Here is a 72,089-nt window from a genome sequence, read left to right as displayed (position 1 = left end):
CGAGACCGGCTAGAGCTGCCTCTCACCCTGGCCGAATTCTCGGAAGCCCTCCGCCGCATGCCCACCAATAAATCTCCGGGCATGGACGGGCTGACCGTGGAGTTTTACCGCGCGTTCTGGGACATCCTCGGCCCAGACCTAGTCACTGTCTGGGCTGAGTCTTTGCAGGGCGGGGTCCTCCCTCTGTCGTGCAGGCGAGCGGTGCTCACCTTGTTGCCGAAGAAGGGGGACCTCCGCGATTTACGAAACTGGCGTCCCGTCTCACTCCTTAGCACGGATTACAAAATCGTAGCAAAAGCAATCTCGCTGTGGCTAGGATCCGTGATGGCGGACGTGATCCACCCAGACCAGACCTATACTGTCCCGGGTCGCGGAATTTTTGACAATTTATTTCTAGTCCGAGACCTTTTGGAACTCGGGCGGAGAGATGGTCTGTCGTTCGCCCTCCTGTCTCTTGATCAGGAGAAGGCGTTCGATAGAGTAGACCATGGGTACCTCCTGAGCACTCTGCAGGCGTTTGGATTCGGACCTCAGTTTGTGAGTTTTCTCCGGGTGCTGTATGCCTCTGCGGAGTGTTTGGTTAGGCTCAACTGGACCCTGACCGAACCAGTCAGCTTCGGGCGAGGAGTGCGGCAGGGGTGCCCCCTCTCGGGCCAGCTGTACGCTCTGGTGATAGAGCCTTTCCTCTGTCTCCTCCGCAGGAGGTTGACAGGGTTGGTGCTGCGGGAGCCGGAGCTGCGGCTGGTCCTGTCGGCGTACGCCGATGACGTACTCCTCGTGGTCCAGGACCCGGGCGACTTGGCGCGAGTGGAGGCATGCCAGGCCATCTATTCGGCAGCCTCCTCCGCCCGAGTCAACTGGGTCAAGAGCTCTGGCTTGGCGGTGGGGGACTCGCGGCAGGTAAGCTCCCTCCCACCCGCGCTTCAGACCATCCGGTGGAGCGCGGGTCCACTGCTCTATCTCGGCGTTTACCTTTCCGCCATGCACCCTTCCCCGCCGGAGAACTGGGAAAATTTAGAGGGCGGGGTGATAGAGCGGATCCGGAAATGGACGAGGCTACTCCGATGTCTCTCCCTCCGAGGGAGAGCACTGGTGCTTAACCAACTAGTCCTGTCCACGCTCTGGTACCGGCTCAACACCCTGGCCCCGGCCCCGGGTTTCCTGACCCACCTCCGGAGATTGATTCTAGAGTTCTTTTGGTCAGGAACGCACTGGGCCCCTGTTGGAGTTCTTCATTTACCCGTGAAGGAAGGAGGGCAGGGCCTGAAGTGTCTGTACACTCAGGTCCTCGTTTTCTGCCTCCAGGCCCTGCAGAGGCTCCTTTACAGTGCAGGTAGTTCGACGTGGAGCATATTGGTGCACGCCTTCCTGCACCGCTTCCAAGGGCTCCGATACGACCGGCAGCTCTTTTATCTTTGTCTGAGAGGTTTTCCGCGAGACCTCTCCGAGCTGCCGGTCTTTTACCAGGACCTCCTCCGGACCTGGAAACTGTTTCTAACGACCAGGTCCGTGGCGGCCACCGTGGGAGCAGATCTCCTCACGGAGCCCCTGCTACACAACCCCCAACTCCGTGTGCAGGTGGCGGAGTCCCGCTCGGTGCGCCAGAGGATGGTCCTGGCAGAAGTTACGAGGGTCGGAGACCTCCTGGACTACGACCGGAGAGACTGGCTGGATCCCCTGACGCTCGCTCGGCGCATGGGGCTCTCCAGCCCTCGTACCCCCCAGCGCGTACTTCAGGAGGTGAAGGCCGCCTTTACTCCCGCTGCTCGGGCTTATGTCAACCGAGCCTTGCGCGAGGGCGCACCCCGCCCATCCTCTACCCCAGGCCTGCCGGACCTTTCCATTGGGCCCCTACCCTGCTGATCCCAACAAACCCCTCATCCTTTCACTGCGAGCCGGGTGCATGAACTGCAGCCGGTCAGTTTTCAACTTGAACCACAGAAATACTTATATACACTCATGCTTCACACCCTTCACGCCCACACCCTGGTGTCCCGCCCCGATACAAAGTGGCGGGACCTCCTGCCACCTTTGGAGGGTGAGCAACCTCGGTGGGCCAGCCTGTACTCCACCTTGGTCCCGAGGCCCGTCGGGGACATCAGTTGGCGGCTCCTTCACGGAGCTGTGAGCATGGGCGTGTTTTTGACACGGTTTACCCCCATCCCGGATACTTGCCCTTTTTGTAATGTGAGGGAAACCCTGGCGCATGTATATTTAGAGTGTGCCAGATTGCAGCCCCTTTTCCGGCTCCTCACAAATATTTTATTGCGCTTTCTCCCCTCACCTTTTTATCTATACACTCCCCATCCATGGCCCCACAAAATCGCGAGATCTCCTGGTTAACCTCCTCCTAGCCTTGGCTAAAACAGCCATTTATAAAACCAGAGAGGGGAGGTTGGCCCATGAAGTGTCCTGCGATTGTAGGGCCTTTTTCTGATCCTCAGTACATTCACGTATCCGGGCGGAGTTCCTCTAGGCGGCGTCCACTGACTCCCTTGACGCCTTCGAGGAGCGGTGGGCGCTGTCCGGGGTTCTCTGCTCGGTGACCCCGTCCAGTTCTCTCCGTCTGACCCTTTGATTGAGGGGAAGAGCGAGAGACGCCAGCCCCAGCCGCTGCCACTGTGGATACCATCATTACTGTCATCTAGGAGGGGTCCTATAATACATGGGTGTCTACCCCCCCCCACCCCCAAACCGCCCACCCCGCAGCCCTGCCCATCTTGCTGGGCACTCTCAGGAGAGGGATAATCGGTGACAGTGGGCGCGGCACTAGGTAACTCGAGGGGGTGGAAGACCACGATTGTCGAGGAAGCCCCCCCGCTCTAGGCCACCAGATAACTCAGGAGGGTGGAAGACCACGAGTGTCGAGGAAGCCCCCCCGCTCTGGGCCCAGGCTAGCCTGAACACTTCTCCCTCCTGAAAGCTGCTGTGTTATACCTTCTGTTTGTGTTGTTTTGTTGCATAGTTTGTTTTGTTTTCTTTGGTAACTCTTTGCAAGTGTTACACAATAAAATTCTTTTCTGTTTCAAAAAAAAACAACCTTCCCTGTTACCTTACCCAGGGAAAAGGGACCTACTTAGCCTGCTCTCCTGCTGCTGCCCTCTGGCCTGGGCTTTCCTTGCTTTTGCCCCTGCTTTCGGCTCCCCCCCTCCCCCGACCGGGCCAGATGCTCTCCCCACTTTCTTTTCTTTTCTTTTTGTTGTTTTTTTTTTCTTTCTCCGCTGTTGCTAGTGTGCTGGCCGGCTGCCGGCTGGCTGTTAACCCCGCCTCCCCACCCGCCCTCGGACGCTGCTGCTGCTCCAGCTGAAACCCCCCTCCATGAGAGAGGGGGGACCAGCCGGCCCGCTTCCCCAGAGAGGGGGAGTGGAAGGACCCAGCCCCCAGACCCAGCTGCTTGCTGTTTGTCTGCGGACCCGTCTCCAGCTGAGAGAATTTCTTATCATCCACTCTGGCATCCCTGGAATGCGAAAAAGAAAGCCCGGAACAGACAGAGAAACTGCCATCTACTGGAGGAACACCGCCCGGGGAATCTACAAATCGCCATGGAGGGGGCCCAAGATTGAGTAACTTTCGAACTGTGCTCTCGTGTTGGGGGAGGCCTTGACTGTGTCGTGACTGTGTTTGTAGGGACACAGGGTGTGGCACGGAGCTGCCCCCCAATCCATCTGTGTCCTCCCAACCCCCACACTACTATCCTCATCACTGCCCCCTCCATCGTCATTGCTGGCTGTTTAACATCTGCCTCTGGACTTAGCTGCTCGCCCTGATTCCACCGTATGGGCCAGAAGCACCAGCCAACCAAACAGGACTCTCTGGACAAGCGTACGGTGGTTCATGTGCCCCCCGCGCTGAACTGCCCATCCCACAGCCTGTCTCTTTTTACCTGACCCCAACTCCTGTCAACCACCTGCCACCGCCCCAACTGGGGCATCGACAATGGAGGGCACCGGGGTGACCTCCGCTGCTGCCATGCCCACCGCCTCCCCAGACTCTAGGGGAGCCCCCCCAGTCAGCAGGAAAGGACAGGGCAAGAAGAAGGGGAAGGACCCCGCTAAAACCACCAGGCCCTCCGTGGCAGGGGCCACCCCCACTGCTGCGGCCCCGCCACCGACCATGGCATCCCTCCTCGCTGCCCTCTCCACCGGCTTTGCGGGTGTCCCTCCCTCACCCCCCAGGATGTATGCCTGGGCAGCGGCACCCCCCCCCACCTCCTGCCGCCTCGTCATCTCTCTCGCCCACCGCCTCCACCACTATCAACAGCGGCCACGGCCCCTTCGCGGAGACCCTTCCAGCACCCGGAGACCTACGTGCGGGCGTTGGCGAGGGTGGTGGGGCCCTCGGCCATTGTGGCAGCCTCCAAAATGTATGGGAAGGTCGTCTTCTTCTTAGCATCGGAGGCTGCCGTGCAGGAGGCAGTGGAGAGGGGCCTTGGGGGGGGGGTTGTCCCCCTAGAGCCACTGGAGGACCTGGGTGTCCGCCTGGTCCTCACCTCTGTCTCTCCTTTTCTTCCCAATGCTGCCCTGTTACCCGCGCTTTCCACCCTGGGGAAAGCTGTTTCTGTCATCAGCCCTCTCCCGTTGGGCTGCAAGGACCCCACCCTCCATCACATCTTTTCCTTCTGCTGGCAAGTGCAGCTTCTACTGCTGTCGGTGGCGCACGACAGAGAGGCGCTTGAGGGGTCCTTCCTAGTCCCTCACCAGGGGGCCCGTTACCAGGTGTATTTCTCCATGGGGGAAGCCCAGTGCTACCTCTGCTGGGCGTCAGGGCATGTCCGGAGGGACTACCCCTTAGCCCGGCAAGGAGGGGCACCTGGGATCCCCGAGACCCGGCAGGACATCGGCCCCATCATTGCAGATGCCCCTGGCCACCCAATACCCGAACCCGAACCCCCTCCTCTTCGGACCACCACTTCTTCTGCTCAGGCCCAAGGGGCACCTCCTCTACAATGCCCAGATGAGCGGGAGAGCCCCGCCCTCACTGCTGACAATCTGGCGGGGCTCATGGAGGAGGGTGTGGCAGAGATACCACCAAGCATGGGAGAGAGCCTGCCCCAGGGAGAATCCTCCCTCCCTTATGCCGCCCTACCGTTCCCCCTCCCCGCAAGTCCCTGAGCCATCGCCTTTTCTCCCTGATACGACCCCTGCTAACCAGTCCCCAGATGATGCCATGGAGGGCTGGGCCCTAGTCCAGGGGAAGCGAGGCAAGCGGAAGGCTCAAGCTTTGCATCATCTACCTGAGGTGGAGGCCCCCCAGAAGACCAGGAAGGGGGGCACCGATGCCGAACCTTCCGCTTTGCCCACGAGTGCATCCCATCAACCGATGTCAGCCGGGAAAGAAGTGGTAGCACCGGAAGGTTGTGTCTCCCCTCCACGGGAGACCCTCCCCTCCGAGACCCTCGAGGAAGCCCCTTCTGTCCTGACACTACCCGAAGCCCCCATGAACCCCGAGGCAACCGTTGTGGAGGGTGCCAGTGGGGAGAACCCCGGGGCGACGGAAAGTGTCCTCTCCTCCATGTTCGAGGAGATCGAGGCCCTAGATCAGACCCCGGTCGCCCAGGGGGAGGACGACCTTTTGCCAGCAAACCTCGATTTGGGTGACCTCACTCCACCCCTCTTTTCCCCATGCTCCCTCCCCCTAACTGCTGCTTCTGCTCCCACCTCCGAGGAGCCCCTGGACTCCTCCATCGACCCGGCCGCTGATGGCGCCCTGCTGACGACCAACGAGCCTGCTCAGGTGACAGCCGGCGCCATGCGGCCAGGACATGAGCAGCCAGGGGCCTTTGCGTTCTCCTGCCCCGACCCATTAGGGGCTGTTATTTTCCCTCCACCCCGCCCCCCCATCACCCCAGGGCTTGAAGCGGGCCTAGAAGCTCCAGCCCATCAGGCACCCCATCGGGGGTCCGCAACCTGCTTGCCCATTTTAGTGGGCCATGGGGCTGCACCAAGGGCCCCGCCGGTGAACAACCAGGAAACCGTAACCCCACCCTCCCATGAGCTGCGAGGAGAGTTGCGGAAGTTTTTAGAGGATGTCCATGGCTCCCGCAACAAGGTACAGCTTGCTCTCCAGCGATGGGGGGATTTTTTTCAAATCTTCCGGGCCACAAGGGCCCTCATGGGGGAAGGTAAAGGGACGGGGAAGCAGGATGCCACGGCCTACTGGCGGGTCCGCGTCTTCCGTGACCAATTACTCACCTACAGGATGGGTCAAGGACTGTTGCATGGCCCGCTGGGGGATCGAGCGTCCTTGCCAGTGAGGATCCCCCCTGGCCCTCCCCATGACACCTCTCACCATCGCAACATTGAACACACCGGGCTGTAGGATGGCTCGCAGCAGGTCCCAGGTGCTCTCCTTCCTTCGGGAGGGAGGGTACTCTGTGATTTTCCTGCAGGAGACCCATACGGATCTGACTGCCGAAGACAGTTGGCGGCTGGAGTGGGGGGACAGGGTTTACTTTAGCCATTCCACGATTCGGCAGGCTGGAGTGGCGACCCTGTTCTCCCCCGACCTACGGCCCGAGGTGCTAGGGGTCGCCGAGGCCATGCAGGGTCGCCTGCTGCATCTCCAGGTCCGTGTAGAGAAGCTTGTGGTTAACCTCATTAATGTCTATGCCCCGACATCAGGTCCGGAGAGGCTGCAATTCTATCAGCAGGCGTCCGCCTTCCTCTGCACCTTAGATTCTCATGAGTGCCTGGTCCTGGGAGGGGATTTTAATACCACCCTCGAGGAGCGAGACGGCTCGGGTACCGAGCAGTGCCCAGCCGCCGTGGACACCCTCCGGGAGATAGTTGAACATCACTCCCTAGTGGACATCTGGCGTGACCACCACCCAGATGACACTTCCACGTTCACCTTTGTCCGGGTGGAAGCCCATCGGTCGAGCCACTCCCGGTTGGACTGCATTTACTTATCATGCTTCCATCTCTCACAAGCCCACTCCTCCAGCATTCGACTGGCCCCATTTTCTGACCATCACCTAGCCACTGTGACAACCTCCCTCTGTGCGGAGAGGCCGGGGCAGGCCTATTGGCATTTTAACAACAGCCTGTTGGAGGATGAGGGCTTTGTGACGTCCTTCCAGGAATTCTGGCTGGCCTGGCGAGGGCAGCGGCATGCCTTTCCCTTGGAGCGGCGATGGTTGGACCTGGGGAAGGTGCGCGCCCAGCTTTTGTGCCGCGACTACACCTGGGGCACCAGCCGACGGAGAAATGCGGCGATAGAGCAGTTGGAATGGGAGGTCTTAGAGCTGGCGAGGCTTCTGGCCACCAGCCCCAAAGACCCGCTCCTCTGCGGAGCGTGCCGGGAGAAGCAGGAGGAGCTCCGGGCCCTCAAGGACCATCGGGCCCGGGTCACCTTTGTTCGATCCCGCATCCACCTCCTTCAGGAGATGGATCGCGGCTCCCGCTTCTTCTATGCCCTGGAGAAAATGAGGAGGGCCAAGAAACACATCACCTGCCTCCTGGCAGAAGACGGCACCCCCTTCATGGAACTGGCAGAGACGTGCGGGAGGGCCCGAGCCTTCTACGCAAGTCTTTTCTCCCCGGATCTGACCGACCCTAGCGCTTGCAGACTGCTTTAGGAGGAGCTCCCTACAGTCAGCGTGAGCGACCGAGGCCGGCTAGAGTTGCCTCTCACTCTGGCCGAGTTCTCGGAAGCCCTCCGTCGTATGCCCACTAATAAGTCTCCAGGCATGGACGGGCTGACCGTGGAGTTCTACCGCGTGTTTTGGGATGTCCTTGGCCCAGACCTAGTCACCGTCTGGGCCAAGTCTCTGCAGAGTAGGGTCCTCCCTCTTTCGTGCAGGCGAGCTGTGCTCGCCTTATTGCCGAAGAAGGGGGACCTCCGCGATTTACGAAATTGGCGTCCCATCTCATTCCTCAGCACGGACTAAAAAATCATAGCGAAAGCAATCTCGCTGCGGCTGGGGTCTGTGCTGGCGGACGTGATCCACCCAGACCAGACCTACACTGTCCCGGACCGCAGTATCTTTGATAACCTATTTATGGTTCGGGACCTTTTGGAACTCGGGCGTAGAGACGGTCTGTCGTTCACCCTCCTGTCCCTAGATCAGGAGAAGGCGTTCGATAGGGTGGACCACGGGTATCTCCTGAGCACTCTGCAGGCGTTTGGCTTTGGACCCCAGTTTGTGGGTTTTCTCCAGGTGCTGTACACTTCCGCAGAGTGTCTGGTAAAGCTCAACTGGATCCTGACCGAACCAGTCAGCTTCGGACGAGGAGTACGGCAGGGGTGCCCCCTCTTGGGCCAGCTGTACGCTCTGGTGATCGAGCCCTTCCTCTGTCTCCTCCGCAGGAGGTTGACAGGGTTGGTGCTGCAGGAGCCAGAGCTGCAGCTGGACCTGTTGGCGTACACTGATGACGTGCTCCTCGTGATCCAGGACCCCGGTGACTTGGCGCGGGTGGAGGCTTGCCAGGCCATCTATTCAGCAACCTTCTCCGCCTGGGTCAGCTGGGTCAAGAGCTCTGGCTTGGCGGTAGGAGAGTGGCGGCAGGTAAGCTCCCTCCCACCTGCGCTTCAGACCATAAGGTGGAGCGCGGGTCTGCTGCTCTACCTCGGCGTTTACCTTTCTGCCATGCATCCCTCTCTGCCGGAAAACTGGGAAAATTTAGAGGGCAGGGTGAGAGAGCGGCTCCGGAAATGGACGGGACTGCTCTGATGTCTCTCCCTCCGAGGGAGAGCGCTGGTGCTTGATCAGCTAGTCCTGTCCATGCTCTGGTACTGGCTCAACACCCTGGGCCCAGCCCCAGGTTTCCTGAAGAATCTCCGGACATCGATTCTGGGGTTCTTTTGGTCAGGAACGCACTGGGCCCCTGTAGGGGTTCTTCATCTATCCCTGAAGGAAGGAGGACAGGGCCTGAAGTGTCTACACACTCAGGTCCGTGTCTTCCGCCTCCAGGCCCTACAGAGGCTCCTCTATGGTGCAGGCAGTTCTGCATGGAGCACACTGGCGCACGCCATCCTGCGCCGCATCCGAGGGCTCCGATATGACCGGCAGCTCTTTTATCTCCGTCCGGAAGGTCTTCCGCGAGACCTCTCCAGGCTGCCGGTCTTCTACCAGGACCTCCTCCGGACTTGGAAACTGTTTTTAATGACCAGGTCCGTGGCAGCCACCGAGGGGCTAGATCTCCTCGCGGAGCCCCTGCTACACAACCTCCAGCTCCGTGTGCAGGTGGCGGAGTCCCGCTCGGTGCGCCAGAGCTTGATCCTGGCAGAAGTCACGAGAGTCAGAGACCTCCTGGACTATGACCGGGGAGACTGGCTGGATCCCCTGACACTTGCCAGGCGCATGAGACTCTCCAGACCTCACACCCCCCCAGCGCATACTTCAGGAGGCGAAGGCCGCTTTGCCGCCCGCTGCTCGAGCTTACCTCGACCGGGTCCTGCTCGAGGGCATGCCCCGCCCACCCTCTACCCCAGGCCCGCCAGACCTTTCAATTGGACCCCTGCCTCGCAGACCCAATTGATCCCCTCACCCCTTCACTGCGAGTCGGCTGCATGAACTGCAGCCGGTACACTTCGAAACCGTGCCAAGGAAACATCTATACACGCTCGTGCTCCACACCCTTCACGCCCTCACCCTAGTGTCCTGCCCTGACACAAAGTGGCGAGGCCTTCTGCCCCCTTTGGAGGGTGAGGAGCCCCGGTGTGCCAGCCTATATTCCACCTTGGTTCCGAGGCCCACTGGGGACATCAGTTGGCTGCTCCTTCATGGAGCTGTGAGCATGGGCACATACTTGGCGCGGTTCACCCCCGTCCCAGATACTTGTCCCTTTTGTGGTGTGAGGGAAACCCTGGCGCACGTATATTTGGAGTGTGTAAGGCTGCAGCCCCTGTTCCAGCTCCTCACAAATCTCCTATTACGTTTTTGGTTGCATTTTTCCCCTCACCTTTTTATTTATGCACTCCCCATCCGTGGCCTCACAAAGTCGCGGGATCTCCTCGTTAACCTCCTCCTGGCCCTGGCTAAAATGGCCATCTATAAAACCGGAGAGAGGAGGTTGGCCGATGGAGTTTCCTGTGACTGTGGGGCCGTTTTCCGATCCTCGGTCCATTCACGTATCCGGGCGGAGTTCCTCTGGGCGGCGTCCACCAACTCCCTTGATGCTTTTGAGGAGCGGTGGGCGCTGTCCAAGGTTCTCTGCTCGGTGTCCCCATCCGGGTCCCTTTGTCTGACCCTTTGATTGGGGGAGAGAGTAAGGGACCCCAGGCCCAGCCATTGCTGCTGCGGACACCAACACCTTAGAGGGGTCCTTTCACATGTGGGAGCACATGCCCCCCCCCCCCCCCCCCGGATTGTCCACCCCACAGCCTGCCTCTCTTGTTGGGTGCTTTCAGAGGAAGGAATTGTTGGTGACACTCGGGTGTGGCGCCAGGTAACTCGAGGGGGTGGAAGACCACGAGAGTCAATGAAGCCCCCTCACTCTGGGCCACCAGGTAACGCGGAAGGGTGGAAGACCACGAGAGTCGAGGAAGCCCCCCGCTCTGGGCCCAGGCAAGCTTGAACACTTCCCTCCCCTGAAGCTAATGAGAAAACAATTGTGATTGGTTGCTGTGTTACACATTGCATATGCTGCTGTTTTTACTTTGTAAGTGTGTTATGCAAATAAAAACATCTTTTGCTTCAAAAAAAAAATTACTCTCCTATAGCCATCTAGCCCGACCCTGTCACAGTAAGTAGATCAGAAAATGTCTAGGAAGATGTGGTTAGTTTTATCCGTTTTATTTCTTTATGGCTTGTGGATTCCTCTTTGCTAACCCCAGATGCTTTTATTTTGCTTGTAAACTTTGAGCTGGACCTCAAGGAAGCTATTCTTGATGCTTAATCCTTGTAATGTTGTTTTTTTTTAATCTAGAAAAAGCCTAAATTCCCAGATGTATTTTCTTTCTTTTTTATTAATGAAATTTACCTTTTGTAAGAAAAGATTTGGATTTTTCTGTCATAGGAGGTTTGTGCACATGTTGTTTAATTAGCTGGTGGCAACAGCTGATTTCCTTTTTTTTTCCTTTCTCAGCTCTTCCCCGGAGCGGGGATGAAAGGGCTTGAGGGTACGCCACAGGAAGGAATTCCCAAGTGTGCCTTCCTGGGTTCTCAAAAGGATTTTGCACTTGGGTGGTGGCAGCAACTACCAATCCAAGGTCAGAGAAAAGCTGTAACCTTGGGAGTTTAATACAAGCCTAGAGTGGCAAGTATTAATTTTTAGTTCTTGTGGGCCCCCACCTTCTGCACTCGAAGTGCCAGAGTGGGGATTCAGCCTTGACAAGCTCCAAGGATTCAACTTCTTAGCTACACTGGTCTGATCAATAGGAGTTGCACCTATATTAATCGAGAGAAAGCAATGAATTCCTTTGTCTTAAACTGTGCACCCAGATCTGCTGTCAATGTCATGGGCACAACTCCTCCTCATTCTGTGCTATTCACAGCACATCCTCTTACACATGCTGCTGATTACACTTACTCATGCAGAATCCTCGATGGATTTGCACCCCGAATGTGTAATTTTTAATTATCCATGGCAGATTAACATCTGTTTTACATTTATAGCTGCAGATTGAAAGCTGTTAAGATCAATAACATAGCAGGTATAAAGAAAAGGAGGACTTGTGGCACCTTAGAGACTAACAAATTTATTTGAGCATAAGCTTTCGTGAGCTACAGCTCACTTCATCGGATGCATTCAGTGGAAAATACAGTGGGGAGATTTATATACACAGAGAACATGAAACAATGGGTGTTACCATACACACTGTAATGAGAATGATCAGGTAAGATGATTACCTATTACCAGCAGGAGAGTGGAGGAGGGGGGTCCTTTTGTGGTGATAATCAAGCTGTTTTCAGTTTTAATCAGCCCTATAATGTATTTTTATGTACCCTTTTGTATTTGCTGTATCAAGACAGGACAAAAGATTAACGCACACAAAGTGAATGGTTTCTAAATGTTTCCATACTTCACAACTTCCAGCTGTCAAAACTGAACCTAAATATCATGGCTGTTTGTGAAGTTTTTTTTTTTCCTCCAAAAGGTTTTAAATGAAAACACTGCATGATTTTGTGACATTTTTTTCAGCAGTACTGGGAAAACATTGCTTTATAACAAACTTGCTCTTTTCTTGCTCATCACAAAGTCTTCTTGTGTCTGGATTAGAACGTGTAATTGCAAAAATACACATTTTTAAATAACTCTGTTAAGGTAGGAAGGTAGTTAAAAGAGAACAAAACTTTTTAAATGTGTTATTTCAGTTTAATAGTTCCCAAAGGAAGTATTTTGTGAAACCTGTAAAGAATTTAAGATGCCATAAGAATAAGACAACACATGACAGACATCAACAGTCTCAGCCTTTCCTAACTAGAACACTCACAGAATACGGCAACAGCAACAGAAACAATAATAAAAAAGAAAAATCCATTTCAAGCAAGAGATAAAAGCCTTTCCATGTACACAGCAAAAAATGTATCAAACAAAGTGCATTAAATGCCATCAGCACAACGCATTCAAATATTTCATATAGCAGCAGCCTAAAATCTCACCTAGAACAGCATGGTCACTGTATGCCAAAGCAAAGCAAAAAAACATACTTCCATGAAAAAGATTGTCTTTCAATCTACTTCAAAATACCCCAGACCTCAAACAAATAGAAAAAGCAGCCCAGGAAGCCCTGAGGTAAAAGGGACCACCAACAACAAAAACCATGCCTGGGTTTAAGGAAAGGATTACAACCAAAAATTCTGTTTTATCACCTTTACTTGCTTTAAGCACTGGCACCACTATGTGGCTGTCTCCTTGGCTACCCTTTGTTTTTCTCCTAGCTCCTTCCTGCTTTTTACTGAGCTGAAAAGTCATTAGGAGAATAGTGAGAGGGAATAAGGAGAGACAGAGGTGGGCTCTTCCTTAGCAGTCACAGGCATAGGCCTTACCGGTTGCAGAAAAAAATGCAGGGGGGAAATATTTTCCCCTCCCCCATCGTCTCATTTCCTGAGGGAGACTTTTCTACTTTATTTTTCATGAGCAAGTTTGGGAACTGCAGCTGGTAGGCAGATTCAGGGAACTGAGAGGCAGAGAAAAAAAAACAGCCGCACATAAGGGCTCTACCGCCTGTAATAGTGCACTTATTTTAAAATTATCACGTCAGCTCCCACATTCATAGTCACCACTGCATCCAATAAAAATGGATAAACACATTATAAAATAAGCAGCTGCTCTATCATGGGAGATGTTGACATAATTCACTATCAATATATTTCAGAGTTAACTCCACATTCAGATGCACTGGGAGCAGGTCATGCATTTCTCTTTGTGCAATTCTAAATGTAACTTGTTTTAGTAACCCATATACCCCAGTCCTGAGATGAGATGATCAGAGAGCAGGCAAGCAAACCCTTCCTTCAGGAATATCAGCCCAGCACTAATACCCATTTCCCAGAGAACAACTCTGCCTCAAGAGTTTACTTTAATCAGAGAGGAAAAACTCTTTCTGCTCATACAGCTGCATCTCCAAAGAACACTACCTTTACAAAAGACTTTTCAATAAACCAAACTACCAACACAGCATGTCTTTCCAAGACTAAACATTTGTTTGCACGTTAAAAAAAAGAATTTAAGGGCATGTTACATCATCCCCTGGTGAAACCTCCTATAACATATTGTAAATTAATTTTAAATTCTGATACTTTTCACATTGTGGAAGAACTCAGGCAACAGCTGAGAACATGTATTCCTGAGGATAGAAAACAGAGCTAGTCTAGAGAAGGACAGTTTTTAATTAACAAGAGTTAATTAAAATAGGAATTAGCCATAGGAATAAGCTTGAAATAGTTACATTATGGAAAGAACAAAATAACTTTAGGCAATTTGTGGTAAACATAAACTCACACTAAATGTTATAGATGGATTGTTTGTTCAATGTAAGGAAGAGGGTCCCAAGTACCTTGAAACCAGACAACATGTGGGCACTTTGGAACCAGATAATATATAACTAGCCACCTCCCTTTTGCTCTAGGGCAGAGAACAATAAGGGGGTTGCAGCAGGCCTGGGCCAGCCCCCAAAGGGGTCAGGGAGAGATTGCCACCCAGCTCCACCCCGCCCCAGCAGTGGCCCAGGCTCCCAGCCCCATGTCTGGCTCCACTCCCAGCCTCAGCACAGCTCCACACCTGGCCAGGGGACCAGCTACCAGACCCCACCATGGCCTGGCTGCGGCTTGGCTCCCAGCCCCACCTCTGCCCCCAGACCCACCCCCAGCTGTGGCCCCAGCCTTGGCCCACTTACCCCTGTCCAGAACCACCCACCACCCCAAGCCATGGCCCTGTTCCTGGCTCCAGCTCCAGGGGTGCAGGAGGGCATGGCTAGATGTAAGGGGGGGCATGGCCCTCAAAAGTTTGGGGACCACTGCTCTAGGGAGTTACTTCAGAGCTCCTCCTTGCAGCCTCCTCTTTTGTCTTTGTTTTTTGGGGGTTTTCTGGCACAGCAACCTCATAATACGAGGCTATAGCCACCACTTTCTTCATTCCATTTTAACCTTTTTATAAATACATACCCTTTCATTCAGTTTCGTATCCTTAAGGATACACAGGAAGGCTTCTTTTGCACTATTCTGTTTTCCTGACATTTTCACTAGTCCCTTTACAGAGAAATCTTTGATTCTAAGCCCATTCAATTTTTCATAATGAAACTTTCTTGCCCTTCAATATTGCCCACAATGCCATAGAACATGATCAACAGAGTTTTTGGTTTTGTGCTCATTATACCACCCATCTTTATGTCTTAACAGTTTTTACTTATAATTTAAGGCACATTCTCCTTCTAACACCCCCCAAAAATGACTACTTCGCTTTTTCTACCATGACTGCGGAGTATAGTATTATCTTTGATTTTTGAGCATACATCACACAACCATCATCCTTTTGTTTCATTCACCCATAGGTCTTGCCATTCCTTTGCAAGCTCCTTTGTGACCACACTTTTAAATTCTTATTTACTTAAGGATATCTTAATATCCACCTCCTCATTTTTGGAGCCTGTTTTGCTGCTTTGTCAGCAATCTCATTTCCAGTTATTCTGATATGTACAGGAATACATGCTATTGTTACACAGATACCTGCTTGCAGTATTTTCATGGCTAGGAACATTATTTCACTTATTATTTCACTTATTTCTGATTTTGAAAGTCCATGTTCTGATTGTCATAATGCCTGAGAAGGAATCAGATAAAATTACAGTTGCAGCCAGTCACACATCCCATACCCAGGTTAGTGCCCACATTATCCCCATTAGTTCGATTGTCAGAATGGTCACATAATTCAGTAGCCTTTTAAATTTTTGGACTCCAAGACTAGGAAAGAGAGAATGCTCTTCTCACTCTAGCTGTGCTGTCGTCTTTTGATCTATCTATAAAGACTTGGCAAAGCTGCCCCATTTTTCAGAATACATTTAGAAATTTCATTGGTCATAATGAGTGGGGTTTTTCCATCCTTCATTTTTTCCCCATACCATTCCAAATGCACAAATGGGGAGTAACTGTTCAGTTATAATTTGATTTTCTATGACTAAAGCCTCCTCCTGCTCACAACTTCCTTATACAAGCCCAACCTGCTCCTGCCCAGATGGGCTTCATCTGCAGTTAGACTTTACCAGGCCCTGTTTGTTTTATTTTAAATTATGAGAAAGTTGAAATAGGGATGTGGAAGAAAAGAGTAATCTCAGCCTTAATTATACCATTGCTGCACATTACACTGAAGTTTGTCCCTTAATCCCCACATTCCAGGTAAGAGGCTTCATGGGGCAACAAGTGCAAAGATGGTAATAAACAAACCTTTTTCATTGTTTTGGTTTTTCTCCTAAGTAGTTTCTTCACCCCCACCCCCCCTTTACTTATTGTCATTTTAGAGTAGAAGTCAACCTTAAATAGCTTTTCCATTTGTTTGCCTCCATTCTGCATGTGTGGCAATGCAGTGGTTGTCATGGGGGCTGGGGAAACCCCGGTTCTAGTGTTTTAGCTGTCCACAGACATGAGCCTTCTGTATATTGTTCCTAGTCCAACAAAATATCAAATGCTTCAGTTTGTGCAGCAGCATTGTCTCCTGCAATCCTTCGTCTAGAATTCTTAAAACTCAAAGAAGCCTGCCTGTTGAATATGCCGAGTAAAAGCACTAGCGTTAGATTTAATCTCTAATGTTGCAGTGCTAGAGCAAAGTACAGTCCTCAATGAGAAAATGATGGCAATGTCAGCTCTGTGGACAATATACAATTATGTGCACATTTCCTAAAACGGTCTGTGGAGCCTGCAATACACCCCTCACCCTCTGCTGTGCCTTACACTCATGAGTCATAGTGGATAAAGGACACGGAGTATTTTTGCTTGCCATCCTGGAGCTGGATATTGATAAAGGAAATATTTCCATTCCCGGCACAGTTCACTCCTTTAAAAATGCATTATGGCACAGAAACAAATGACCATTAACTTGTGACTGCAGCAGTCAACAATTACAAGGAAATATTTTTATACTTTTATGAAATATTAAATATGAACTGATGATGGGGGATAATAATACAGAGGAGAGTGAATTATCTTCTTTAGTTATTTAATCAAAGCTTAGGCTAAGCAATAGCAGAGCAAGGCTTGAGTCTGGGTTTCTCATGGGAATCAGATTTCCACAGAAAGAGGGCAGCTGTCCCAGACACTAAATGAATGGTGTACTTAGCAGCAAGTCGATGCACTATAAAACTCCAGAACATTTTTTTTAAGATTCCCTGGGTGAGGTTCTTTGAAACAATGTATTAATATTTATTTCTTTTCTTCAGTATTTCTGGACTTCTTTAGCCTCTTTTGTCTCTGCTCCCACATTCACATTTTCACCTATTCCTATCTGCCTTTTTCCAGCTGTTTTCCCCTGCCTGCTCTTAGCCTATAGTCAGAACATTATGGGCCAAATTGTTTCCTCATTGGAGTGAATTGGAAGCATCAGTCTGGGTCTATGGCCACCATTTTTCAAGAAGTGTTACTTCCAAAAGCCACAAATGAAAAATATGATAACATAAGAGATGCATATAGTCTTTCATATTGCACCATTGATATTAATGGCATATTTGACTTTGGTTTTCACAGGATCAGGGTCCTCACCTTGTAGTGTAATCTGTATGTATTTTTTGGAATTGTTTCTCAGTGCTCAACATTAGAGATGGGCCCTCTCACTGAGTTTGTACTAAATCCAAGTCTGTAAGAAACTGGAAATGTCAGCTTGCTATTGCTAGGAGAGGGGAAGAGACTGTTTTCCTCCTAAAAATCTCATCTACCACTAAAGGAGACATTTGCTTTAGTAGGGTCTTCTGAGCTCCTTGTAGACGGCAGTTGTAGATAGTGGAGAATCTCTCTTGTGGTGAAAGATATGCACTGAGTTTTGTATCATTTAACAGGGCTCCTTTCTTATAGGATTTTGCTTTATTTGTTGGGGCAGACTGCAGTGGGTCCTGCTTTGAATATTTCTTACTGCAGAAGAAAAGGACAATTTTCAGATTCACTTGGAATAAAGCAATGACCTTTTCACCATTGGGCTCACTGTGTTCAAAACATTTTTCTGTACTTTCCTTTGCGCTGGGTACATAGCAAAAGAAATAAATTGTTGTGGTTTTCCAGATTTGCTAGCATGCCTTCTTGTGGTAAATGAGATCATTTTCCAGTGGTATTTCCACTTCAACAAACCACAGAAATGTTGTTGTATTATTATTATTTTTTTTTTTGGTAGGGATGGTAATAAAAAACAGAGTTTGAAAAGACACAGAAATCCTACATAGTAAAATGGGTTTGGATTCCTACCATCCAGACCTTTGGCTTTATGTCTTGGATTTGTGACCATCACTTTCTCCAAATTCACTGTATTGAAAACATCATTATTTCCTCACTGTTTTTAATAATTTCCATTTTGTAAGAGGGGAGGCATTCTTTTATTCCCCATGAGGTTTCCTTGAAACCCAACTACTGCTGATTCTCACTTATTCAACCACAATTGGAGCTGAGAGCCAGGTTCCAGGGCTTATGTATTGGAAGGAAAGAGAGCAGTAGTCTGGATTCTGGGATGTGTGGAATCTGGCCAAGACCCTGGAATTAATAACCACATTCTTGCAATGTCATGGGATCATTACTCATGAACACCATCAACTGAATTCTTTCCTTCCACCCCCACTCCTCCCCACCACCAAAGCCTCTGCCATTCAGTTGGAAATTAATTGTTGCAGTACAAAGGGAAATTCTTTTAATTTTCCAAACACTCAACTTGAATTCTTGATGGAAGCCGATTTTCATCTTTGTTCCTACCTCCCTTTCCTCCTGGTACAAGAGACTTTTAGCATGCAGATCACACTGAACTCAGCACAGCTTTTGAGTATTTCTGTTTTCTTTTAATTATAGTCACAAATTGCAAGAGTAAAAAGTTACTAAGGATGAGAAGCCTCTGAATATTACATTGTTATATATTTCCAAAGAAATGTTAGATCAATGCTGACACAGAGATTTTCCATTATACTAATCTATTATAACTTTCTAAAATATGTTTAACACTTCATGAATCTTAGCCAATTATTCTTTTTTACTTCATCTGGATTTCATTTTCACTTTCTACTGGTAAGGGAGATCTTTCCAGCAGACAAAAATGACTGAATAAACTTTAATTAGACCTCTCCAAGCAAGAATGGTTCTATAACCATAGCTCAAGAGGAATATCTACTTTCATCCTACAGACGTTTGGTAAGGGTCTAATTAAGCTTTTGTGAGTTGGGGAGTGGGAGGAGGAAGAGAGAGTGATTTTAAAATATACAAATATTCAAAGAATTATCTTGAAACTGATCAGCTATCTTGCTCATTTCTGAGTACTGTAGCATGATTCACACTTACCTTTTCAGAAAGTTTGTTTAGAGTCTACAGATCAATTTAAGACATTCAGGGAATAGATGTGTTACTCCTATGACCTATGCACCCAGCCAAAGAGTTTATTTTCAGACTTGGTTCAGGAATTGCTTGTTGCTCTGAGGAAAATCGGAGAAGGGAAAAGTGGCAAGGATTTCTACTTTTACATACTGAACTCCCTAGAGAATCTCCATCTCATAATTTAAACGTAATTGGTAGGACCCATCTGGCAAACTTGGAGGATCAGCTGGTTCCTTTGAACTGTGTTCTATATGCTAGAAGGCGTATTGTTTTTCAAGACTGCATTTTTTTTATTTCCTTGTGTATGTGCTTTCATATTAGTCTTTGACTAGGAAGGATCAAAAGGCAAAGCGGTGACAAAAAAAGGTTCCTTTTGATGTATGATTTATGTTTCAAGAAAGAATGTGAAGTGGAATAGATTACTTACTGAACAGTGCTAATCTCTGACAGACTGTCCTGTTCAATAATGCTCAGGCACCCAGTTTAACACACAAGATTGTTCACAAAGAGTTTTGCTGTTGTAATCTCCCATCCAAATGCCAATATACATCATTAACATGCTCTGAACAAATGCCAGTTGGCAGTATTTTGCAAACTGTTTTTTAAATATTGAAAGTAGATAGCCTAAGGCACCTGAAACTCTTGTTGTTGTTTTTTAAAAATCACAAAATAGATGAATATTTTGTTTAAAATAGACCAGAAGTCGACGGCTCTGTGGAGCATTCTAACAGTAGCGACAGGTACTCCATGAAATGATTTTTTTAACCCCTCCCCCACTGTCCCCATTCATTCTGCTGGTTTTCTGCCTTTTCTTTCACCCTTTCCTTTAAATAAATAGGCCTGGAACAAATTTCCAAAACTGCATATCATGGAAGCCCCTCAAGATGGAGAGAAATAAAGATGTACACACACCTTATTTAATGCATTTTTAGAACAGGCACTCAAATACCACACTTGTGATAGATGTGAGGTGAGAAACACAGTAGAAGAGACTAGAAAAGCCTCTACCTACCCTCTTTTGAGTCGTATACAGCATGAGCATTAGCTGTTGAAGGACAATGAGAACAAATTAATGTTTACATATGCATTTGGCATGTCCACTTTCACCTGTCACAGCATGTGCTGGTTGAAGGATCCTTGGAACCATTCCTCCTACCTTTCATTTGAAACCAAATCTGGTATTCTGCAGCTGGTTTAGGTGATAGCAATAACAAAATAGATATGATTTTCCTATTTGACAGTCTGTCTGGTTCTTATTGAAGTGATATCTGCATGACAAAAACACTGTCACACTAGCTAGTATGTGTAGAGTTGCTGGGATTCTTAGCAGGAAGGCCAACGACTGAACAGATATGAAAACAGAACTACCATAAGGAGACAAACTACCTAGAAGTGTACCTTAAAGAAAAGGAATGGCAGTGTGTTGGGGTCCTGATCATACAAAGACCTAACCACAAAGGATGACACTTTCAGAAGAGCTCTGCTTCTGTTTAGGCACCTAAAAGAAGTGGATGATTTTCAAGAGATTTTAGCACCCATTGTTCTTGGTGAGAGCTGCTGCATGCTGAACCCTTCTAAAAATCTGGCCACATACTTAGGTCCTATCTACAAACACTTAAGATCTCTATGAACTACATACATGCTTAAAGTTAATCATGTGGGGAAAAAATTGCAGTGTTGGGGGGTCTCAGGTGCTTAATAATATCTAGCTGTTACAGTGCTTTTCATCAGTAGATCTTAAAACACTTTACAAAGGGAGGTCACTACCATTGTCCCCAGTTTACAGATTGGAAAATTGAGTTACAGAGAGGGGATGTGACTTGCTCAAGGTCACTCACCAGGCCAGAGGCAGAACTGGGAATCAAACCCAGGTCTCCAGAGCCCCAATCCATTCCTCTATCGAGACCATACTGACTTTCCAAAATGAAAGCTGATCTCTTTTGACACTTTGCCCAATGTGTGTAAAGTGACTTATATTCATAAGTGCTTGCAAGATCAGGACACTAGTCTGGAGATGTTTGCATTTCTGCTTTCTGTGCTATACTTTTTCTGTGCTAAACTCCCTTATTTAGAAGAATTATCTCCACCTATCAAGCGTTCATTTGCAATAACATAGACCAAATTATTTTTTAAAGCACACAAACACAATGTGACTTTAATCAGAAGCCTCTCCTGAACACACGTGGTAATTCATTCTTAGAGCACCCTTACTGCTCATATAGAATACAGCAATGATATCAAATTTTGATATGGTACAATGATATTTTTCTAAATCTGCCAGCTCTTTTACCTCACTCAGACCTAGCTGGAAAATTGGATAAAAAATTCAGAACTGGGGGGAGCAAAGTCATCATTAAAACATGCTTCCCTACAAACAATAAAGGGGGGAGGGGGAACAGGCTTAACTGAAATACTTTAATTTGCTTATTTTCTTTGCTCCTGTTAACAAAGGATTGTAAATGGGTTTCCATAACAAACTGGAATTTGCACTTTGACTTTGTCATATTATCCACGTGATGAAAATGCTCATTTACTTTTAATATTTAATTTCAATTAAAATAAACATAGGCCACAGTCTTAGCTTTGGATACCATCATGCCCAAGCAGTGGCCCCAAGGGTCCACGTACGGGGATCCATTCGTAGAATGTGGGCTATAATCTGAATAATTGCACATACAGTATGTACGTAGGGTATGGGAAGCAGACTGTGCTTTTTTGCTCAAGTCATTCCACACATTGAAAATTCTGTATTGTGGTCAGCGAATAAAGTATAACTTTTTTTCATTTAAGAACTACAGGCACAGTGCATAGGGTTGCCAACTCTGACTGAAGCTATTCCAGGAGATTTTTTTTTCCAACATGACATGATGTCATTTTCTTAAAATATCTTTTTAAAATCTCCTGGATTGCTTTCAATAGTCATCAGGAGATGGATGCTGATTCCAGGAGACTCCAGACCAATCCTAGAGGGTTGGCAACCTTAGCTGTGCAACTGTCACGGACCCTGGAGTCGGTGTAGAACTGCACCACCCTTGGAGGAGAACCAAGAGAGAATGTTCCCCAGGAGACATGATTTCTCATGGCTATTTGGTGCATGTGGAGTGTACACTATGTGTTATCCATTAGAATTATGCAAATTTTTCCCATGGGGTGTTGTACTGTCCAGGTTGATGTGGTGTGGGGAGGGTAATGGCTGTGCTTTCTCTCTAACCCTTAGAGGCCACTCTAGCTCTCGGTAGACTTCAGTTTTACTTAGGACAGCAGATTTCTTGAGCGGCCTCGGCTAACCCTCCACACCCATTTTTCAGCAGTTTGTTCACCAATGAGTGGCGGTATCAAGCAGTCTCTTCTCAAGTAGAGCATGGGTCCCTCCCCCCCCCGCCCCCTCTAATGGCCTAAATATAAAAAATTATTATTTGGATTCAGAGATCCCATGTTTAATCCCCACAAATGACTCAGCCAGCAGTGGTGTTATCATCTGTCCTTGTATGGCCATGCCATGGTTGATCACACCTAGCCCTAATATTTCTCCTACATGCAGAGACATGTGGAAGACAGGATCTTCCGGCAGTGACACAGATATACTGAAACTGAAGTTGTTCTATGGAAAGAAAAGACTCTGTGGGAGTTCTATACTGGTAGCTGTTGTGACTGTGTTGCCAGAAACTGTGGTGATTAAAATAAATACAATTAAATCAATATTCTTATTTCTTAGGCAGGTACCATGCCACCAAGCTTAACCAGAAAAAAGAAGGTGAGAGAGAGAATTAAAATTTGAGAAAACAATGATGAAAGTTTTAGAGTGCTTGTTAGTCTACATAATAGGCCAGGGATTGGCAACCTTTGGAACGCAGGCCTCCAGGGTAAGCCCCCTGGCAGGCCCAGCCAGTTTGTTTACCTGCCGCGTCCGCAGGTTCGGCCGATCGATGCTCCCACTGGCCACGGTTCACTGCTCCAGGCCAATGGGGGCTGCGGGAAGCGGCGCAGGCTGAGGGATGTGCTGGCCGCTGCTTCCCGCAGCCCCCATTGACCTGGAGGAGCGAGCCGTGGTTGGCCAAACCTGCGGATGCGGCAGGTAAACAAACCGGTGGGCCCACCAGGGGGCTTACCCTGGCGGGCCACATGTTAAAGGTTGCTGATCCCTGTAATATAATGCTATATATTGTATTTAACTGTATTTCTGCAGATACAAAAAAAAATTGGAAATGAAACAATAATATATAAATAAGTTCCTAGATACCATCTTGTTTGTGATGTTTCATTGCTTAAAACACCTGTGGGGAGACACACAAACAACATTTCAGTGTGGCTACCCTCAGATAGGCTCCTAAATCCATATAAAGGCACCTAAATAAAAGGCTTGATTTTAAAAAGTGCTGGACAGCCACAGCACCTATTGAAGCTGATGGGAGCAGTGGGTTAGAGCTCACATTCTGTTCTGGGCAAAAAGAAAAAAAAGTTCTAGTTCTGTGCAGACAGCACAGCATCTCTGTCTTCTAAATAGTACTATACCACCTGTTGAGAAGCATATGTTGAACACAGTGCAGATCTTCCATTAATGAGTACCAATGTCAGCAATTTGGCCGTTTCCCAGAATCAACACATGGCGTTGTCTGGAATCTGTATATTTAATATAGCCTCTCCACATTTGGAGCACTCTATGATTTGATGTGATTTGAGTCAGGAAGCTGCCACAAATCTTCTTCCCCAGCCTCTCAACAATTAGGAAAAGCCAGTTATCGTGCACATCTGGTACAAGAGTGTTTATTCTTTTAAATGGACTACCGTGGAGGAGTTAACTTGCAAGCTCAGATTCCCAAGTCTTGGCTGTCATCTGATGTGCATTCTGGTGCTGTTGCCTGCAGCCACATGCGGGTGCGTATATGTATATTTCATTCCGCCCTTCAACCCCACCTCCTTTGTTTAATTGTATGTTGCTACAACTGGGGTTTGTAATGTATCCAGCGTCTACATTTATTTTCCTGAAAATATTAACACATTAGCTAAACATTGGAGAGACTGTTTGCCTGTCTCTCTTGACATGTGCCCCTAATTTTATTTATATATATAATCCCTTTCTGTTTTTTCCTTTATGCATTGCTAAGTAATGCTGTCACATACTGCCATGTACCTGATTGCTTTACTGTCAAGAGCTTATGTAAGAAATATTCTGATTCTCCAACTTCTTCTCCAGGCCAGCAACCCTGGGTGTCATAGAGGTGAAGTATGTTTTTCTCAGCCTCCTAATGAGAGACTCTGACCCTGGTTGCACTGTTTATGAATATTCACTGGCAGTGAACCGTAGACTAAGGCAAAGTATAATTCTTTTGCCCTCACTTTCTGTCAGTCATTTTGGTTGATAAAGTATCACTTTGGACCACTTATTCTTACTCATTAAACAGCCAGCACAAGTGAATTATCTCACAGTAGCAATAACATCTCTTTAAGCTGGATCTAGACTTTGGTGACAAAGTTTTTGTTTCAGTAAGATTTAACAGTTTATAGTTATAAGCTAATAGATGAAGATAGTTATATGTAGTGGCAACAGTACAAGGCTGCACAGACAAACATGAAGACAACATACTTGCCTCAATTTGCTTCCTATCTAAACATTAGGGGGAGCCAACGGTAACCTCTTTATTAAGGATGTCTAACTCTTCCCAATATAAAAGATTATTTTAAAAACCTTTTTTCTGATAAGCTCAGATACATCCATTGTTTACAATAATCTTTTGAAATGCAGCAGGAAGAAAGTCTTTGGGCTAGCAACGTGCCTTTTCTTTGTCCCATGAAATTTTGTTCACGTTTTGCTGAAATATAAACTGCCATGTCCCTTCTCATGTGCCAAAATTTAATGAGAAATGCAACTTGCAAAAATACCTAAACACAAACATTCTAAGGCCAGGACCACACTGCCACCTGAGCATCATCAGCACTCGCTGCAATGGGAGTGCCTGGGAAATCCTGTTAGAGAGAACCAGACTGGGCTCTCCTGGACCCCTCACATGGCAATAGAAGTCTAGCCACATTCTGGGCTCATAGCCTTATTCTGATGCCAGCTAATGTAGTTAGTTCCATAGCTTATACGGCAAAGATCTGTGCTGAAAGCTCAAGGTTCAAAACCTATCAATGATTCATGATGGGGGTTCAAAACCTACTGATGATTCAGGATTGTCACAGTTACACATTACAAAATCTAGGAAATTACTTTTAAAAACCTACATTAAAAGAACATTATTTAGATGGCAAAGTCAAATACTCAAAAATTAGAAAAAATCAGATTTAAGGTTGCTTGTGAAAACTTAATTCAGCCCCCTTGACACATATCCGTTATGATACAGTCATGATTACACATTGTTGCTCCACAGGATCCCTGACTTTTGACAGCTTTGCACCCAAACTAAAACCAACACATTAATTTGCACCCAGAAATTAAATGGAAGGCAGTACAGTCCCTGGAGAAAAGCTGAACTTCCTGGCTCACAAATGATTACCAGCTTTAAGAATTCTGCTGTTAGAATTTAGCTAATGCTTTCAATTATAATCTATGTAAAAGGATAAATGGACACAAATCAGATATCAAGAATTCTAACATTCAAAAACCAGTCAGAGAACACTTCAATCTCTCTGGTCACTCGATTACAGACCTAAAAGTCGTAATTCTTCAACAAAAAACCTTCCAAAACAGACTCCAACGAGAGACTGCTGAATTGGAATTAATTTGCAAACTGGACACCATTACATTACGCTTGAATAAAGACTGGGAGTGGATGGGTCATTACACAAAGTAAAACTATTTCCCCATGTTTATTACCCCCCTCTGCCCCACTGTTCCTCACACATTCTTGTCAACTGCTGGAAATGGCCCACCTTGATTATCACTACAAAAGGTTTTTTTTCTCTCCTGCTGGTAATAGCTCACCTTACCTGATCACTCTCGTTACAGTGTGTATGGTAACACCCATTGTTTCATGTTCTCTGTGTATATTTTCCACTCTATTTTCCACTGCATGCATCTGATGAAGTGAGCTGTAGCTCACAAAAGCTTATGCTCAAATAAATTTGTTAGTCTCTAAGGTGCCACAAGTACTCCTTTTCTTTTTGAGAATACAGACTAACATGGCTGCTACTCTGAAGCCTTAGGCTGGTATAAGATAAAGCAATTCCCCAATGTTGACATACTTATAATCTTGTTCATATTTACAACCTTGTGGAGGCTGGCCACAGAAAAGATAGAAGAAAAAGTAAGAAGAAAGCACCAAGGAGAGGGCTTGTTCGTACTCAGACTACCTCCATTTGGTCATCTCTGGTGTCCCAACGAGGGGTTGACCTGACCATCTTTTTATACCGTTTAAGCCCATGTTTGTTATTCCAGTGGACCATAATTAAAGGTTCCGAGTGTTACATTTCATAATGGTTTCAATATGTAAATGCGGTTTTGCTTCCTGGTTACATATACCAAAAACCTAATATTTCAAGCTTAAACTCCCCTTTTGTGATTTACTACTTTATCACAAGATGTGTATTGCTAAATCTGGGTCAGGCACTTTTGCCTTTCTGCGAACTCAGCAGGCCATATGCTAGGTGGTTAAATCCCATATTTATTGTACCACCTATTTAAAATTGCTTTACCTTTATTTCTCCCTATTTGCATCTTTACATCTTTCATCCCTATTTTACTAATGGAAACTGTGTGATCATGGGAGACTTTAACTTCCCAGATAGAGACTGGAGGACGAGTGCTAGTAATAATAATAGGGATCAGATTTTCCTAGATGCGATAGCTGATGGATTCCTTCAGCAAGTAGTTGCTGAACCGACTAGAGGGGATGCCATTTTAGATTTGGTTTTGGTGAGTAGTGAGGACCTCATAGAAGAAATGGTTGTAGGGGATAGTCTTGGCTCAAGTGATCATGAGCTAATTCAGTTCAAACTGAACAAGAAGGGTTTCTTCAGATATGTTGACAACAAGAAGAAAGCCAAGGAAAGTGTGGGCCCCTTACTGAATGAGGGAGGCAACCTAGGGACAGAGGATATGGAAAAAGCTAACGTACTCAATGCTTTTTTTGCCTCTGTCTTCACGAACAAGGTCAGCTCCCAGACTGCTGCGCTGGGCATCACAGCATGGGGAGTAGGTGGCCAGCCCTCTGTGGAGAAAGAGGTGGTTAGGGACTATTTAGAAAAGCTGGACGTGCACAAGTCCATGGGGCCGGACGCGTTGCATCCGAGAGTGCTAAAGGAATTGGCGGCTGTGATTGCAGAGCCATTGTCCATTATCTTTGAAAACTCGTGGCGAACAGGGGAAGTCCCGGATGACTGGAAAAAGGCTAATGTAGTGCCAATCTTTAAAAAAGGGAAGGAGGAGGATCCTGGAAACTACAGGCCAGTCAGCCTCATCTCAGTCCCCGGAAAAATCATGGAGCAAGGAATCAATCCTGAAGCACTTACACGAGAGGAAAGTGATCAGGAACAGTCAGCATGGATTCACCAAGGGAAGGTCATGCCTGACTAATCTAATCGCCTTCTATGATGAGATTACTGGTTCTGTGGATGAAGGGAAAGCAGTGGATGTATTGTTTCTTGACTTTAGCAAAGCTTTTGACACGGTCTCCCACATTATTCTTGTCAGCAAGTTAAGGAAGTATGGGCTGGATGAATGCACTATAAGGTGGGTAGAAAGTTGGCTAGATTGTCGGGCTCAACGGGTAGTGATCAATTGCTCCATGTCTAGTTGGCAGCCAGTATCAAGTGGAGTGCCCCAAGGATCGGTCCTGGGGCCGGTTTTGTTCAATATCTTCATAAATGATCTGGAGGATGGTGTGGATTGCACTCTCAGCAAATTTGCAGATGATACTAAACTAGGAGGAGTGGTAGATACGCTGGAGGGCAGGGATAGGATACAGAGGGACCTAGACAAATTGAAAGATTGGGCCAAATCTGATGAGGTTCAACAAGGATAAGTGCAGGGTCCTGCATTTAGGACGGAAGAACCCAATGCACCACTACAGACTAGGGACCGAATGGCTAGGCAGCAGTTCTGCAGAAAAGGACCTAGGGGTGACAGTGGACGAGAATCTGGATATGAGTCAACAGTGTGCCCTTGTTGCCAAGAAGGCCAATGGCATTTTGGGATGTATAAGTAGGGGCATAGCCAGCAGATCGAGGGACGTGATCGTTCCCCTCTATTCGACATTGGTGAGGCCGCATCTGGAGTACTGTGTCCAGTTTTGGGCCCCACACTACAAGAAGGATGTGGATAAATTGGAGAGAATCCAGCGAAGGGCAACAAAAATGATTAGGGGTCTGGAACACATGACTTATGAGGAGAGGCCGAGGGAACTGGGATTGTTTAGTTTGCAGAAGAGAAGAATGAGGGGGGGATTTGATAGCTGCTTTCAACTACCTGAGAGGTGGTTCCAAAGAGGATAGTTCTAGACTATTCTCAGTGGTAGAAGAGGACAGGACAAGGAGTAATGGTCTCAAGTTGCAGTGGGGGAGGTTTAGGTTGGATATTAGGAAAAACTTTTTCACTAGGAGGGTGGTGAAACACTGGAATGCGTTACCTAGGGAGGTGGTAGAATCTCCTTCCTTAGAAGTTTTTAAGGTCAGGTTTGACAAAGCCCTGGCTGGGATGATTTAATTGGGGATTGGTCCTGCTTTGAGCAGGGGGTTGGACTAGATGACCTCCTGAGGTCCCTTTCAACCCTGATATTCTATGATTCTATGATTCTATGAAGGATTAACAAAAATAAATCTCAACTGGCTTTTTGATTTCAAAAGGGCTGACTTTCAAAAATTAAGGAAATTAGTTAGGGAAGTGGATTGGACTGAAGAATTTATAGATCTAAATGTAGAGGAGGCCTGGGATTATTTTAAATCAAAGCTGCAGACGCTATTGGAAGCCTGCATCCCAAGAAAGGTGAAAAAATTCATAGGCAGGAGTTGTAGACCAAGCTGGATGAGGAAGCATCTCAGAGAGGTGATTAAGAAAAAGCAGAAAGCATACAGGGAGTGGAAGAAGGGAGGGATCAGCAAGGAAAGCTACCTTATTGAGGTCAGAACATGTAGGGATAAAGTGAGACAGGCTAAAAGTCAAGTAGAGTTGGACCTTGCAAAGGGAATTAAAAGCAATAGTAAAAGGTTCTATAGCCATATAAATAAGAAGAAAACAAAGAAAGAAGTGGGACCGCTAAACACTGAGGATGGAGTGGAGGTCAAGGATAATCTAGGCATGGCCCAATATCTAAACAAATACTTTGCCTCAGTCTTTAATAAGACTAAAGAAGATCTTAGGGATAATGGTAGCATGACAAATGGGAATGAGGATATGGAGGTAGACATTACCATATTTGAGGTAGAAGCGAAACTCAAACAGCTTAATGGGACTAAATCGGGGCCCAGGTAATCTTCATCCAATAATATTAAAGGAATTGGCACATGAAATTGCAAGCCCATTAGCAAGAATTTTTAATGAATCTGTAAACTCAGGGGTTGTACCGTATGATTGGAGAATTGCTAACATAGTTCCTATTTTTAAGAAAGGAAAAAAAAATGATCCGGGTAACTGTAGGCCTGTTAGTTTGACATCTGTAGTATGCAAGGTCTTGGAAATTTTTTTGAAGGAGAAGGTGGTTAAGGACATTGAGGTCAATGGTAAATGGGACAAAATACAACATGGTTTTACAAAAGGTAGATTGTGCCAAACCAACCTGATCTCCTTCTTTGAGAAAGTAACAGATTTTTTAGACAAAGGAAACGCAGTGGATCTAATTTACCTAGATTTTAGTAAGGCGTTTGATACCATGCTGCATGGGGAATTATTAGTTAAACTGGATAAGATGGGAATCAATAGGAAAATTGAAAGGTGGATAAGGAATTGGTTAAAGGGGAGACTACAACGGGTTCTACTGAAAGGTGAACTGTCAGGCTGGAGGGAGGTTACCAGTGGAGTTCCTCAAGGATCAGTTTTGGGACCAATCTTATTTAATCTTTTTATTACTGACCTTGGCACAAAAAGTGGGAGTGTGCTAATAAAGTTTGCGGATGATACAAAGCTGGGAGGTATTGCCAATTTAGAGAAGGACAGGGATATCCTACAGGAGGATCTGGATGACCTTGTAAACTGGATGAATAGTAATAGGATGAAATTTAATAGTGAGAAGTGTAAGGTCATGCATTTAGGGATTAATAACAAGAATTTTAGTTATAAGCTAGGGATGCATCAATTAGAAGTAAAGGAGGAGGAAAAGGACCATGGTGTATTGGTTGATCATAGGATGACTATGAGCTGCCAATGTGATATGGCTAATGCGGTCTTGGGATGCATCAGGAGAGGTATTTCCAGTAGGGATAAGGAGGTTTTAGTACCGTTATACAAGGCACTGGTGAGACCTCACCTGGAATACTGTGTGCATTTCTGGTCTCCCATGTTTAAGAAGGATGAATTCAAACTGGAACTGGTACAGAGAAGGGCTACTAGGATGATCCAAGGAATGGAAAACTTGTCTTATGAAAGGAGACTCAAGGAGCTTGGCTTGTTTAGCCTAACTAAAAGAAGGTTGAGGGGAGATATGATTGCTCTCTATAAATATATCAGAGGGATAAGTACCGGAGAGGGAGAAGAATTATTTAAGCTCAGTACCAATGTGGACACAAGAACAAATGGATATAAACTAGCCACCAGGAAGTTTAGACTTGAAATTAGAGGAAGGTTTCTAACCATCAGAGGAGTGAAGTTTTGGAATAGCCTTCCAAGGGAAGCAGTGGGGGCAAAAGATCTATCTGGCTTTAAGATTAAACTCAATAAGTTTATGGAGGAGATGGTATGATGGGATAACATGGTTTTGGTAATTAAATATTCATGGTAAATAGGCCCAATGGCCTGTGATGGGATATTAGATGGGGTGGGATCCGAGTTACCCAGGAAAGAATTTTCTGTAGTATCTGGCTGATGAATCTTGCCCATATGCTCAGGGTTTAGCTGATCGCCATATTTCGTGTCGGGAAGGAATTTTCCTCCAGGGCAGATTGGAAGAGGCCCTGGAGGTTTTTCGCCTTCCTCTGTAGCATGGGGCACGGGTCACTTGCTGGAGGATTCTCTGCTACTTGAAGTCTTTAAACTACGATTTGAGGACTTCAATAGCACAGAGATAGGTGTGAGGTTTTTTGCAGGAGTGGTGGGTGAAATTCTGTGGCCTGCGTTGTGCAGGAGGTCAGACTAGATGATCATAATGGCCCCTTCTCACCTAAATATCTATGAATCCCATAGATTACCACTTTCGAAAGCATTTTAGCATGCCTTAGAATATGATATATAGTTTACTCCTGTCTAACAACCTACCCAAAAATGAGATGATGGGGTCACAGGTAAACAAGACATGTCTTTACTGGAAAATTAGGTTGTGTTAAAACATGACTTCGAGGAGTCATGTTAACTCAAGTCATGTTAAACGTGTCTTTGTAGTCAGTGTTGCTAGTGTATTTAACATATCAATTGATCATGGTTAACTCTGTTGGAAGTATAAACTTAGTCGGAGATTTTTAAAGGAGATTTTTAAAGATTTTTAAGGGCCATACAACATTTAATAGGGGTTTTGGAATATCTCTTCCGTAGGCTGGATTTAACCCATCACCATAGAGGTGAACAGGTTTATGACTTTATTTTTTATGAATCTGCTGAGCTAGTCCAGGTCTATTATGAAATAGTATTCTTAGTCCTCAAAAAAATAAGTTTTAAACTGAAGAATGGGACTACAATTTGAACATCTATCTACCTGTCAATATGTAAATACATACCTTCAAAAATTGATGTGACATTTTACTTACATATAGAATAGTCTACACTGTGTCATATTAAATATTAACTAAAAGCTTCCTTTTCATAAAATATTGATGATCTTACATTGCTGGGCATAAATTCTCTTCATTCTCTTCATATCCAGCACAGAACTCCAAAATAATTCCCAAATATTCTGGGGGGAAAAGCTTTGGAGTATACCGAGCACATGCTCCTTTTCCTGGTCTTTATCTTTTGTCATCTTGGGTCACTTTTTGGGTGAGGATGGTGGGGAGGGAATACTTAAAAGTGTTGTTTTGGCAGAGATTTACTTACTTATGAGAGGGCAAAACTTTGGGGAAAAATAAACAAAAATACCACAGTCAGTAGGCATCAGAAAGAAAGGAATAATATCCATAAAATGTTTCTGTTTTTGGAAAGACTTGATTTACTTGTGAATTTTTCACTACAATATCCAAGACAGATCCTTGAACATCTGAACAGCGTATAAAATGATTTTATTTATTTATTTATTTTGCACCCAGAGTCTAGAACGTTGGCTTATATATTGTAAATAAATATGCTAAAATTTTGCCAGTTTGCAGTATTTAGCTCCAGTGCCCCATAGAGCCTAGAAGAGGTGGAGTCGAGTTTTTTCTTTCTGCCATTAAATGGTGGAGGGAGGGCAACAATTTTAGTTTCAGCCCAGGAAAACAGAAAGAGTTCATCCATTATTGTGTCTTGAAGCTTATCCTTCTCTATTCTCTTCTTATCTGTCTTTTGCCCCCAGTCTGGAAGCAGACTTTTCTCATGGTGATTTTCTTCTAACCTTCTCCTTACATTTTTTCCTGTTCTGTTTGCTTCTGAGCTTACAAAACAAACAAACAAAAACACAACCAATAAGAAAAAAAACACAACAATTTCTGACTTATAAATGAAAGTTTCTCTATCTTATATACTGGTCAGTACCATATGATGGCTATTTTGTGGCCTATGTGGAATAAGCAAGTGATCTTTAACTGATATCCACATCACAAAACCCACTGTATCAATTGATTCTATCTGGCAACCGACTTGTCTTTCTGATAGACGTCAAGGTTTAAGAGGCTTTGGAGACTATCCAGTCATTCAACTGTGCTCATCATAGTATCTGGCAACATTACATGTTTTAGCCAGGATTCAGGGAAGTTTTTCTGCTAAGTGCTTCCCTGTTTTCCTTTGTTTTGTAAGAGAGGGTAGCTGAAAGAAATTGGGTTTGCATTTTAATCAGAAGGTGGTGAGATTCTGGGGATCTGTTATCCTGTGGGAGTTGGTTCTATATTAGTGGGCTTGTTGCTATGAATGCCTTTGTCTCATGAGTCTCATTCTTGAGATTGACAGTTCTGTTGCTCCACTATTCCTCCAAGTATAGCTTTTAAAGGAGATTATCCCGAGAACTGAGGTTCCATGGAGGATTTTGAGTGTAAGGACTGAAACTTTGAATATTACTATGTAGTCAGCGGAAAATAACTCAGGGCAGGATCACTTGGAGTTGTCTTCATGAGGAATCTGTGTTCCTGAGTAAGTGACCATTTGCATTGTGAAGCAATTGAAGCTGTGTTTTAAAGACTGAGGTTTAAGCTCCTATGCATTGCTCCCAGCTCCTATGCATTGCTGTGGTCAAGTCTGGATGTCACAAATGCATGGATCACGCTGGCAGAGATGAAGTCTGGTAGGATGGGATACAGATGCTGGACTGGCAGGTGGAACATGCCATCCAGTAGTACAACAGGAATTCAAAAGGATTCCTAGGTGGTGGAACATCATGATAATCTTCAGGACAGAGTGGGGAAATTTACATGATCAGTGCCAGTGTTGTAATTACTATTGTTTTTTGACTGTTATTTGTATATCACCATATGTGGGCCAGGTGTTTTATGAACAAATGCAAATATAGTCCATGTTGAAGAGTGTACTACTTAAACTCAGCAATAACCTAGATAGTGGTGGGAGAATGACACAGAAGAGTTAAAAAAAAAATCTTGTGGTTGCTTTGCATAGTTAAAAATCTATCATCTTGCAGGTTTCATAAATTTTGTCCTTCACGTTATACATGTTAGTAGCAGCACAGGTTGTAACACCAATAGGTAAGGTTGTCTGACAATTTCCATTATAAGACCCTATTTTCATTTACTTATCATGTCGCCAAACTTAAAACATTTTAACTGAAATTTTCCACGCAGGGTATCTGCCCCAGGAAGATTTTTTTTTTTTCATGGAGGAGGGAGAATTTCAACCTTAATGTTTCACCAGTTTCTTAGAATGAGGTAAGGGTAAAATACACTGTTTTCATGGAATCACAGAAGATTAGAGTTTAGGGAAAGAGTGGGAAGAGACCTCAGGAGGTCATCTAGTCCAAGCCCCTGCTCAAAGCAGGACCAATCCCCAACTAAATCATCCCAGCCAGGGCTTTGTCAAGCCAGGCCTTAAAACCTGTAAGGATGGAGATTCCACCATCTCCCTAGGTAACAATTCCAGTGCTTCACCGCCCTCCAAGTGAAATACTTTTTCCTAATATCCAAACTAGACCTCCCGCACTGCAACTTGAGACCATTGCTCCTTGTTCTGTCATCTGCCACCACTAAGAACAGCCGAGCTCCATCCTCTTTAGAACCCCCCTTCAGGTAGTTGAAGGCTGCTATCAAATCCCCCCTAACTCTTTCTTCTCTTCTGCAGACTAAATAAGCCCAGTTCCTTCAGCCTCTCCTCATGTGCCCCAGCCCCCGAATCATTTTTGTTGCCCTCCGCTGGACTCTTTCCAATTTTTCCACATTCTTCTTGTAGTATGGGGCCCAAAACTGGACACAGTATTCTAGATGAGGCCACACCAGTGCTGAATAGAGGGAAATAATCACTTCCCTCGATCTGCTGGTGCTGCTACTATTAATGCAGCCCAGTATGCCGTTAGTCTTCTTGGCAACAAGGGCACACTGTTGACTCATGTCCAGCTTCTCATCCACTGTAATCCCCAGGTCCTTTTCTGCAGAATTGCTGCTTAGCCAGTCAGTCCTCAGCCTGTAGCAGTGCATGGGATTCTTCCATCCTAAGTGCAGGACTCTTCACTTGTTCTAGTTGAACCTCTTCAGATTTCTTTTGGCTCAATACTCCAATTTGTCTAGGTCACTCTGGACCTATCCCTACCTGCCAGCATATCTACCTCTCCCCCCAATTTAGTGTCATCCGCAAATTTGCTGAGGGTATAGTCCATTCCCTCATCCAGATCACTAATGAAGATGTTGAACAAAACTGGCCCCAGAACAGACCCTTGGGGCACTCCGCTTGATACCGGCTACTAACTAGACACTGAGTCATTGATCACTATCTGTTGAACCCGACGATCTAGCCAGCTTTCTATCCACCTCATACTCCATTCATCCAATCCATATGTTTTTAAATTTCTGGCAAGAATACTGTGGGAAACTGTATCAAAAACTTTGATAAAGTCAAGATATATCACGTCCACAACTTTCCCCATATCCACAGAGCTAGTTATCTCATCATAGAAGGCAATCAGGTTAGTCAGGCATGAGTTGCCCTTGGCGAATCCATGTGGACTGTTCCTGATCACCTAACTCTCCGGCAAGTGTTTCAAAATGGATTCCTTGAAGACTTGCTCCATGATTTTTCCAGGGACTGAGGTGAGGCTGACCAGTCTGTAGTTCCCCGGATTCTCCTTCTTCCCTTTTTTAAAGATGGGCACTATACTTGCCTTTTTCCAGTCATTCAGGACCTCCCCCAACTGCCACTAGTTTTCAAAGATAAAGGCTAATGGCTCTGCAATCACATCAGCCAACTTCTTCCGCACCCTCAGATGCATTAGATCCGGCCCCATGAACTTGTGCACGTCCAGCTTTTTTAAATAGTCCTTAACCTGTTCTTTCACCACTGAGGGCCGCTCATCTCCTCCCCACACTGTGCTGCCCAGTGCAGCAGTCTGGGAGCTGACCTTGTCTGTGAAGACCGAGGCAAAAAAAGCACTGAGTCCCTCAGCTTTTTCCACATCATCTGTCACTAGGATGCCTCCCCACACTTTCCCTGACCTTTTTCTTGCTGCTGACATACCTGCAGAAACCCTTCTTATTACCCTTCACATCCCTTGCTAGCTGCAACTCCAGTTGTGCTTTGGCCTTCCTGATTACAGCCCTGCATGCTTGAGCAATATCTTTATACTCCTCCCTAGTCATCTGTCCAAGTTTCCACTTCTTGTAAGCTTCCTTTTTTTTGTTAAAGCTCACCGAAGATTTCTCTGTTAAGCCAAGCTGATCGCCTCCCATATTTGCTATTCTTTCTGCACATCGGGATGGGTTCTTCCTGCACCCTCAATAAGGCTTCTTTAAAATACAGCCAACTCTCCTGGACTCCTTTCGCCCTCATATTAGTCTTCCAGGGGATCCTACCCATCAGTTCCCTGAGGAAGTCAAAGTCTGCTTTTCTGAAGTCCAGGGTCCATATTCTGCTGCTCTCCTTTCTTCCTTTTGTCAGGATCTTGAACTCAACCATCTCATGGTCACTGCTGCCCAGGTGGCCACCCACTTCTACTTCCCCTACTAATTCTTCCTTGTTTGTTAGCAGCAGGTCAAGAGGCGTATGGCCCCTAGCTGGTTCCTCCAGCACTTGCACCAGGAAATTGTCCTCAACACTCTCCAAAAACTTTGTTGATGGTGTTTAATTTTCTCCCTCAGTCTTTTCATTGAAAAGCTCTAGTGCCCTTCTGGTTTGCAGTAGGGACTTGAAATTGGGCAGATGGGTAATTCTGGTATCAGGGAAGTACCCTTTGCTCTTCCTATGAAAATCTGCCAGATGGGCCCAGTTATAAGCCTTTGAAAAAAAATCTATTTGCACATGATCAGCAGAGACATGGTAGAGTTTGGCTGCTAAATTCTCCAAAGATTCTGGTCTGTTCCAGGAATGCTCCATCCCAGGGATGCAGAGGCTGAACATGACCTTCCCTGAAATTGCACTTACTGGCAGCCTGGGACAGCTGTGGTGCCAAACACTGAGAGTGGAAAGCCTGTCTGTCCCGTGCCACCAGTGCTCTGCATGGTGGTACACCAGCCAAAAATGAGGATGAGGAAGCAACCGGCCTGCAATGCAGAGGGATGAGGTATGGGGTGGGAGGGGGAGGAGTAGAGAAAATGCTGTTGGGGTGAAGACAAGAGAGGTTCTTTGGTTGTAGGAGTCTGGGGGTAGGAGCAAGATCCAAGAGGTGTGGATGGGACAGGACTGGAGGGAGCTGGGAGAGGGGCAGGAATCATGAAGGTGGGAAGGATAAAAGCAGGCGGGGCCCAGGCGCAGGAGCCAGGGAGGAGGAATGGTCAGGAGCTGAGAGGGATTGCAGGAGGCTGAGGGACAGCGGCAAGAGCTTAATAGGAGCTTCAGCAGTGATGGGTCCGTGTGACTGATGTTATGAAGCTGAGAAGTTGTCAAATTTCTTACCAATGATACCTGATTGCTAGCCATGGCTGGATCTACATCCCATTCTTATGGGGTACAGGAATACTTTATAGGCCATTTCTGGAAGGGAGAGTAGGTAGGAAAGTAGGCTGCCTGGTGGCTGAATTGACTGTGAGGTAATCATTGGTGATATTGAAATGCCAGCAGTGATTCTGGAAGACCAGCCTACCCCGGCTCATGCAGCTTTACACTGGCCACCACAACAGTACCAGAACAGAAAAGATTCAACTAACAGCTCAGCAGGTACAGAATGACAGTCGAATGCACGTTTGGTAGAAGGGGTGCTGGCGGTGTTTCCTCACTAGTTGGGATGTCACTTTGAAAAAACATCCCAATGGTTGTAGCTGCCTGTTGTGTCCTGCATAATATCTGTAACGCAAAGGAGGAAAAGCTGCTGCCAGAGCAGAGATGGAATGGCTGTCTGCTGACATTGAACAACCAGACACAAGGGCTATTAGAAGATCCCAATGTGGAGCTGTGTGCTTGGAGGAGGCTTTGAAAGAGAATTTTAACAGTCAGCTACAGCACTGTTCTCTGCTGCTTTCATGGAATTGTGTCTATCTTGTGTAATCTACATTATTTATAGGTGAATCTTTGCCGGCTGGTACCCATTCCATTGGGTGCTGCTGTGAATTGTGGTGTTCTTGCTGTACATTTCTGAATATGGCTAGGAGTTCTCCTGAAGCCATGATTTTTGTGGTGCTTGGTGTGCATTTACAAGTACAGTTTGTTTTCTTGAATACCACTATACATTGTGCATTATTTGTTGTGTTGTTATAAAGATAACTTGAGTCTCCAAAAATAGTACCTTCTTGAATGTGTGTGGGGGGAGGGGGTTGGGGGAGAGAACCTGCAGAAAAGCAATGTGAAAAAGACAAAAATGTTATACACAATTTTAACATAATTTAAAGGAGTTAGAATTTAAATTTAAAAAGGAAGTAAACATTTATGTCTATTTATGTAAACACATGTTGTCAGTTGTGGCTACACACACACCATTTATGGTTCTCATGGGTCAATGTATGTGAAGCAGTGATTTTCTTGATGTCCCCCGGTATGGAGTGGTGGGAGCAAGGATGCAGGCTGCAGTACCAGGATATGATATATTGGGTTGTGTACAGAACAGTGACCGTGGACTGCAAACGGACTCCAAGGATGGCAAAGGATAGAGTTACCTGTAGGTCCATCAGGGTCTGCAGCATTTGGATTTGCTGCCTGTCAAGACCCATTTTGCATTTCCTGCTCCTTGTCCTGCTGGGACCCCCAGGACTTTTTCCTGTTCTGAATTTCTCCATGCTGCCTGTCATATTGGCCCTCCATATCCTTTGGTCATGGCCCGATGCATTGCAGGATCTCACAGAATATGTCCTCCCTAACCCTCTTCTTTCTCCTCCTCATCAGCGTCAAGTATTCTGCTGGTGTGGAGGGTGTACCCTGCAAGGCCACCATGCCAGAAGCTGCTGACAAAAACAGACAGATGCACCATTAGATTTAGAGTCACAAGAGAAAGAAAAATGTAAATTTCAAAGCTCCTTTCCCTTATTCCCATAAATACTTTTATTAAGAAATGCTTATTAACATTCAGCTTTGGGATGCCTTGGCATGACATCTCTTTCTAGTGCCAGCCCCGTTGGACAGACTGGCAGGGCAACCTTTTTTCCCCCTTTCTTGTCCTTTAATAGTGTTATATGGAATCCTGTGGGTGAGAGTGAATGGGTTGTGAAACAAATAAAGGAGGTGTGAAGAGCATGTACATATCTTTTCTCTGCCAACTGCACAGTTACTGAAGTGTGTGTAAACAGGCCATATTGGGGCATTAGTGAAATAGGGCAGAGTTTAGGTTGCATGGGTACCCTTAACTTTACATGTCCTGGTATTCAGACATTTGAATTTTGCTCAACTCAATGTTCTGCAAGGGGATGAGATGCCATCAAGCCATCTTAACTCTGAATTAGCTTAGTTATTTGCCACTTCAACCGACTAGCCTAGTATGTTTACCCCTTGCCTACATTCCTGACTTTTCCTTACCTACCCTCAAAAATCCAAATAAAATGCAAACAAGAAGACACTTTCCATGGGGCTTTGAATCTAAATACATAATGTTTTTAAACACTGCATTTTAGTTCACATTGTCTCTCCGCTACAATTTTTTTTTTTGCTTGTTAATGCCACTGTTTGTTCTTATGCTTCTTATTTTTGTCTGAGTGCAACTCTTAATTGGTATATTCACTGAGGTGCCTTCTCCCAAGGGTGTACTATTATGGAGAACAGTTCAATAATCTCTAATCAAATGTCTTTTGAACAAAGAGCTTGGTATCTTTAAACTAGATTAGGAAATTTCTAAACAAGTGTGTAATATTAAACAATGTGGACTGGAGAATCAGACTGAAAGCTATCGCAAAAAATAAAGGTACCAAAATCCAGTCTGTGGTGTTTTATATTTTCTGATGCTATAATATTGCAGAATTTCATTAACTGTGCATTTCTGCATTTGTTTGTTCCATTGCCTTAAAGTAGCTGCATTTTCACACCAGTGTTGTGTCTGATCCCAGAGCAACAGGGTACGTTTTTGAGGGAGGAAATAAAAGAAAGAAGGGATGTGATCATTTTTCAGAAATAGATCCTCTTATGGAAGGATATTCAGTACTGGATATTCTCCAATTTTCTCCATTACTGTTTGTGGCAGTAAAAGTAGTGGAGTAGCTCAAAAATAATAGCAGTATTCCCCTTTGCTGAAACTGATCTGCTGTTTCTTGCTAAGAAGGCAAAAAAAAACCTGACTAGTGAAGTATCTGTCTAAGTATCCACAAATCTAGTGCTTCTACATAAAAGGATGTCATCAAAACCAAATAAACTCTCATTGAAAGTTGTTCCATGAAACCAATACCATTGTTGCATTCATTGTTTGGTCGCTGGTGTCAATTTTCCTTTTTCTTTGTTGTCGCTTAGTTCCCATTTTTTTTTTCTGGGGTGGAGGGAAAGAGAAGGGGTGTGTGTGTGTGTGTGTGTGTGTGTGTACGTATAAGATATTCTGAACAGGAAGAGGAAAGCTGAGTTGCTGACCAGCTTATTTAAAGAGTAAATGTCATTTAAAAATTATTTGATGCTTAGCCTCTTTCTCATGCTTTCTCAAAGAACTCTATACCATCCTGCATCCCCTTTAATTAAGTGGCACTCCATGGGGAAAAACAATCCTAGCTGAAAAATATCCTTTGAAGAAGGCTCTCTCTCTTTATATTGGTGGAAATTTTATCCTGGTTCCTGAATTTGAGAGTTGAGCAAAATCCACATTATGAATTTTCTACCTACATAATCACAAAGAAAACAGTGTCCCGTTAAAGCAATCAAATGTTAAATTCAACCACATTCTGTTGGAGTTATACAGGTTTGCGATCTTTAACTATTTTTTAATGTATTTTCTTCCCTGGCTCATATTTGTCCATAATTAACAAGTCTTTAATCTTTTTATTTATTTTAAATAGAGTTGGAAGTGGGGAAAACCCAAAAAGCATTTACACAACCCCAAAGGAAGCTGGAGGTGAAGATGAAATTATATTATTGTAGCAGGGTGCTGCTGCAAAAGCATCTAATTAGCCCCTGCTCAGCCAGCTCCAATCAAGAGAAATAGATTGGAGCTGGTGTAACAGGCATGATGCCTGGCCTGGGGATTGGCTCCACCTGTGGGCCTGACAGGCCAGCAGTTATAAGGGCTGGGAGCCAGTATGAAGGGGGGCTGCCAGGAGACTACCCAGTCTCCTGGCTGTGGGCTGACTGCTAGCCAAAGAGGGAACTAACCCTGTAAGTCTTGTAAACAGCTCAACGCCGGTGGTGGGGGAACTGTTTGTGTAAATAAAGCCCCGGCTGCTGCATAACCTCTGCAAAGCCTCTCTGAGCTTTATTGGGGTGGTCCGCAGGCCCCAGGAAGAGAGGCGGGCAGAGGACCCTATTACAATTATTATGTACTACTTTCTTTTTGAACTACAATGTTATTTTCATGTTAAGCTGAAAATAAACATCTTGTAGGATAAGAAGATTGAATATGCCGTTTTCTAGAAATACATTTCTATAGCAAGATATCTGCTAAAAACAATATATTGTATACCATGGTTATACACTAGTACTGTACCATGAAGAGCTCCTTGACCAAATATAGCAGCTGGTTTGGGAGAGTGTAATCTTGCACATATCTAATATGCAGATATTTTTAAAGTGCATATAGTATTTGTATAAAACTCTAGTAGTATTAGTGAAATGACTTTTTCATTGTAAGTATGTAGTAGTTTCACTAACAAAGGATCTGACCCATTGCCCACTGGAGTCAATGGAAAGATTCCTGATTACTTCAATTGTGATTGGGTCAGACTCAAAGGCTCCGGACCTGTTAATAGGCATATAGGCAACTTTGTGCATGTGAGCAATCCCGTAGTGTATCCAAGGTAAAAGAAAATACAACAAGCATTGTTCTGTTGCTGCCTGATGCCAACTTCTGGGTGTCATCTTCCCTTCGAGAGTCCCCAACTTCTTTGTGGACTGTCACATCTGAAAGCATCTTTTTGGGCACTGGCTTCTTCCCCAAGTTGTTGTGCATTATTATAGCTGATTGAAACTCAAAATTCCTATCCCATGGGTAATTCTGAAATAATAAAAGTTTCGATTCACAACAAAAATTGGAAGTTTCAGATTTCTTCAACAGTAATTCTGAAAAAAGTTTCAAAATTTGAAAATGTTTTGTGCTTTCAACACGAAATGTTTCAAATTTGACCTTTATGTTAAATTTAATGGTTTTTTTTTACTTTTATATTTTACTAGTATTTTTTCAATATTATTTTTATTTCTAAAATCATTCAAAACAACTGTTGTTCTATTTAGTACTGAGTGAGCATCTTGTCTTATTTCCTTGTTCACCAGACTGCTGAAGAGCTGGGATTCTGCCAGGAAGACTGCTGAAACTGGAAGCCTGGAGCCTGGGCTCTGTGGCACCCTACTTTGTGCATTGCTGCAGGGCCAGGGAACCATGATGCCTGCGAGTCTAGGTCCCCTGGAAACCTGCCTGGTGGGCTGTTGCAGAGTAAGGAACCTGGAAACCATGGGAATTTGAAAGGAATTGGCATGTTTGTGTGGAACTTTCTGATCCTGTCAAATCTACATTTGCTGATGGAAAACTGTTTTATTGAAAAATTTCTCACCAATTCTGCTCAGTATCTTGTAGCAGCAATGAAATTTTGGTACAGCTGTAGTGAGCTCTGCTCTGAAATAGCTTGAATGTGATGATCTTCCAGGTGTATTGCAAAAGCCACACAAGGTCTGGGGGAAGACTGAGGGTAAGTTGCTGAAGGGTTTAAAGAGGCTGTGTTGCTTCCATTAATGGAAGTTAATTGATTGTTTGTGATTATTTTATTGCTGCTGGGTGATCATCATTTGTGACTGTGAGTGTAACTTTTATGGATTACATACTGTGATGGGTTCTCCCTGGGCTGCCACCTGGAACTGGGGTGCCACTGTGAGCCCTTTGACTCACCAGCCTGAGCTCCCTCTTACCCTGTGCTGCTGTGACAAGCTGAAGAGCTGCTCCTGGTCCTACACTTCCACCAGTATTCACACAGGTAGGGACGCTCAGCTGCAGTTACATGCAGGATCTCTGACAAGCCACTGCATGAACCAACAATAGAGAGGCTACAGCCAAAATAATTACCAGCTTCCCAGTCTAGAACCCGAGAGCTGTACCGTCCTGCCCTGGTTAAAACCCTGACCAGTATGAATTTATTATCCAGTTCACCTCCTCCTCAATGTGGAGAGGAAATACAACAGCCCCTTAAGCTAAGATTCCCAAGCACTTCACTCTAAATTTACTGGTTTAGATTAAAACATAAAATAGGTTTATTAACTATAAAAGATAGATTTTAAGTGATTATAAGGGCTAGCAAACAGATCAAAGCAGATTATCTAGCAAATAAACACAAACTAAGCTTAACATACTAGATTGGATATGAATTCACAGTCTTTCCCCTTGACTGATGATGATACAAGCAGGCTTGCAGATTCTTAATGGACTAGCTGCATTTGCATTTGTTATAACATTAATACATACTCTTCACAACTCAGAGATAGATGAGACCCAAACTGGGTGTCTCTTATGGCCTGCTGCCATTATAGGTTTTCCCTTCTAATGGGAGAATGGTATGGTAGATCTCAAATCAATGAAGGCTACGCTCAGAAAGACCTCAAGACTTGGGAGTGAAAATAACTTAAAGGACTTACCGGTGCCCTGGAATCCTGAGCGGGGGCGTGGCCTCAACTGAGATTTAAAGGGCCCTAGGCCCCAGCTGTGGTAGTGGCGGCTGGGAGCCCCGGGCCCTTTAAATCACTGTTGGAGCTACCAGCTGCAGAGGCGGCTGGGAGCCCCGGGACTTGGGGGCCATTTAAAGGGCCCAGAGCTCTGGCCGCTGCTATTGTAGCGGAGACACGGGCCCTTTAAATTGCTGCCTGAGCCCTGCTGCCAGAGATCTGGGGTAGCAGAGATGGCCAGGGGCTCTGGCAGTGATTTAAAGGGCCAGGGGCTCCAGCCACTGCTGGGAGTCCCAGGGCCTTTAAATTGCTGTCTGGGGAAGGCGAACCAGTACGCTGTACCAGAATGCATGGTTTACTTTTACCTCCGCCTGTCCCTCCCTTCTCACATTTATCTCCAGACTTCTTCTCCTTTTCCAGATCTATTCCACCCCCAACAATCTTTTATTCATTGAACTTTTTGAAACTTTGCACTTTTAGAGAGAGGTAGGGGACTGACTCTGTGTCCACAAATTTGCGGAGGGACAATAGGGTTGAGATCTGTTATTTCTCACCTCTATTTATTTATTTAAAAACATTTTTGCTGTTAACAAGCATGTCATCTCTGGAGACACAAATCCACAGTTTGAGAACTGCAAAAGTAAGCATCTCTGATGGTATCTTCTAGACTTAGCACTGAGTCCCATTGGGTAGATGTAAAGATTAACCTATACAGGAGCCCCTGAAACCCCATAAGATTGGATCCCTAATCTATTGAAACTCATTTACAAAACTTTTCTTAAACATTACATGAATATATTGTCTCATACTATAGAATTAGAATTTATAATCCCTATTCCATTATGAGATATCTTTGAGCTATAATGTATCTTAATTAAAACTATCTTTAGATAGGTTTTTTCCTTAAAAAGAATTTGATCAAAAAAATCCGATTTAAATAAAAAAATTGATTTTTTTTAAATCACTGATTTTTATCGTCACTGATATCTTCTTAGGAAGACATTCAGTATTAAGTTTAAAAAACACTCCATCAAGTGATGGAGACATAACCACATTTTTGATACAATACAGTAGTTAATTGCTCTCACTGTTAAATTCAAACAAGGAGTAAATTTTTTTCTAGCTTCAACTTCCAACCATTGATCTTGTTATACCTTTCTTTGCTTTTTTTAAAGAGCCTGTTAGTATCAGATATGTTCTCTGAGTAGGTACTTACTGACTGATCAAGTTGCCCCCTAACTTTCTCTTCCATATTCAAAATAGATTAATCCCCTTCAGTCTCTCATTGTAAGGTATGTTTTTCAGACCTCCAGTCCTTCAGTTAAAGTTAATAAATAGAAATATAACTGTAAGCAAAATGAAACAAACAGATGGGAAGAAATCTCTGGCAATATCTGAAAGGCAAAGACACACAAGTTGCTAGTAGCACTCAGCAGGACAGAGCACGAGTAGACAAGATTCCTGAACAGTCATTAAAAGCAAGCCACAGTTCTAAACATTCCAAAAGAACCTTACAAACCCAGTCTTTTTAAATCTAATTGAAAAGGCAGCCTACTTAATAAAAATGGGATTTTCATAGGTTCCAGTCTATTTTCTACTAAACAGCTTGGCTGAATCCAAATCCTGATTTTTCCATGATCTGGAATTTTAGTGCTAGGAGACTTCCTGAGGTCACTTGACAAAACCATCCAGCCTAAATCAAGTAGAGACTCGTCAATACATTGATTCGTTTAGAACCATATTTTCAAAAGACCCGTCTTTTGTCTGTACACAAACCCACATTGAGAGATAGACATCAGATTGTTAGGGTCTCAGTAATAGAATTTACAGGCACATATATGAGTAAATATTCAAGTTTTGTATCTCCCAAAGAGAGAAACCTCAAAAATGCAACCTTTAGAGTGATGCAGAGTTTATTGGAGATTACTGTTGTGGCTTATAAACCACATGGTCATGTTCCCCTTTTATTTTCAACACATCAAAATTTCAGAGTTAGTCACTACATTTTGGGAGGGGACAACAGTAAGTTTCTAGTTCTCTTCCTGGGAAAGATAGCCTTGAAAACATAAAGGAATCATTAGGTTTAAAATGTACCACCAGTTTTCCCCAAAGTCTACTGTTGATGCATGATCTCCTCCCTCTAGCATGGGGCTGATTTTTGGAATCTGTGAAATACATGATCAAAAGTCATTCCATTTCTAGGATGCACCCACAGCAACGTGTGACCATGCGGGCAGTGTAGTCTAAACTCTTGATATTGACCTTAGGCCACCAAAACTCCTGGCAGCCAGCCAAAATGAACCGACAACACTGAAGAGCAGCCAACATGGCCTCTGGCATCTTTGTATAAGAAGTACTAAGCACAGTACTAAGGTGACTTCTGGATTCTGATCCTCACTCTGACTTGCTCTGTGACCGTAGTTAAATTACTTAACCTTTTTGCCTTCATTTCCTCATGTGAGTTGTGTGGTAATTAACTAGTTAATGTTTGTGAAGGTTTTGTAAGAGTTAAAATTGGCCAGAATACACATACAACATATTTAGAAAACTCTCTTCAAATATTTTTGTTAAAAGTTTGAAATGAATACAGTGAGTTCTTATGAAAAAGGCACTATCTTCCTGCAGGACAGTACATCAGGACAATATACATGTAATTATACATTTATGGCAGCATTTTGACACCCTTGCTAATGTGGAAAAGCACTTTATTCTGCATGTAATGCCATCAAAACCAGTTGCGAAGTAAGGCACTATTCAGTATGAGTAAAGTTAGAAAAATTTGGCCCTTACTGTTTGTAAAAGCACTTGAGAGCTTTAGATAAGACAAGCTAAGTGGTCTATCAATTCAAAGTATTACATTCTGCAAGCTACAATTTCCCATTTCATCCCTAGAAATGTGCAAATTACAATGGGATAATGAGAATAGTAATGCATGCCTCTGCTGCCTACGTAGAATTTAAGACCAGAAGAGACAACCAGATCCTCTAGACCAGGGATCGGCAACCTTTAGCACGCGGCCCACCAGGGTAAGGTCCCTGGTGGGCCGGGCCAGGTTGTTTACCTGACGCGTCTGCAGGTTCGGTTGATCGCAGATCCCACTGGCCGTCGTTCACCATCCCAGGCCAATGAGGGCTGTGGGAAGCAGCACGGGCCGAGGGATGTGCTGGCTGCCGCTTCCTGCCAGGGGGTTTACCCTGGAGGGCCACGTGCCAAAGGTTGCTGATCCCCGCTCTAGACCAATGGTGGGCAACCTGCGGCCCACGCCATTTCCCACAGCTCCCATTGGCCAGGAAAGGTGAACCGTGGGCAGTAGAAGCTGCGGGTGGCTGTGCAAATGTAAACAAACTGTATAGCAGCCTACCAGCGGATTACCCTGATGGGCCGCAAGTTGCCCACCACAGACTCATCTCCTGTGTATCTCAGGCCACCAATACTCACCCAGCACCCATATACTAAACATACAAGCAAAATTAGACCAAAGTGTTACAGCCCCTAGGAGACTAGACTATCATGTGCCACAGGCTGAGCATAGGGGGGACAAGGTGTACCAATGTCCAAGACCCCTGTAATGTCTTGGACAAAACAGTGTAGTTCAAGATTATCTTTGTACTCAGTGTTATGATGTAATTGCTCTCTTTCTGCGATCCCATTGTCTAGCAAATGCCCTCTGAGAATATTCCCTATTGTTGGAATCTGCTTTTCTCTCTGAAGTTAAAATATTAACCCTGACCTCTGACTGCCTAACAGTTAAGAACTTCACACTACTATTTGGTAATGAAAAGTCACCAGGCGTGTGGCCCCCATGTGTACTGGCATTTAGGTCCAGATCCAAATCTCACTGAAGTCAATGGAAAGACTTGAAATGTCAGGGCATACATTTGTAAGAATGGTGATATGCTGAGAATATGTGGGTTTCATGAACTGAATAGAGGAACTGCCATACCAGACCAGAAGGGTAAATAGGATCAGTCCTTTAGCACATCGTCTTTACTTACCATCCATGTGTAAAATGATGCTTGCTCTACAATTACATAAAACTTAGAGGGTCTGGGACTATAGGTGTTGAGATTCTCTCAGGACCAAACTAGCACATATTTGAAAATGTATGTGTAGCCCCACCATGAATTCATAGTCTGTTTCAGAGATTGACACCTGATGTGTTTATCATGATTTTCTCTAGTAGAATCAGTTCCAAGAAATTCATAGACAAGGGTGGCACTGATACAAGGAAGAGGAGGTGTGCTTGCTGCATTTCTTTTTTTTTTCTTCCACTCCCCCCCCCTTTTTTTGGTATGATTAAACCATCTGCCTGTTACTCTTCACACAGCAGCATGCAAGGATCAGTCAATAATCAGCTAAAACAGTAATAGGCAAGGTAGGATGTTCACCCATTTCTAAAAATACTTGTTCAAAATATTTTTAGGATTTGTTTTTCTTCTCCATTTAGTGGTGAGTCTGCACAGTGAGAATTTGATACTTCTGCTAGGATAGACTTCTGTGCTCACCATTTGTCACATTATGAACTTCACACTCTGATATATTAACCTGCTGAAAATCTCCTTCAGTATTGCACAGCAGCATCTTCAACAATGATAAACTACCTTCACTTATGACATTTGCTGTGTTTGATAAAATGTTACATGAAGTAGATATGAACAGTTTCTTTTCCCTCATGTGTAGTGTATATGACAGTCAAGAAAGATTTTAAATCATATACTGCTTCCACCCAGCTAACACTCAGGCCTTTAGCATATGATCAGTCTGTTCTTTTGATGTAACATTTGTAATTCAATACCCTTCTGCAAGCTTTGTTGGGTAGAGTCTTTGTGAAATGAAAAAAAAAATAGAATTCTTCTCCAGCTTGCTTATGCAGTTTCAAATAAGCTCAGTTAAATTAATCCAGTAATAATAAAATTAGTTGTTTTCTAGCCGTTCTTTGATTGGTAATTAGAAAAATATTCAAAACAGCATCATCAGATGTTCTGCTCTGTTCTACATACTCCACAGTGATTACACTTTTCCTTGGCCATTGTATTGCTACTTGACCCTTAAAAAATCCATCTCTGACATCAATCTTTTATACTCTGCATATTTTTCCTTTTAAAAAAATTCCAGCTTTCCCTAGTATTTATCAGCAACCCTGATAACTGATTCATCCCTCCCTCTCCCCAAAAAAACAAAACCCTTTCTTGGTTAATAATGTGATTCTTTTGTTCCTCTTATACAAGCACCAAATGTCTCTGACTGCTTTGTTTATCTTCTATATTAATATAGCAAACATGAAGTCATCCGTGTCAACACCTTCATCATTTACTAATATATTTTAAGTCCTTTTTTGACACTGGCAAATATTTTGTTGCGGGCCAACTGATTCTTATCCCCCTCCTCACTTCCATCTGTTAGCATTTGGCCTGTACTCAAGCAGGATCACAACACTAGCCTATTCAAGATCTTTCAGATGGCTGATTTTGGTATCAGTGCTGGGCGCTATCTCTGAAGCAGTACACCTGAACAAATCTCTGATGACTCATTATTTCTTATATTAAAACACTAAAATGATGGCAAGGGCAATCTTCTGTTTCAGTAAAATCTCATTTTCTCATTTTGTAAAACACGTGTCTTTCCTGCTGGCAGCCATAAAGTAGCTTGTTTTTTACCCTGTACCAAGTCATGAGGAATACTTTAAAATGTCACAATATAACACAGGTCATTGACCGTTTCCCAGCACTCTTCTATAAATAGGTCTCAGAAAGGAAGATTGTTAACAATTACTGGTTCTGAAAATGACCTTGACTTTTACTGACGCCATCCCACTAACAGCAACAGAATGGCAGCACAATTCTTAAACTCATTTTAACCAAAGAAGTTGGTTATTATTAGGACTAGTACTGCTGATTACTTTAATCTGACTCTTCCAAAATTTGAGACACTACAAGTCTGTTGGACTCTCTTGTCCCCATCTGCGTAAACTGAAAACTATTAATATAAAAGTAACCTGATCCCAAGACTTTATTGTGATGATTTTTCAGATCAGCTCTCCCTCTTTATTTTTAAGTTCTTCCTCTACAGTAAAGCTTTTAACCTAGTGGCCACCATTTTCTGGAGGGTCCTCACTTAGCATTGCTCATTAGTCCTCAAAGAGTCCGATTAGACTCTCAATAATAATATTTCCATTGATTTCAATGAAAGTTGGACTAAGCCTCAGATGTCTACTTAGATCATTATATCAACACCTAATTTGAGGCTTGACTGTGGCTTACATGAGTGCACCTGGTGAGAAAGTGCAAGAAACCTCCCTTGTATGTCTGGTCAGCCACAACTGCCGCGCTGTGATCAGGGGAGAAAAGGGGCTGTGCTCTTCCTCTGGATTCATGGCATCTCAAAGGTTGGGAATACTGCACATGGAGTGTAACCACATGAAATGTCATGTGGCTCTTGGCATGCTGCCCCTGTGCATGAGGAGCATGGTGCTTGAGGAATTCAGACTTCACTACAAGAACAATGGTTGCCAGTGCAAAATCCTAAGCTAGATAGCATATCTTGAGGGTGGTACAAAGCCTCACTGCTCCTGGAGGAGCTATGTTTCAATGGAAAAGTTGAGCCTTTGGTGACCATGTTGGGCATTCAACAATTTATTTTCAGTGATCACACTTCTGAAGGCACCTCATGTTGCATAGTTCAATCAGCAGGTCACAAGTCCCCTGGAGCATAGTATCTGTAAGAGGCATTTGGGCCATCATTCCCCACATCTTCTGAGCTTCTGCAAGCATCTCCATATGCTCATGCTTCTGCAGTTTTTCTCTCTTTGGATGGCAAGTAGCTTAGCTGGTGCAAAGCCACTCCTTAAACATCATCCTACTGCAAACATACAGAGACTCCCCTGCATTAAATCACACTGGCCCTGCTGTCATTAACTAAAGGAAGTTGCACCTCTATGACTTCAAAAGCCTATTGAATGGAAGAAAAGGTGCAGTAGGGAAGAAAGTAAGTGCAGCTGTGATTGTATGGGGGATAGTGGGCATTGGGAATATTCCAAAGGGTTTAGGCTTTCATTTACAAGCCCAAGCTTTGAAAGGAAGCTCCACAATCTGTGGGATTAGCCTGTAGCTCTCAAAACATCTGCTGGTTTGGAGGGCTATGGCTCATGCCTGCTTCCTATGGGACCAATACCTGCCCCTATTCACGTTCCTCCATTAGCACTCTATCATATGGCAGCCATTCTGTAACTTCACAGTCACAGAACTTTCTGCCTATCTTTGACCATTCTGTAGATATTTCTGAGAGGAGGACACAAGCCACCCATAATCAGACAGTTTTTTTCTTTTAAAGTCATGTCCAGGGGGTGTACCCTACAGTTTAGGATGATGCCAGATCATTGTTTGAAAAGTGCATTTTTTCCCCAATTTTTGAGCTTTAAGTAATGTCCAAAATTGGAGTTTTTCAGGGCTCTCTCTTGTATATACTGTAATCATTAATGTATGTCATGTGCATTACTCACTACAGCAGGGAATGGCAACCTTTGCCACGCGGCCGCTAGGGTAAGCCCCTGGTGGGCTGGGCCAGTTTGTTTACCTGCTGTGTCCACAGGTTTGGCCGATCGTGGTTCCCACTGGCCGCATTTCGCCGCTCCAAGCCAATGGGGGCTGCGGGAAGTGGTGGCCAGCACATCCCTCAGCCCGCGCCACTTCTTGCAGCCCCCATTGGCCTGGAGCGGTGAACTGCAGCCAGTAGGAGCTGCGATCAGCTGAACCTGCAGACGTGGCAGGTAAACAAACCGGCCCGGCCTGTCAGGGGGCTTACCCTGCTGGGCCACGTGCCAAAGGTTGCCAATCCCTGCACTACAGTATAGTAGTATAGAATGTAATGAGTAATGTCTTTGTAATGTTACCTAGTGCACTTTACTGTAGTGCTGGTTCAGACAGGACAATATTAAAGTGCACTGGGGAACCTTTAGCATGCAGTAGCAGAGTCTACACAGACCAAACAATGCGCAACACAGTAGCGCACTATAGAAATCACACCCCAATAGTCCACATTACTGTTTCCCGGAGACAAGCCCTTAGATACAAGTAACAATTTCCAGTGTTGAGTGGATACTTTTCTTTTGTGAAACCTAGAACTTTTTTCAGTGCACATTGATTTAAAACCAAAAATCAAAAGCCCTACAATAGATTCATAGATACTAAGGTCAGAAGGGACCATTATGATCATCTAGTCTGACCTTCTGCACAATGCAGGCCACAGAATTTCACCCACCCACTCCTGCAAAAAACCTCACACCTATGTCTGAGCTATTGAAGTCCTCAAATCGTGGTTTAAAGACTTCAAGGAGCAGAATCCTCCAGCAAGTGACCCGTGCCCCATGCTACAGAGGAAGGTGAAAAACCTCCAGGGCCTCTTCCAATCTGCCCTGGAGGAAAATTCCTTCCCGACACGAAATATGGCGATCAGCTAAACCCTGAGCATATGGGCAAGATTCATCAGCCAGATACTACAGAAAATTCTTTCCTGGGTAACTCGGATCCCACCCCATCTAATATCCCATCACAGGCCATTGGGCCTATTTACCATGAATATTTAATTACCAAAACCATGTTATCCCATCATACCATCTCCTCCATAAACTTATCAAGTTTAATTTTAAAGCCAGATAGATCTTTTGCTCCCACTGCTTCCCTTGGAAGGCTATTCCAAAACTTCACTCCTCTGATGGTTAGAAACCTTCCTCTAATTTCAAGTCTAAACTTCCTGGTGGCTAGTTTATATCCATTTGTTCTTGTGTCCACATTGGTACTGAGCTTAAATAATTCTTCTCCCTCTCCGCTATTTATCCCTCTGATATATTTATAGAGAGCAATCATATCTCCCCTCAACCTTCTTTTAGTTAGGCTAAACAAGCCAAGCTCCTTGAGTCTCCTTTCATAAGACAAGTTTTCCATTCCTCGGATCATCCTAGTAGCCCTTCTCTGTACCAGTTCCAGTTTGAATTCATCCTTCTTAAACATGGGAGACCAGAACTGCACACAGTATTCCAGGTGAGGTCTCACCAGTGCCTTGTATAACGGTACTAAAACCTCCTGGAAATACCTCTCCTGATGCATCCCAAGACCGCATTAGCTTTTTTCACAGCCATATCACATTGGCAGCTCATAGTCATCCTATGATCAACCAGTACTCCAAGGTCCTTCTCCTCCTCCGTTACTTCTAATTGATGCATCCCCAGCTTATAACTAAAATTCTTGTTATTAATCCCTAAATGCATGACCTTACACTTCTCACTATTAAATTTCATCCTATTACTATTACTCCAGTTTACAAGTTCATCCAGGTCCTCCTGTATGATATCCCTGTCCTTCTCTAAATTGGCAATACTTGCCAGCTTTGTATCATCCGCAAACTTTATTAGCACACACCCACTTTTTGTGCCAAGGTCAGTAATAAAAAGATTGGTCCCAAAACCGATCCTTGATGAACTCCACTGGTAACTCCCTCCAGCCTGACAGTTCACCTTTCAGTAGAACCCGTTGTAGTCTCCCCTTTAACCAATTCCTTATCCACCTTTCAATTTTCCTATTGATCCCCATCTTTTCCAATAAGTTTCCAGGTGGCACGGAATCAAATGCCTTACTGAAATCTAGGTAAATTAGATCCACTGCATTTCCTTTGTCTAAAAAATCTTACTTTCTCAAAGAAGGAGATCAGGTTGGTTTGGCACGATCTACCTTTTGTAAAACCATAGTTTACTTCATTTAACGTTTTCTCCAGAATGCAGGCCAAGTGGCATTATAAATTCATCTATTCTTTTCAAGATTAGATGGTTATGCAGTGAAGTGCTTTGTTTTTAAATGCATTGCTTAAGAAATATTCAAGCATAAAACTATATTGACTAAAATATCATGGGGAAAAAAGAAAAAATGAAGGAGGACATAAGCTATGCCTGGGACAGGTGGTGACTCATGCTCAATGTGATTAAAACACTTTCCCTCTGAGGTACAGTATATAAATACAGTGATTAGTAACATTTCAAAAGATCTCACTCCTTCTCTTTTCTTTCTGTTCAGCACTTAAAATTAAAGGAACAGCTTTTTATTAAACCAGGCAGTTATAAATATGGACCCTAACGTCCTAAGCAAGAATCCAAACTGCAAACCAAATCAGGGACCTGATTATATTTCTGTTATTACCAATGGTCCACAGTAGTTCACTGGGAGCCAGGCTGGGCACAGAATAGATTCCATTGGCTTATTTTTGTCTGAGTGCCCATGAATAGGTTGAGGGGTAGGCATTTTCCACTTCAGAAAGGCACTCAAGAACAAGACCCCAGAGCTAAAACTGACCAGGAGCCATTCCAGTGCATCCTAGAAATAGGTCTTCAATGTAGAAAATATTACAAAGAAGGGTTAGACTAATCCAATACTTAGTGGTATACAGGTACTTCTCTGGTGGCCCCTTAATTTCTGCAACATGTAAGCTTTTATTTTAATGGTAACAACCTTTATGGTTGTGAAAAAAGCACTTTTTCTGTGTAACAAGTTAATTACATTTAAAATTAGGCTATCAAATTAAAAGTGAACTCATTGACTATGCTTAGCATTATTGTTAGTGCATAATTCATACCTGCACTATTTGTACAACGCTGGTATAAAAGGTGAAATACTATTAAAATGTTAACTGTTTTACATTAAGAATTAAAACACAAGCACATACATTGCTGCATTCTTTATTTCTAATTAAATAACAAATTATCTTTGTTTCATAATGCACCAAATTGTGAGAGGGCCAAATCACTACTGAATAACACAGATTAAAAAAAAATCAGAAAATAGATTATTTATAAAAGAATAGTGTATTGTGGAGAACTACATTTTTGTATGCAGATCGTATGTAACATACTAGTTTATGTTGTGTACTGTCCTGTATTGAAATGACATGCTCTCATATATCACCTTGTAATTACATTGCCCTCTGTTGACTTGCTGGAAAACATAAGCTCTACTATTGCTAAATTGATATTGCAAGAGATAGAAACCTGTGATTTTTGGAGCAGCAGATAAGTTCTGCTTCTGAATACGCATTTGCTGATAATCTTGGTGTCCTTATATTGGTGCATATTCTCTGATAAATATAAAGAGTAGACTTGTTCTATAGTTTCATTGTAGCCTCTACCTGTCTGTATCCAATGGTTGTTTCTTGTCTTATACCGTACGTAGAATGTAAACTCTTTATGGCATGGATCACCCTATTTTTCTGTTTGTGTAGCACCGAGCACAATAAGGTCCTGGCCTATGCCTAGGGCTCCTATGTGCTATAGTAATACAAATAATAATACTAACCTGAACTGATGGAACCTGATCTGCCTGAGGTGCAAACAAGATAGAGACAATGGATTAAAGAGGTACAGTATTCCCCCATCATCTCCTTTGAGTGTTGAGTCTGAGTCTGAAGTGTAAAGTCAATGCAATTATCCCCATTGTTAACTATTTCACTGTTCCTTATTTTAGGGCAGGCAAGCAGCTGCTCTGGGCTTGTAGGAGGAGTTTGAGACTGTCAATGTGTGACACTTTGTTTGCATGAAATTGTAGTTTGTACTGACTTCACTGGTGCTTTTTATGTAGCCTGTTATAAAACTAGACAAATATCTAGATGAGTTGATATATTCCTTGGAAGACCTCTGTGTACCACTGATATAGATACATAACTCCTTAACTATTATGCATACGTGCCTCTCACAGTGGTTACAATGACCAGTAGAGACCTTAGATGTCACAAGTTAGGGTATTATTATGAATGTATCTGACTCAGTGGGTCATGTAAAACTCTATGCACCTCCTGTGCCCTTTGCCAGCTTGGCATCAACAGGTCCCTAGGTCACAGAGTTAAATCCTAGCTTCACTGCAGACAATGAAAGTTTAGCCATTGACTTAAGGAGTTATGTACCCAGAAGTTACCTACTACAGGACAGGCCCAACAAAGAAAATAAAAGAACGCCACTAGCCATCACCTTCAGCCTCCAACTAAAACCTCTCCAGCACATCATCAAGGATCTACAACCTATCCTGAAGGATGACCCATCACTCTCACAGATCTTGGGAGACAGGCCAGTCCTTGCTTACAGACAGCCCCCCAACCTGAAGCAAATACTCACCAGCAACCACATACCACACAACAAAAACACAAACCCAGGAACCTATCCTTGCAGCTAAGCCCATTGCCAACTGTTTCCACATATCTATTCAGGGGACACTATCATAGGGCCTAATCACATCAGCCACAATATCAGAGGCTCATTCACCTGCACATCTACCAATGTGATATATGCCATCATGTGCCAGCAATGCCCCTCTGCCATGTACATTAGCCAAACCGACAGTCTCTACGTAAAAGAATAAATGGACACAAATCAGACGTCAAGAATTATAACATTCAAAAACCAGTCAGAGAACACTTCAATCTCTCTGGTCACTCGATTACAGACCTAAAAGTTGCAATTCTTCAACAAAAAAACTTCAGAAACAGACTCCAATGAGAGACTTCTGAACTGGAATTAATTTGAAAACTGGACACCATTACATTAGGCTTGAATAAAGACTGGGAGTGGATGTGTCATTACACAAAGTAAAAATATTTCCCCATGTTTATTTCCCTCCCCCTACCCCACTGTTCCTCACATGTTCTTATCAATTGCTGGAAATGGCCTACCTTGATTATCACTACAAAAGGTTTTTTACAAAAGGTTTTTTTTCTCTCCTGCTGGTAACAGCTCACCTTACCTGATCACTCTCGTTACAGTGTGTACGGTAACACCCATTGTTTCATGTTCTCTGTGTATTTAAAATCTCCCCACTGTATCTTCCACTGCATGCATCCGAAGAAGTGAGCTGTAGCTCACGAAAGTTTATGCTCAAATAAATCTGTTAGTCTCTAAGATGCCACAAGTCCTCCTTTTCTTTTTATGTATCTATCCTGAAAATGATGATCTTATGACAGGTAACCAGAAGGTTGCATATCTCAGGCTCCTTCCAAGCAGGAGCTAACAGCTGTTTATCTCTCTGTCTACTAACTTGACCATCTGATTTGCTCCTAACTCCCTCAGTGTCCCCAATTCATACCCCCAACTTCCCTCCCTCCTCCAGAGCCCCTTCCCACCCACCCATCTTTTTGCCCTTCCCTCCACCCACAATCTGCCCCTCCACCCACTCAGCTCCTTATCCCCCCAGCATCCCTGTCCCTCCTTCCCCACGCCCCGTCCCTCCCGCTGGACTGGGGCTCTCGGGGCAAGGTAAAGGCAGGGGCTCTGCACGCACCCTTCGCACGTGCTCCTTCGGGCCGCCGGGGGAGCTGGAGCAGAAGCCGAGCAAGAGCAGGACGGGCTGTGAGCCGGCTTAGCTCCGCCCGCTTTGGCAACGCTGCCGCCGCGCTGCCTCCCTCTCACTCCTCTCCGCAGCTGCCTCTCGACTCCCAGCCCCAGCGGCTGGGCTGCACAGCGAGGCGCAGGGGCGGCCGTGCCCAGCGGCTTGGGAGGCAGAAGAGGAGGCTCCGCTCTGGAGACAGGCGCGGGCTCGCCCGCAGCAGCAGCAGCTAGAACCGCTCCCCCAGGCAAAAGGGCTTTGCAGCCCGCCGCAGGGGTAGCTAACTCTTCTGGGGAGTATTGCTGTGGTTTCTCCCTCCCGGACCCCCGCCCTCTCTCCCCGCGTCCGGCGATTATTCTATAGCACTGGCTGCCCCCCGCCCCGGCCCGCTTGATCGCTCTGGGGAGCAGTTTGAAACTATTGGAGAGAGCGAGCGAGCGCGATCTGCCGGCACTTGTAATGGTCTTTATGAACCACCACCAGAAGTCAGTCCCCGCGTTGGTGAAGGGGGCGGGCCCCCTGGCCCCGTTGCGGGGCCGAGCTGTCTGACAAGTAGCTGAAGTTCCCTCGGTCCTGTCTGAAGTTGAGATCTCAGAGCAAAGCACACGGAAAAGAGCCGAGGACGACGCTGCAGCCTGCTGTTTTCTTTTCAGCACTTTTCTCCGCTCTTCTGCCCCAAGCTCCGGTGCTCTGTCCGCATGGAGCGGGACACTGACGAGAGAGGCTGCTAAGGTAAGCTGATGGCCTTGTATTTTAAAACCTGCATAAGTGCAAAAAGAGGAGAGCTGGGGAGGATTTTGTCGCAGAAGTAGCGTGAGAGGTCAGCTGAGACTATCCCTGATGCGTTTAACGTATGTGCAGTTTGCAACCGAAACTTGTTAAGTTGTCCAAACCCAACATAAGCAAAAGGAGAAATTCTGCTGTGCACTAATTGGTTCATAGCGCCCTCTGATGGCTTCAGTCAAATATACACTATGTGGCCACACTGGTAAGGAGTATACAGTGCATATGGAGTAATAACCAACTTTTGATATATGTTCTCTTAAGGAGAAGAGCCCTAGGAAAAACAGCCTTCACCCTTAGAAGCAGAGCATCTAGTATATGTGCTTGTATGATTTAGGTTCTGTAGAAATAAAGGGTTGAGAAACTTGGGAAAATTTTAATATCTTAACTTTTTTTTAAGTGATCAGGAGAATATACAGACACATACTGGAACGGCTGTTTGGAAGGAAAGCCCATTCTTTCTTTCTAACGGAGTATTACAATTGCATTAGTTCACGTGAACTCTGCTAATGTAAAAAGATAAAATAATTTCTCAGGCCTTGCAGTTTCAGACAACTTGGAAAAAGTAAAAATAAAATAGAAACTCAGGTAATGAGTTAATTCTGTTTTGATCCTGAAGCTAATTTAGTGAGCAGACTTTGACAAGCTTGTTCTTTTATTGCTCCTTTATAGCCTTAGCATTTACTGTAGATGAGAACCTGGAAATTCTTTGTGATGCATTTTAAATATTTGTAGAATATATTTTTAGATGTATACTACATCAGAGAACTTTTTTTTTTTTTGTTTCCACAGAAAGGATCAAATATGCAAAGCCAACAGAAAACGGAAACAGCTCTTTTGGTGGAAAAACACTGGCTTTGTGCCCCGTCCAAATGTTTTACTTTTACTTCATGATGGGAAGAGTAGAATCATCAGAACCATTGAGACATAGGGTGGATTTCACTAGTTGAAGATGAAATGAAGATAAATAGAAAATGACATGAGAGCATATTGTGTATTTTATGAGTATTCATCCAAACAAACCTTCCACAAATAGACATGAACAGGAATTAGAAATGCTATGTATTTTTCCAGAGAGAGAGAGGCTAATGGAGAAATTTTGTTGTTTTCCTCCCCGATTTTCACCCTCTCAAGCCTATGAAGAAGAAAATTTTGTATACAAATGAGAGAACAGGAAGGCTAAGGAGAGTAAATTTAACATCTGAGTCTATTGTAGAAAGTACTGAGCATTTCTACTTCAGCAAAAACAAAACATTGTTCTGAATAGCTGTTATGATTTCATCATCAGTGCAGTTTTTTCCTACTCTAGGAATGGCATTTTATCAGAGTGTGAGGGGGAAAGATTTTTGTGTGAATTCAGTTATTTTAAATTCAAGTTTTGGGGTCTTTTGCTTTTCAGCAAAAAAGATACTACGTTTTTTAGTCCCTTGAGTTGTGTAATCAGACTGTGTTTCACATGGAAAACGTAGCGACTTTTCCTTCCCTTTAGTTTTATGTGTTATGCTTTACCATTGTAGCTGTGCAAAGGACAGACAGACAAGGCACCTGTGGTTCAACTTTTCAGAAATCCTTTGTTTTGTTTTCCGTACTGTACTTCAGATTGCAAATAGGCTGAGCAGCGAGTCTATCTTATTCTTTTCTTTTTAAGCAGAAATGCCTTAAACGTACACTGTTATATTAGCTGGATCAACATTTAACATCTGAACACTGTGTTTTGTAAAGATGTTTGCTTGAAGGGAAGGAACTGTCTAATGGATCATGGCTCTTATGTTTACAGTACATATTTTATTCCTAGGGTTAGCGATGTTTGCTCTCTCCACTTTTGAAGACTCTGTGAGCAATTACTCTGACTGGGTGACTTTCACAGAAAATATGGATCAGTATGAGAAACAGAAACTGCAAGATTTCAGTGCCGACGAGAAGCTGAAAAAAGCTGTTCTTCATCCAAGCTTATATTTTGATGCTGAAGATATCCAAGCACTGAGGCAAAAGTCTCGTACAAGCCACTTACATCTGTTCAGAGCTATCAGAGGTGCAGTGACGGTTATGCTGTCCAACCCATCATACTACCTACCTCCACCCAAGCATGCTGATTTTGCTGCAAAGTGGAATGAGATTTATGGTAACAATCTGCCTCCCTTAGCTTTTTATTGTTTGCTATGCCCGGAAGATAAAGCTGCCTTTGATTTTGTTCTAGAATACATGGACAGAATGGCTGGCTACAAAGACTGGCTGGTTGAGAATGCTCCAGGAGATGAAGTGCCACTTGGCCACTCCTTAACAGGTTTTGCCACTGCTTTTGACTTCTTATATAGCTCACTGGATAACATCAGAAGACAAAAATATCTAAAGAAGATATGGGTTGTGAGTGAGGAAATGTATGAATATTCAAAAGTCCGCTCATGGGGAAAGCAACTTCTCCATAACCACCAAGCCACTAATATGCTAGCACTGCTCACAGGTGCCCTGGTTACTGGGGTGGACAAAAAGTCTCAGACAAACATTTGGAAACATGCTGTGGTTGATGTGATGGAAAAAACCATGTTTCTGCTCAATCACATTGTAGATGGCTCTTTGGATGAAGGAGTAGCTTATGGCAGTTACACAGCTAAGTCAGTAACCCAGTATGTTTTCCTGGCCCAGCGCCATTTTGGTATTAATAACCTAGAAAACAATTGGCTGAAAATGCACTTTTGGTTTTATTATTCCACATTGTTACCAGGTTATCGGAGGACTGTGGGCATAGCAGATTCTAATTATAACTGGTTTTATGGCCCTGAAAGCCAGTTGGTTTTCCTGGATAAATTTGTAATGAAGAATGGAGCTGGCAATTGGCTGGCACAACAGATTAGAAAGCACAGGCCCAAGGATGGCCCAATGGTGCCATCCACTGCACAAAGGTGGAGCACCCTTCACACTGAATACATCTGGTATGCTGCAGAACTAACTCCCCAACCTCCCCCTGACTATGGCACTGCTAAGATGCATGTGTTTCCTAACTGGGGGGTTGTTACTTATGGGGCTGGGTTGCCAAATACTCAGACCAACACCTTTGTGTCTTTTAAATCTGGAAAGCTTGGTGGCCGTGCAGTCTATGACATAGTTCACTTTCAGCCATATTCCTGGATTGATGGGTGGAGGAGTTTTAATCCAGGGCATGAACATCCAGATCAGAACTCCTTTACTTTTGCCCCCAATGGACAGGTGTTTGTATCCGAGGCCCTGTATGGACCCAAGTTCAGCCACTTGAATAATGTACTGGTGTTTGCTCCATCTCCTACAAGTCAGTGTAATCAACCTTGGGAGGGACAACTTGGGGAGTGTGCACAGTGGCTTAAGTGGATTGGTGATGAGGTTGGAGACTCAGCTGGGGAGATTATAACAGCCTCTCAGTATGGGGAGATGATGTTTGTGAGTGGTGAGGCAGCATCTGCCTACTCTTCTGCAATGAAACTGAAAAGCGTGTATCGTGCTTTGCTACTCCTAAATGCTCAGACATTGCTAGTAGTAGACCATATTGAGAAGGAGAAAGACTCTCCTCTCAGCTCTGTCAGTGCCTTCTTTCATAATCTTGACATTGATTTTAAATATATACCCTATAAGTTTATGAACAAATATAGTGGAGCCATGATGGATGTGTGGGATGCTCACTACAAGATGTTTTGGTTTGATCATCATGGGAGTAGTCCTGTTGCCAGGATACAAGAGGCAGAGCAAGCGGCAGAGTTCAAAAAGCGGTGGACTCAGTTCATAAACGTCACCTTTCCTATGAAAACCACTGTTACAAGAATCGCATATGTGTTCTATGGACCATATGTTAATGTTTCTAACTGCAGATTCATAGATGATTCCAAATATGGAGTTCAAATTTTTCTAAACGTCAACAACAGTGAAAATATTGTCTCCATTGTGACTGAATATCACAGTCTGAGGACAAGGTTCAATTATTTGGGATTTGGTGGCTTTGCCAAGGTAGCTGATCAAAACAAAGTTATCAAATTTGGTTTAGGCACTGAAGCTGTACGAGAGCAGATAACAAATAATAGAGCAATTTTCCCATTTGGATTCAAAATAAATATAATAGCAGGATTAGTTTTGGGCATTAGTTTGGTAATACTGGCTTTTCAGTGGCGGTTTTACATTTCCTTCAGCAAACTGTTGCGCTGGATACTAATACTGGTTATCACACTGTGGTTCATTGAACTGGTGGATGTATGGAGCACTTGCACTCAGCCTATCTGTGCAAAATGGAGCAGTGACATCATAAATGTAGACCCCGATACAGGCAATACAGCCAAACAGTTAGAAGGAAACCCTGTTGTTTTGCCAGATGTTGTAATTACCTCACTTCCCAGTTCTGGGGCAGACATTTTAAAGCAACTTTTTTTTAACAGCAGTGATTTCATATACATCAGGATCCCTACAACTTACCTTGATATCCCTGAAACTGAATTTGAAATGGACTCATTCGTAGATGCATGTGAATGGAAGGCATCTGATATCCAAAGTGGCCGTTTCCGTCTACTCCGAGGCTGGCTCCAATCCCTAGTCCAAGATACAAAACTTCATTTACAAAATATTCATTTACATGAAGCCAGCAGAAGTAAATTAGCTCAGCATCCTCCCTTAAGTAAGGATAAAAAGAGAAGATCCAGAAAGAAAGAGTCTCTGTCAGAACAAAGAAGCACAACAAGAGGAAGATTAGACAAAGATGCTGAATACATTAGGGAACTGAGGAGACACCTTGCCTATTATCCAAGTGCACGTCCTGTGCTTAGTTTAAGTAGTGGAAGCTGGACATTAAAGCTTCCTTTCTTTCAAGAAATCATAGGTCCCTCAATGAGGGCATTGTATGTAGTAAGGGACCCTCGGGCATGGATCTACTCAATGTTGTATAAAAGTAAACCAAGCCTTTACTCCTTGAAAAATGTTCCACAGCACTTAGCTATGCTGTTTAAAGTGGAAGGCGGGAAAGAAAAGTGTGGTTTAAATTCAGGCTATGCCTTTGAATATGAATCACTGAGGGAGGAACTCTTGGATTCTAGGTCAAATGCAGTTTCTGTGCTGTCCCATTTGTGGCTAGCAAACACAGCAGCAGCGCTGCGAGTAAACGGGGATCTGCTGCAGGCAAATTATCAGCTGGTCAAGTTTGAAGATATTGTGAGCTCTCCTCAGAAGACAGCTGAAGCAATTTATGCTTTCCTTGGTATTCCTCTGTCTCCTGCTAGCTTAAACCAAATATTGTTTGCCACCTCCACCAATCTTTTCTACCTTCCTTATGAAGGTGAAATATCACCAACTAGTATTCATGCCTGGGAACAAAATATGCCTATTGAAGAAGTTAGACTGATTGAGGACATCTGCTGTACCTTGATGGACCGCTTAGGATACCCAAAGTTTACAGTTTAAGTGCTGCAGGTCAGCAGTAGTTTGCACTAATGATCCCCAACTCCTCATTGTGTGAATAAGAATTAGAGAAGTTTGTTTATTCTTGTAAAATGTGTGTACAGTCTGTTACATGCAGAAAGATTTATTTAAAAAAACAGATATTTGTTCTAGCCGGATTTTAAAAAAAACAAAAACTTATAACTACTTTTGCTGCCTTTCAAATAAAGCTGTGTGAACCTTTACAAATCTGCCAGCTGGGGAATGGATAGGTCAAGGGATTGGTAATAAACTATGGAGCCTTGCACTTCCAGGTGAACAATTTGACTCCAGCCCAAGTGGGTAGTTGCCCAAAGTAGTTACCATCTGATGACTGTTTGGTAGACTACATGAAATGAGTTTGTGGTCTCAGCCCAGTTCGTAATGGCAGTGCCCTTGGGATCAGATTTGCAGGTATATTCTGTCCACTTGCTACTCCAATGGCGCAAAGTAGCCATACACTCAGTAAAACGGGGGTCTAAATCTGTTGTTCATCACTTGAGTTGGTGTACTGGTAAATCTGGCTCCTTATTAGCAGTCTCAGCAGACAGGCCAAGGACTGACGAGGCATAGAAACTGAATGACATGTGATATGGTTCCTCCACATCAGAACTGAGGCACTTTGGTACGGTTTTATGAGAATGAGTTCTTGCTGTAACCATTCTGTAGGTAAAGAGAAGACTTCAGTCTCCAGTTCCATCAATCTGGCACCTTCTGTGAGCACTAAATGAACTTTGGGGATGGGGGGAGAGGGGAACCATCACAAGAAATCCACAAAACCCCATAAATCTATCAGTTAAATATTAGCTGGGAGGTTTCTAAAGAATCCTGTGAAACTCCGACACTGTTCCACCATGATAAACTGCCCCTGGATTTTCAAAGCTGCTAATGCCCTCGCTGCTGATGCTACTGCTCTGTGCAGCTCCTCTTGCCTAAGAGAAGCTGAAGGAACTTCCTCTTTCTGAATAAGACTCCTCCATGTTTCTTCGTTTGTTGTAACAGATTATGGAGTCTCTTCTCTTTTTAACTGACCATTGTGCATAACTCTCACTAATTCCAGTGGCAAAGGTGTAGGAGTTCCTGTCAATGCAAACATTTGATGTCGTCATCTTCAGTGGTAATATATTAATATCTGGATCAGGTGGGAATGTAGTGATTAGAGCCCAAATAAATCTCCAGACCTGTGTTTCATTGAGAGATGATTAGCTTTTCTGTATATTGGATCTGCCAGCAACATTTTATGGCTGGTCAAGGTTGCTCTTTGTGTTGAGTCACTTCAAAGACGTTTCTCTCACCTACTCCAAGCTTGGATGACAATCTCAGTAATTTTTTTCCGACATCTGATTATTTTAAAATATGATCCTGATTTCTTTAAATCTGCACTGAAATGTCACATTGATTTGGAAATAAACACCCTTTGTTGGGTGAATATTTGCTTTTGGTAATATCTTTGTCATGCTGCTCTTGTGGTTGTTCCTTGAGCCATTTTTTTTTCTTTTCACAATGTTCTTTTTAAAAAAAAAAGACAATGTTGAAAGTCTCCTAATTTATCTTACTCAGCGTTCTTTTGAAATGCACACATACTGTAAATGTCTGTAGATGTGTAAATCAAACTATAGATTATGTCGGAGACATCTGCTTCCTTTACCAAATGTTTGGGGTTTTTTTCCCCCGTTACAAATGAAGTTGTCATGAAATGTGCTTAGTTTTGTTTGTAGGAGCTGGAATCAGAGTTTTGTGCTATTATATTGAAATATAACACTAGAGTAATTACCATAGATTTGGGTGACAAGCATTAGGCAATGTCAAGATGTAATGAGTTTCTCTCTACAGATTGCAATCCTCTTGCTGATGTTTAATATTAACATCTTGCTGATGTTCTCCCCTTTTTCTTGCTGTCCCTCCCCCCCCACACACACCCATACAGATTTTTGCACCCTCTGCATCATTTTGTGATCTCTTTTTCTGACCTAGATAAAAGTGACTCTTTCTCAGCCATTCATTATTATGTCAAAATGTGCCTCTAGTGTGATAAAGCTGTTGATATGTTGCAGTCTCACTAACCATAATTTGGCTGTCACTTTCCTTTGATTATAATAGGATCTCGGAGTTGCTTTTTCCCTTCTTTCCTGGGACTTACATCTGGCTAGGTAGAATGTCATGTTAAAAGAAATATTAAAGTTTGTTAATGTACACTAACATGTCAGTGAAATTTTGGATCCCGACTATCATTCTCTCAAATCAGTTTTTTTTTTCTCTCTCTCTGTTATCAGTCATATGTAAAATTGTTGCCAACACCATTGCTTTTATTTGACAGACTAAGTCAGAACATTTGCTTGTCTTCCCAGGATTTATGATCTTGAATCAGAACAAATAGAAAGGCTTTCCTCTGTCATCTGTTTTAGGACTGCTCAAAGTAAGACTCAGGATTGACTGCATTTTGGGGGAAGTAGGAAAGAATATAAAAATCTCTTCTTGATAGTGCTGCATGAAAGGCTACAAATAGATTTTTAAACCAGCTCTTTTTGAGGGGCTGAGGTGAAAAGGGGTACACTCATGTATCAATAGGTCGTCCCTGAGGCTTTCAGCGTATGGGGTTATCTCATGCCTTTTGGCCGATAGTACATGTCACTACTATAATTTATTCTGGCATACACAAGATTTAGGACCTAGTTATCCGCTGTCTTGCATCTTCTGAAATTAAAGCAACTATAATGTGCTCCCGTTCAGGTTTGGTAATGTTTTATACCCCTTCGTACAGATGTAATTGACTCCACTAGGTGCACGACTGGGGAGAATTAGATTCTTTGTTCCCAGATCTTTTTTGGAAAGAGAATTATATCAAAAGCACAAATATTAAAAGAAAAAAATGAATCTAGAGAAAGTAATGACTGAAAGCTATAGTCCTAAAGTTTCAAAATTCTAATTTCATGCATTATGGGAGCTTAAGATAAAACAATATCATATATTCTAAGGAAACTGACCACCTGGTGCTTTTGCTTCAAAACTGCTAACAAAGAACCCTATGATAGAGAACATTTCTACTTGCTGGGAAGGAAAGAGCATATGTCAACTAAACCACAGAGGACTATGTATAAAAGTAGCTTATGGGACTGGATTAATCTCACAAAAGGAAAGAATATCAGAGCAACTGAGGCTCTGTAGTGTTGTGGGGGCCTAATTTCTATAGTACACTTAACACAAACAAGAATCCAGAAATCCCAGGACAGCAGATTTGAATTTTTATTTTTTTAGTCTGTATAAAATTAAAATATTACTAAAAATGCAGGGTCCCAGAGCTTCATACAAATCCTATTCAAACCTGCTTTTGCATGTATCATGCCTCCATTGTCCAGTGGGTTCACCAATTTTGCAGTCCAGTCATACAAAAAATATCCATTGACTTCAAGTTGTGTGACCTGTGAATGAAAAGAGTGCAGGATCAAAGTGTAATCAAATGTGTCTAAATTTATGTGAAGTCACCTGCATAACAGTTTATGGATTTTGGTAGCATTTTGGAAACTGCACACTATAATTAGAGCCGGTTTGGAAAAAAAAAAAGTCTGTCAGTTTTTTGTTTTAACAGAAAATAGCTTTTCAACGCAGTGGAAATGTTCATTCAAAAATACCTGTTTTCATGAGATAAATGAGTTTTTAATCAGAAAACCTTAAACTGAAAACAAAATACCGGTTTGACAAAAACATGAAAAATTGTTTTGAACAAAGTTGATAACTCCCCCGCCCCTCCATTTTTGTCTAAATTTGGACAAAAATCAGGAGAAAAATTCCAGTCAGCTCTCCCTACAATTCAAATGTGCATTCAGTTGGCTCTCAGACTCTGTTCTGTTGCCTCTGTATAACTCTGCTGAAACATAGCCAAGTTGCATTGGTGTAAGTGAAAGCAAAACTTGGCCCACTGTTTGACCAAGTGTTCCAAAATTAGGCTTCCAGGCTTTGACAGCTGCCCTATCTTTTAATCATTCTGTTATGCCCAGGGACAGATGAGAAGATGGAAAAATAATAAGGTACATCAATCTATTGTTTTAGGTTGAAGAAATCAATACTTTGAAAATTATCTTTTAATTAACAGCTATTTATAAGTAAAATAAGCTGTGGGAGGCCTGAAATCTGATAGTATGGCAACTCTCCAGCTACTTTTAATTTAAAATAGATCTGCTGTTAAATTTTAAACGATTTCTGAGTTAGTTACATAACTCCATGACCACAATAAGTACTTGTCAGAGGATATGTCTATGCTGTTGCTGGGAGTGTGCCTCCCAGCCCAGATAGGAAGAGACACTTTAGCTTACCTCCAGATAGTATGCTAAAAATAGGAGTATGAACATTGCGGTGTGAATTAGCCACCCACGTCCAAGCCTGGCTGACCCCCTGGATGCAAGCTCAGGTGACTAACCCAAGCTGCCACCCTTACTACAATATCCACGCTGTTATTTTTAGCATGCTATCTCAAGCTGAGTTAGCATGTATTTGTTTATCTTGGCTGGGAGGCATACTCTCAGCTGCAGTGTAGACATACCAAGCGGGTCTCTCAATCAAATGAACATTGAATGCCTTTGTACTGAAATTCTAGGCTAGAACCCTCAATGTATAAAAATCTAAGTTAACAGGCAGGGCAAGCAGAGAGCTGGAAAAATATGTACACTAGTTAGGAGAATGCCCACTGCAAACCCATATCTGAGACCTGTGTGTATGTTTCATTTAGGAATTAATAGAAGGAGGTATTACGGGAAGTAGGACTAGATAATCCAGGGGATTGGTAATGGATAGGAACCTTTCTTTGGTATGTCACTGGTTTGAGTCTAGCTCTAGGTCATTACAGACCTATGGTCATTACCATATTGACCAAATCCTGTTGACTTACCCATACAAGTAGTGCCATTGACTTCAGTGGAGGTACATGGATGAGGAAGGTGAGTGGGATTTACACAGACTGTATCAGGATTCAATGCCAAGACTATAACAGGGTTCAAAAAAGAACTGGATAAATTCATGGAAGTGAGGTCCATCAATGGCTATGAGCCAGGATGGGCAGGGATGGTGTCCCTAGCCTCTGTTTGCCAGAAGCTGGGAATGGGCAACAGGGGTGGATCACTTGGTCACCTGTTCTGTTCATTCCCTCTGGGGCTCCTGGCATTCGCCACTGTTGGAAGACAGGATACTGGGCTAGAAGGACCTGTGGTCTGACCCAGTGTGGCCGTTCTTACGTAGTTAAATGAGTTGGTGGACTCAGTATTGTTACTGACAGTTCGTGATCACATTACGAAAACCACCATCACAACTGGCATCCTTATTAATAGCCTCAATATTTTTCCACTGGCAGATCATGGATACAGGACTTCAGTACCCTGCTATCATTCTGGCACCTTTCACTAGTACTAACATTCAAATGCTCATCCAAACCAACCTCAGTCCTTTAAGATGCCACTTTTGCAGAAAATAATGAATTTTTGAAAATTTAACCTGGGTCAAATTTCAATATTTCCATGTATAAATGTATTCAGCTTCCATAAAGATAAAGACTTTTTCCACAGAAATAAATTTTACTCATTATAAACAGTCTTTTACTTTCACTCATGCACAGACAGCCAAAAAAAAAAAAAAAGTAAGGTGAAAACTTTTGTCAAAATGACATTGACGCAGACATGAGATTTCACCTACTGTAATGATAACTTATTTCCACGGTTCTATTCATGGATCAGATTGAATTTTCATTTTAAACAGAAAATTTTAATATTTCACTATTTATTGCCTTGAGACGATGTGACAAATGACATCCAGGAGACAGCTGGATCCTTCGGGGACTATAAGTTATTTCTAATATTATGGTCTTGTTACTGTGATTTTCTTGGTTAATATGATCAGGTGTAACCTTTTGAAATTCTGCAGTATCTGTACTCAAAACATTTGTCTTAGGCAATTCATGATCAAGGGTAAAAGTACGGTCCCGATATATTTGGCAAACACGTAAAGAGCACTTGTGTGAGTGACCTGTTTGTTGTTATATTTGGAAGTAAACTTAAAGTATTTTTGTAATTGAATTTGTGACACTTATTTTTAAGAAAGAAATCACTGAAATTAGTATTTAAAAATACCTTCACCAAGAAGCATACATAACTAACCAAAACAAGCACATTATCTTATCATCATAGCCCTGGCCTTCCCTTTCTCCCGAGTTTGTTTTGGACCCAGTTCAGAACACCACTTAAACATGTGTTTAAGTACACCATTAATCAGGATGCTTTCCTGAATCGCGGTCTCTGTAGGCCTAGACATAGTCTCAATGAATTCAGCCTCATTCCGCTTACAGGTGTAAAATTGCAGATGTTCATAATTGGAGGATCAGGGCCTTATATTGTAAAGTGTTTGGAGCAGGGACTGTGAGTTGAAATCCTGGCTTATTGAACTCAATGAGGCCAAAATTTCATAAAGTGTTTTCTGTCTGGAAAGGGCTATGCAAAATAATGCTACTACTAATAATACCTAGCTCTTATATAATGTATTTCATCGGTAGATTTCAAAGTGCTACACAAAAAAGGTAAGCTTTCTTATCCTACAGATGGGGGAAACTGTGGCTCAGGAAGTGAAGTGACTTGCCAAAGGTCACCCAGCAGGTCAGTGGCTGTGCTGGTAATAGAGCTCAGGTCTCCTAAGTCCCAGTCCATCACTCTATCCACTAGACAACACTGCCTCCCTTAAATAAATGATAAAGAATAAGTGCTTTGGGGACAATCTGTGACAACACTATCTGGCTTTAAAAGTTATCTAGAGTTGTATTTTGCTCTTTAATATTTAAAGAAATATTTAGATCACAGGAAAATATTGTATATTTATTTCTTAATATTTCCCAAAGACCTGAAATTACAGGAACCAAAAGCCTCTGTATATCATACAAGATTATTAGTCTTGGTGTATGATACATTGCAGAAAATGAAAAGTAATGTTTTGTAGGGTTTAATATATGAATCACTTTTTAGCCTGAATCAAAGCTACAGATTAAGATTATCTGATACATTTATAGACCACAAAAGAAAGGACTCCACCCACTAAGAACATAATAACGACCATTCTGGGTCAGACCGAATGGTCCATCTAGCCAAGTAATCTGTCTTCTGACAGTTGACAAAGCTAGGTGGTTCAGAGTGAATGAACAGAACAGGGCAATTATCAAGTAATCTATCCCTGTTATCCAGTCCCAGCTTCTGGCAGTCTGAGGTTTAGGGAGACCAGTAACAAAGGTTGTGTCCCCCACCATCTTGGCTAACAGCCATTGATTAATCTATCCTCCATGAACTTAGCTAATTCTTTTTTTGGACCCAGTTATACATTTGACCTTCACAACATCCCCTGGCAACAAGTTCCACAGCTTGATTGTGTGTTGTATGAGGAATTACTTCCCATTAATTTCATTGGGTTAACCCTGGTTCTCGTGTTATGTTGTGATGAGGTGTACTTGCCTTACACTGTAGTGGAAGGGATTAAGACAGCGCTCTTAGCCGTGGAAGCCATGCCCCCTCGACCCTGCTAAGCATGTTCCAACTGCTGCTGCAGTATAAAAAGGAACAGCCTAGCTCAGTCTGGGCTGACCGCCGAGGAGGAAGGATGCACCTCGCCGTCTCCAGCCAAGGAGCAGCCAGGATCCCGAACCACGGGAGCAGGAGACACCGAGGCCCAGGCAGGCACCCAGGGACCTGGGGATGCCCCAGGGAGATTCCAGTCATCATCCGAAGAGCCCTCCGATTCCGAAGATACTCCAACTTCAATTGAAGGAGTCACGGTAGGAAGTAGCTTAGGGAAGGACTAGCCAGTGTCCCTGCAGCAGTCGGCATGGTGCTGGCGTATTCCCCACCAACTTAGTGGTGAACATATTCGCCACTCCCAGGGAGGTCCCAGGTCCTCCTACCTGGCCACACACCCACCTACTGACTCTGGCCATTCGGCCATGCTTCCCAGCAGCCAAGGGGAGTCCTTCTGACTCTGGCCATTCGGCCGAACTTCCCCGAAGACCAGGGGAGTCCTATTGGTGCTGGCCATTTGACCATGCAGCCCTGAGGCTGAGGGCAGCCATATAGACTTAACCGCGGGGCTACCACACACTCTTACCCCACCTCCAGGGTGATGGGGTGTACGACATATGTGAGGGAGAAAAGTAACACTTCAGAGAGACAAGGTAGGTGAGGTATTATCTTTTATTGGACCAACTCAAGTTGGAGAGAGAGACAAGCTTTCAAGCCACACAGAGCTCTGCATATTTCCCTATTCACTTTCTTCACACCATTCATGATTTTAGAGATGTCAGTCATAGCCTCCCCTTCATCATCTCTTTTCTTAGCTGAACAGCATGCAGTATTCAAGATGTGGGTGTGCAATGGATTTATTTAGTGACATGATGATATTTTCTGTCTTATTATTTATCCCTTTCCTAATGGTTCATAATATTTTGTTAGCTTTTTTGACTGCTGCTGCACATTGTGACAGTGTTTTCAGAAACTCCAAGGTGACTCCAAGATACCTTTCTTGAGTGTTAACAGCAAATTTAGAACTCATCATTTTGTAGGTATAGTTGAGATTGTTTCCCATTGTCCATTACTTTGCATTTATCAACATTTAATTTCATCTGCCATTTTCTTGCCCAATCACCCAGTTTTTGTGAGATCCCTTTGTAACTCTTCACAATCTGCTCTGGACTTAACTCTCTTGAGTAATTTTTGTATAATCTGCAAACTTTGCCATATCATTTATAAATAGGTTGAACAGCATAGGTCCTCCCTTTACCATATCATTTATAAATATGTTGAACAGCATAGGTCCTAATACAGATCCTTTGGGGGCACCACTATTTGCCTGTCTCCATTCTGAAAACTGCCCATTTATTCCTACCCTTTATTTCCTGTCTTTTATCCAATTACTGACTCATGAGAGGACCATCCTTCTTATCCCATGACTGCTTACTTTGTTTAGGAGCCTTTGATGAGGGATCTTGTCAAAGGCCTTCTGAAAGTTCACTATATCCACTGAATCACGTGTCTTC

The 72,089-nt window shown here is 43.9% G+C and overlaps 2 protein-coding genes across 3 annotated transcripts; one reads left to right on the top strand and one right to left on the bottom strand.

Moving 5' to 3' along the window:
* Positions 1-38,105: 38,105 nt before the first annotated feature.
* Positions 38,106-58,508, bottom strand: LOC122464278. The gene is made up of 3 exons (XM_043538823.1): positions 58,504-58,508; positions 56,789-57,523; positions 38,106-38,656 (listed from the first exon to the last, which is right to left on the bottom strand). Exons 1-3 carry the CDS (start codon positions 58,506-58,508, stop codon positions 38,572-38,574), a joined length of 825 nt encoding a protein of 274 aa, XP_043394758.1. The 3' UTR covers positions 38,106-38,571.
* Positions 56,676-69,094, top strand: DSEL (dermatan sulfate epimerase like). Of its 2 annotated transcripts, none has more exons than XM_027829008.3 (2): positions 56,676-57,565; positions 58,409-69,094. In XM_027829008.3, the coding sequence occupies exon 2, from the start codon at positions 59,375-59,377 to the stop codon at positions 63,023-63,025; it is 3,651 nt and encodes a 1,216-aa protein (XP_027684809.2). In that variant the 5' UTR covers positions 56,676-57,565; positions 58,409-59,374; the 3' UTR covers positions 63,026-69,094. The 2 variants fall into 2 exon arrangements, with proteins under 2 accessions (XP_027684809.2, XP_043395858.1); XM_043539923.1 differs by lacking the exon at positions 56,676-57,565 and adding an exon at positions 57,683-58,204.
* The last annotated feature ends 2,995 nt before the right edge of the window (positions 69,095-72,089 follow it).

This window comes from Chelonia mydas, chromosome 2 (genome assembly GCF_015237465.2).
Source record: "Chelonia mydas isolate rCheMyd1 chromosome 2, rCheMyd1.pri.v2, whole genome shotgun sequence".
In the NCBI taxonomy this organism is placed as follows: domain Eukaryota; kingdom Metazoa; phylum Chordata; order Testudines; family Cheloniidae; genus Chelonia; species Chelonia mydas.
The sequence above is the reverse complement of the archived record's forward strand: the minus strand, read 5'-3'. Positions and strand labels throughout refer to the sequence as shown.

Bases quoted from the DNA above. Each gene is read 5' to 3' on its own strand.
- LOC122464278 (XM_043538823.1), bottom strand. The intron at 38,657-56,788 runs GTGCGTGCAGAG...TTTTGTCAGCAG, and splicing joins CGAAGGAGCACGTGCGAAGG to CTTCTGGCATGGTGGCCTTG.
- DSEL (XM_027829008.3), top strand. From the start codon at position 59,375: ATGGCTCTTATGTTTACAGTACATATTTTATTCCTAGGGTTAGCGATG.